Here is a 72089-nt window from a genome sequence, read left to right as displayed (position 1 = left end):
TGAAGACCCGAAGCATCTGCTGATACTTCTAATGAAGGGTCGAAGGGAAATTTGCAAGTCTGGAAAAAGTCTCATATTGAAAAATCCACTTATTTGCCTGGACAGAAGTGTCCTGGAATAGTCAAGTTAAGTTAATGAGTACAATGGAATAGTAAAATCTTGTTAGTACAGATTATAATGTAGACGTTAAACTGTGTGTTGGGATAAGTAGATAATTTTGGAGTTTGGGTTTAGATATCCTTATCCTGAAGAAGAGACCCAACTCTAGGAAAAAGCTCAAGAATGTCTTCTTTGTGTTAGTTGTTTTGATATTGCATTCTGGATTTAAAATATGTGTTCAAGCTTTACATTCTTTTGTGTATCCTTATGGAAAGGAATAGTCCCTGCCTATAAGATTTTACTAAGTTCTTTATGAAATCATATGTTTATGATTCAATTTGTACAGATTAAGACTTTGTAATAAGACGGTAATACAGCCTCAAGTCTCCTGGGCTCTTAAGGTTCTTTCAATATCTCCTCTCACTTGGGTCAAGGCCTGAGTGGAGATACCATCTGTCTTCAGTCCAAATCTCAGTCAAGATTTCTGCTTGTAAAGAACCTGATGGTGGTCACATTCAGCATTTATTTCTTGAGGCTGAACGTATTTATCCATATTGTTAAATTTTAAGAATCAGCATATCATGGGCAGAGTTCTATCTCAAGAACTTCTGAAAATCCAGATTGTGTGGAAATCTGTTCATCAAAATCTGCTTTGGAGATTTATTCTGGAATGTTAACGGATCTTATTTAAATCCTCTCTGCATAGGGACCACTATTCCCCTTGCATCTATTAGGTATCTGGTGTACGTGGGAATAGACATTCTTTTCTAGGGCCTTTGCAGACTTAATTTGACAATATATTGAGGTGACAAATGTCAGAAGGTGGGATGGTTTTCTTTTTATCATTAGGCTGGGTTTAGGAATTGAGACGTTGTTTTCCTTGAGATGGGAAACAAAAAGGGAGCTGAACAAAGATTTTTCACTCAATCAAATGTTTCTTCAAGGTGCAGGGAAATTAAATGTGGAGGAAGGACAAAGTTTTAGGGAGATACCTGTGTAAGAGGAAGGGTACACTACTTTTTAGAGGGACCTGAAAACTCATGTCACCCTTCATTTATTCAACTCTCGCTAGCAGTGGTTTGGGGGCTAAAGGAACTATTGAATCTTGCTGTGCTGGAGAAATAAAAAGAAGCCAACTTGAGCTTGTGTTTGAGGAATGCAAGACCATAAAATTGCCTGGAGATTTGCCTGTTGTCAATTTGGTGTAGAGAATGTAGGTTGTATTCCTGGACATAGGCCACTCAGTTTATAAGGAGGATGTTAGAAACCCTAGGAACCAAAAGTGATGGTTTGGGGTCATTAAGTCTGGCATAATAGAAAGAGAGATCATGTGATATTAGACTGAGTGGTATATGGATTGAGTATTGCTGAGAGTGAGGAAATTCAGAGGTTACCTGGCAATTGGGAAGTACCATCATCATAAAATTCTGTCTGAATATTTAATTTGTCATTCATGAAAAGGAGTCAGCTAGTTTGCATTAGTAATGAAAATTGTTTCCCCAAGGTATAGAAGTCATAGAACCACCACCTACTTGTCTGCAAAGATGGCTTCCATCAATTTCTTCCCTACGTATTTGCACATGCTGCCCCTCACATCAAGAGGTAAAATCTAATTTATCTTCCCTTAAATCTGAGATACCTTAATGATTTGCTTGACCGATTCTATTTGGTGAGAGTGATAGTATTATAGTTCCAAGGTAAAATCAGAAAAACTTTGCAGCCTCTTCCTGTTTCTATTACAAATCTTGATTTGGGGACAGTTCTTCTTGCATCCAGCCACCAGGCCATGAGAAATCCAAGCCAGACCAAGGGGTCACTCATCGGTTAAGAACCCAGGTTGAGCTCCCAGCCAGTAGCCAGCATTCAACGACCTGCCATGTGAATAAGCCATCTCTTCATCCACCCTGGTTAAGTGTCCAGATGAGTCTCTCCCCAGCTACCATCTGACTGCAGTCTCATTGGGTAACTCAAGTGAAAGCTGCCAGCTGAGCTCAGTCAACCCACAGAAAATCACAAATTGTTGTTTTAAGCCATACATTTTGATGTGGTTTATTACCCAGCAATAGATAACTGGAGGACTTCTCAATGTACTATTTATGCAAATTTCTGTCAGTTCACAGTAGGTGGATTCTAGACAATTAAAATGAATGAGCAGATCCTGGAGATACAGAACAACTGAAAACACAAAATCTTTCTATAGTTCTTTGTTTTGTTTCCCCTGCATACCCTGTTTCCCCAGATAACACCATGCTCCGGGGGATGCTGTAATGATTTCAGACCTGGCAATATCATGACTTGCTCTTTCACTATTCCTATTTCATGATGGAATTTGAACTGTAGGTTATCAGCTGCTTCAGCAATCTCATTTCATTTGGGGTCCCCAAATTGATAATTTAGATAATTTATTAATTTAGATAATTGTATTATCCAAATTTAAAAATTAAATTATTTAAATAAAAAAAAAATAAATTATCTAAATAATGTCAGTGACATCCTGGTAGTTTAAATTTTTCTTATAGCTCCATGGAACTTTGTAAAGAGACAAAAAGAAGGAAGTTTTGATATGTTTATTAAAAAAAATTAAAAATTAAAAAAAAAGAAGGAAGTTTTGGATGAGATTAATCCATTTTAACAGGTATTAAAGGAGGCACATCAGTCTCTGTGCCACACCAGGTGGTAGCTGATGGCGAAGAGGTTTAGCTAGAAATAAGCTTCCACATGGTTAGGAGAGAGTGGGAAGATAATACAAGCCAAATGATACTTTTTAAAACTTTCAGAATTAAGATGAAGGTGTAATCATTTTGTTAGAATTTACTTACCTGTGGCAGCAAATGATCAAATTGGTAATGAGATATTCGAAGTATGTTCTTCAGGGTTAAAGAAAATTTGAGTCATTTGACATCACTGGCATTACATGTTGTTATGTGTTGTTATTTGATGCACATTTTATACTCCAGACTGGTAATCTTAGCTGGACATAAGGTTAAGTATGATTAGAAATGGGGAAGTGACGGGTCAGTAATGGCTTGACCTAGTATGCGATGTACTAGGAACTATTAACGAGTCCTCAGGGGTCCTATTGCCTGTGCCATTTCCCCCAGGTGGCCATTCAGAAACTCTTTAAAGGATTAGAATTACACAGGGAAAGGGCTTTTTTTCTCCCCCTGATATTATATTATCTTCTCTAGAGGAAATAGCCTTCCTCTAACTGCCCAAGGTTTTAAGCATGAGAAGGAAAAAACATGTAGAGGAAATTACCTGCACACACCAACCTCTAGGGGGAACTCAAGGCTTTCTCTTATCCATCTCCTCTCCCTGCCCCCCTCCTCCACAAGCATTCTCATTCTCAGTCCAGTGCCTCTGTCACTGACATGATGTTACCTCGCTATCATTACTGTGTTCACAATTTTGCTCACCATACAATATATCCCATATGGAAAAAATGTTTATCACTTTCAATGGAGGAGGAGCTAATAATTCATTATTCCTTATCATGCATTCTTATTCTTATCAGAAATCCATATACATCAGTATATATTCCATATACATAGTATATATATGTAATATATATATGTCATGTACATCAGTATATATAGTATACATATTTGTGTATATGTGTATATAAGTATATGTCTATATGTCTGTGTTTGTGTATATATACGTGCATATTATCAATAAAGATGGGTTTCTCTTTTATATTTCAATCCTGATATTGTTACTACATATTAAACAAAAAACTCAGACAGAAACTTAGCTGAAAAGCCACTTATTTTTAACTGAGATGCTTTTGAAACAATTACAATCATGCATGGTAGATACTGAATAATTCAGAGAAAGTTGCAGATAATTCATGGTCCATCCCTGAGTCACTGCCTGATCTACAAGTAGTCTGAAAAATGATATGGTCTGATAGATTATTTGCCCCTTCTGGCAAATAAGAGGATATTATATTTCTATAATTATCCTGAAATATTTTAGTAGTACACCTGGAATCGGGTCAAAGTAACTGAAATCAGGTTTACAACAGAATTCCAAAACAGCAGCAGGTTTGTTTGTTTTTAAGAATTTGACTGGCTACTTCTGTAAAAAACAAATATTTAAAGGCTCAGATTTCTGTAGCTGGACCCAGAGAACACATATCAGAGAACTTTAAGAAAAATTAACATATATCCTATCTAGGATTGGATTCTTTTTTTTTTTTAATTTTATTTATTTATTTGACACAGAGAGAGAGAGAGATCATAAGTAGGCAGAGAGAGAGGGGAAGCAGGCTCCCCGCTGAGCAGGGAGCCCGATGTGGGGCTCAAACCCAGGACCCTGAGACCATGACCTGAGCCAAAGGCAGAGGCCCTAACCCACTAAGCCACCCAGGCGCCCCCAGGATTGGATTCTTGACTGGCTATTTCTCTGCAGGATTTGTGTCTAGGATTTCTGTCTCTAAATCCAATGGTCTTTTCATTACAGCAAATTATTTATTAAGTGCCCAATAATTTAAATTAGGACATTTTGGTACTTAAATACATCATAAGAATAAAATTAGCATTTTATCTCTTTTTGTATAGGATATATCTTTTAGGGTCAAAGTAATTGGACAAAGCATCTCAGACAATGTCTATCTGACATTACTAGCAGTAATTTTGTAGGAATGATAACACGAGTGAGTACGAACAGACACAACCTGTGCATTAGACTAGAGAGTTTTAAATTGTGAGAAGCCATTCCCTACGTGTGGTAGAATCTCAATAATTTATTGGTGTTCACAGTGAGATTCGATATTTTATATTTCTGATATTCCCTAGGCTTAAAATAGCCATTGGGATATTATTTCATGAAAACTAGGAATTTATATCAGTTTTGCAGGTTTTTGAAGAGTAGACTTTTTTTAAAGATTTTATTTATTATTTATTTGAGAGAGAGAGAGACAGAATGAGCAGGGGGAGGGGTGGAGTGAGGAACAGAGTGGGGGCAGAGAGAGGGGCAGAGGGAGAACCAGCCTCCCTGCTGAGGAGAGAGCCCAACGTGGGGCTCCATCCCAGACCCCCACGACCCCGGGATCATAACCTGAGCTGAAGACAGCCACTTAACCCACTGAGCCACCCAGGCGCCCCTTGAAGAGCTGGCTTTAGCACTAGCCTACCCCTTTGAAGAGTCAGAGAATATCTTGCTGCCGATGCAATTAGTCCTATATTAACCCCAAAAAACCTTTCACTGGAAATATAGAGAAACACAAGCTAAATTTAAATGTATGTGACTAAATGTATATCTGAGATTGCCAGATTGAAAGAGAATTTCTCAGGTTCTGGGAGAGAGAAAGAAGAGTGCCCTAAAAAACATTGGAATGCTTGCTTGAGGAACCGAAGCAGCTCTACTTGAGGAAGGGAGGGGCTGGAGGCAGGGGGAGCTGACATTTGAGAGAGACTGAGAAAAATAAAGTAAGACGAAAACAGAGAGGGAGGCAAACCATAAGAGACTCAACTTGGGATCCCTGGGTGGCTCCGTTGGTTACGCATCTGCCTTCCACTCTGGTCGCGATGCCGGGGTCCTTCGATGGAGCCCCAAGTTGGACTCCCTGCTCAGCGGGGAGTCTGCTTCTTCTTTTGCCTGCAGCTCCCCCTGCTTGTGCTCTCTCTTTCTCTCTCTGACAAATAAATAAAATCTTAAAACAAAAACAAAAACAAAACAAAACAAAACAAAAAAACCCCTCTTAACTCTAGGAAACAAACTGAAGGTTGCTGGAGGGGAAGGGGGATGAGGTAACCGGATGATGGGTATTATGGGGGGCACTTAATGCCGTGAGCACTGGGTGTTATAAGCAACTGATGAATCTCTAAATTCTATCCCTGAAATTAATAATACCATATATGTTAACTAAATTGAGTTTAAATAAAAAATAAAGAAAAAAAATTAGCTTAGAGCAGTGGTTCTCAATGGGAATGCTTTGCACCCCACCCACCAGCTCTGCCTCCACCTGGAGACACTGGACAGTATCTGGAAACATTTTTTTGTTGCATGGGCAGTGTTAATGACATCTACTGGGTAGAACTCAGAAACTCTGCTAACCATCCTATAATGCAAGAAAGCCATCCAGAACAAAAAATCACATGGCCCAAAATGTTAGCACTATTAACGTTGAGATACTCTGACCTGGAGATCATGGGTTTTATGGCTATAGGGACAGTGAAGAAAGACTATGGTCCAGAGATGTGAAAATTTAGAACTGACACCACCCCCAAATGAAAGCCTTAATTCTAAAAGTGTTCTATCCTAAGTTGAAGGGAGAACCATGAAAGAAAAACAAGTCACAGGATTTGTCAGGGAAATATTTTGTTCTTTTCCTTTCTGCTTGGAGTGTGGGTTAGAAAAATTACCCATGAGCTCTTAGATACCACATTATCTTAGATTCCAAATATTTAGAAAATAAAAAAAAAAACACCAATTCTGGGAATGTGGTATCAGTGGGCTTTCTGGCACAAGTCAACACAAAGTCTGTCTGGAAGGACAGTTTCAAAGAAACTTCACAGAAAGGAAAGGGGAAAAAAAGAAAAAGGATAAAGATCAGGTCACAATAAAAAATTAAGAAGTTAAACATGTACCAAAAGAAAGTTAGTATTGTGCCTTTGTCTCCACCTTTATGTATGTCTCCTTTTATTGCTCTTCTAACAAATTTTTCCTTTGAAACAGTAAGGTGTTCCAATTTTTTTTTCTAGTTCTTGTAGTGCACATTTCTATGTTTATTGCCACTCACGGCTGTTTTATAGAAAGGTTCCTTTCCTTCAGTCATTTGTGTATATTTGACAGTTTGTCTTTATGGAGCATGTTTTCTGTCTTTTTTTTTTAATTTAAATTCAATTTAATTAACACATAATGCATCATCAGTTTCGAGGCTGAATTTAGTGATTCATCATTTGCATAGAACACCCAGTGTGGAGCATGTTTTCTGTTGGTGTTCTGATACCTTTAGTTGTGATGGGGTCCCTCTGGGGGCCAGAGGATCACTTTTCATCTCTGTCAAGTTCTCATTCGGCTGGACACAGGTACTTGTTAACTTCTCAGCTAAGATTCACATTTGTAGTAGATACTGTAATTTTAGATAACACCATCACTGATACTCCTGAGAGGTAACTATCTTTTTAGGACTCCAGTTTCATGGCAGGTTTCTTTGGTCTTTCTTGGGTTGCTGAACAGAGTATTCAATGTCCCATCTCATAATGAGAATGACCTTCGATGGTGCCTAATTTTATGCAAAGAACTCAGTTCCAATTTCCTGCTTCTGTGGTCTGAGACATTATAACTTGTGCCTATAAGGGCAAAGTCAAGTTCCCAGCCCTCTGAATCCATTATCTGGTTTAATATTTTTTAAGTCACAAGGCTAACTATGCTGACTTTGAGTACTTTCCATGAAATGAAAACAAAACACTCAAGGATTTCTTTAGCCATCAAATAGACAAATCAAATTAAATTAATAATTGTATTATAACTGAGCTGAATATTAATGTGAACTTAGAGTGCATTAGAACCGTACAATAACACAGGTAAATACAGAATCAATTTTCAAAGGTGATGAAATATATGTTTAAAAAAGACCTTAGTTATGATGAAATTCTTTGCCAACATTATTTTGAGTAGTGTTTTTCTTTTTTTTAAGATTTTATTTATTTATTTGACAAAGAGAGCACAAGTAGGCAGAGAGGCAGGCAGAGAGAAAGGGGGAAGCAGACTCCCTGCTGAGCAGAGAGCCCAATGCGGGATTCGATCCCAGGACCCTGAGATCATGACCTGAGCTGAAGGCAGAGGCTTAACCCACTGAGCCACCCAGGCGCCCCTTGAATAGTTTTTAAGATGAAAGATTTTGAAATATTTTTCATCTCTACTTCAGAAGTGAGGAAATCAATTTTAAAATAAAGAGTCTTGTCAAATGCTGTATGACTGGGAAGTGTTTAGATTCTGAAGCCAGTGAGACTAATCACTACATGTGTTGGTCCCAAACATCGGTGTGCATAAATATTACCTACTTGTTCAAAATGTGTATTTTGGGAGCCCAACAAGACAGATTCTGATCCTGAGTTTCCATGACAGAGCCTGGATTATGCATTATAAAAACATGTCTAATGAAGTGACAAGTGTATGAAATTGAAAAGTCACATGCTATTCTGTGATTTGATGTTACTCAGACATCAAAACTAGACAAAGGTAAGGATCATAGCAAAAACTATATATTCATCTTACAAAAGAAAGTAGTTGGGGTGCCTGGATGGCTCAGTCATTGGGCGTCTGCCTTTGGCTCAGGTCATGATCCCAGGGTCCTGGGATCGAGCCCCACATTGGGTTCCCTGCTCAGTGGGGAGCCTGCTTCTCCCTCTCCCACTCCCCCTGCTTGTGTTCCCTCTCTCTCTCTGTGTCTCTCTTTGTCAAATAAATAAAATAAAATAAAATAGAATTAAAAAAAAAAGAAAGTAGTTGCCAGTACCTAGAGTAGAGTCAGCTACAGAAATACAGCACTTAAAGGAATCTGTTCTCCTATTTCTATTTCTAGCCTCTGTTTCAGTAACAATTATTTTGGAGAGGTGGGATAACACCACATTAGAGAGCTTGTTGGCCACATGATGTCATTCTTGCTATGGAAGTAAAGCAAAGAGACTAACCCTAAGTTTTCTCAAAAACAGATCCTTCTCAAAAGATTTTTAATTACAGAATTGGGGTTATTTTCTTTGGAGCTTACCTAAGTTTGTTTTTCTCACATATGTATGGAGTAGAAGGATATGTGTTTTTATCCTATTTTTTCCAGGGGCCTTGTCTTCTACTTTAGCTTTATGAAATTAAAAAAAATAATAATACATGGCTCCCTGTGCAATTTAAATTGTTCCTCAATTCTTTTCAACTATTTATTTTTGGATCCATTTATTTTAACAAATTGTTTTTCCTTTCATAACATTTAACACAATCTGTAGATAATATGCATATATTTGTTTGATGACTACCTCCCATTATGAAGATCTAGCCAAGTAAATGACACACATAGAAGAAGGTCCTAGATAATTTCTAAAAACTGAAGGAGAGGATGAATTCTGGCCTCCCAAAGGCAAGAGATAAGATTTCTGGCTTTTTGAAGTCACAATATTATAGAAGTTTAGGCAGAGATTAAGCGAAGGGCAGCACACTTGAGAATCTCAGTATGAGTTCATTTCTAGTTTTATTTTAATAATATGAGAATGCAATTGTACAATATCAATAAAATGAATGTTTAAGTGGCTTTGAAAATTAGAGTTTATTGGTAAATCACCAGAAGAATTTCCATTAAATCAAGAATAAGAAAAAGTATACCTGCTCTTACCTGTATTCTTTATTTTTCTAGAAGTTATACCCAAAAGATTACACAGGAAAGATAAATGCAAGATTCAACTCCTGAAAGGGAATTAAATTGCCAATATTTTAGTTGCTTCAATTATCCAGCTAGAAGGTCATGGAATAAAATAAAAATTTGCCTTGACTCCTAAGTATTGGGGGTTAATGTAGGCTGAGTTTGGTTCTAAAGATGACTGGGTCCTAATTCTCTGGAGCCTGTGAGTGTTGCCCGATATAACAAAAAGGATTTTGCAGATGGAATTAAATTAAGAACGTTGAGATGGGAAGATTTTCCTAGATTACCTGCATAGGCCCTAAATATAATCACAAATGTCCTAGTAAGAGACAGATTTTACTACAGAAGATGTAACAATGGGAGCAGAAGAGTGACAGAATTGAAGATGCTATGTTGCTGACTTTGAAGACAAAGGAGATGCCATGGGACAAGAGAGGCAAAGAAAACAGTTTTAGAATCTGGAAAAGGAAAAAAAAATTCTTCCCTAGAGGCTGGAGAGGGAGGGTGGCTGGCCATTTTGGACTTCTGATCTCGAGAACTGTAAGAGAATACATTTGTGCTAAGTCCCTATGTTTATAGAATTTGTTACAGCAACAATAGGAAACTAATATGGGAGAAAAGATGCTCTTTTCATATCTACAGAAAATATCCCATATTTTGGAATGAAACTTACTAGGTATATGCTTTATGTAGCTTTAAAGAGAGTATCTAGGAATACAAAAAGAATACACTAAAAAATGTAATGGTGTTAATTTTTTTCATTCCATTTAAAGGCTTTATTTCATTCCAATCAATATGTTTTTTTTGCTTTAAAATTTCAAAAAATGTCTATATTTTATATGGAAGAATTAAATCTGGGAACATAGGTAAGAAAAAATTAAGAGAGAAGAATAAGTAAGGAAGAGGAGTGAGAAGGGGACTGTAACTTAATTGTCAAATAATAAGGATGTGCTATTACGATAAAATAATCTTTTTTTTCCAAGCCCTGAATTCTTATAGTGTTTTGTTGAGGCAGAATTATCTTTCTCATTGAAGCCACAGTTTTATAGGCCAGCAACAACCTCATGTATATATATATAAACACTTTAGAATCTGATAAATGTGACATTTCAAATAAAGGAGAAATTATGAATTATTCAGTAAATCATGCTGGGACAATTAGTTATCTCTGTGGAGAAATAATATACTCTAGGTCAAAATAAATTCCAGAAAGATTAAAAAATGAAATCTAAAGATGAAACAGTAAGTAAATAAGAAAACCTCTCTATAAATAAATGAAAAACAAGCAGAAATCATACTAAAAATATTGATATATTTGACTACTAGCATTTAAAAATAATTTTATCCCCAAAATTGGGCAAAAATAAACAAGTCGAAGATAAAATAAACTTGAAAAAATATGTTTGAAAATTTGAAAGAAAAAGGTATTCATTCTTTAATAAGAAGAATTTTGTTACATTAGTAAGCAAGAGCTTGAATACTCCAATAAAGATGGGTAAAAGGTAAAGAAGTAGATTGCTCAGTAGAAAACACAGATGACTATTAAACTTCAGGAAAAATAGTTCAGTCTTACTTATAATGATCATGTAAATTTAAACAATGAGATTCTATTTTGCCCTCCAAATTGATAAAGATGGTAGAAGGGAGTTACAGACAGTGTAGTAATTACCATTTTTTATATAATGGACATATATTTGTGTTGTAATAAGAACATAAAGCAAAAACCAACCCTGAAGATAAAATTTCAAGACATCTTTGCTATCTTTTCTTGACTGGGCTATTCATTCATTTGTTGGATTTATTCACATTGGCAACTACTCCTTTCCAGACAACGTCTAGAAATCATAGTCAGGAACCTGAAATCATTTTTTGGAGAGGATGTGTACATACGGTAGGGGGTGGAAGGTGAAAGTAAAAAGGCAAGCAAGGTCATGTTGACAGCCCAGGATGATAAGTACTGGGGGGACGGCATGGGGAACATAGTTTATGCAGATGGAGATGCCCTATCACAAGAGGGCCAGAGAAGAGTCAACGTGAGAAAGTGCTTGAACTTCGTAAAATAGGCAAACAGAAGCTTACCACTTAAGAAAGAGAAGTGGGGAAGGATGGCCCAGTGAGGGAACTGTAATTGTGTAGTGCCTGTGACACACAGGTTACTAGGCAGGATGAGTGGGTACAGAGAACGAGGGGCTTGGCTGGAGCTGTCATGGAATTCCTGTCTCCGAGTTTAGGAGATGTGGCTTTATTCTGTAACTCTGGGAGTCTCTCTGAAAGTTTTCAACAGAAGGGTAGTAAGAGCTTGTAATGTAAACCGAGGAACAGAGACTTGTTGAAAGTGGGGTTTATTCCATATGCGAGGAAGAGTTAACACACAGAAGAACACGTCTTTGCCTTTGCTGCTATACAGCCTTCCATTGGTTTGCACATAGATTCCTTTCTAAAAGAGGATTTTAGAGCCCTCACAGCCTTCTCGCTCAGTTCAAGAGCCTGTAAGGAGGAATGTAAGGGGAGATTCAGCTCAGTCACTGCCTGGGGGAAACAGATTGAGAGAAGGAAGCAGTTAAGCAGACAGGTCTCTCGATAGAGGTTGACACGCCAGGTAACAAATGTTCTCAATGGAGAAGGAGGTGTCAGGCAATGTTTCTTTTAGGCGCTGGCATGGCTGTTGCACATCATTTGACCTGATGTCTCCATGTGTAGGACAACCAAAGGTAACGTCCACACAAGGAAAAGACCTCATCACAGCTGTGGATCTTGAACTTGTTTGAGCATGACACGATGGTGCTTTCACCCTGCTTCAGGTGCTCTGATGTCTTAGGGCTTCAACAACTCAAACCCAAATAGGGCTGCCCTGACATTTTGAATTTTATTGAGACATTCATCTGTGTTATTCTTTTACTTCCATTATCTTATTGGAAAGAATTCTAGCTGTGAATCTTATTCAAGGTACGATTTAAACAATGATTATAATTACGCTCCCCCCACAAATAATGAAAAGAAGGAAGAAGGGATGGGAAGAGAGCAGAGAAGGGAGGAGAAGAGAGAAAAATAGGTGAGGGAAAGAAGAAAAAAGAGAGGGAGGGGCAGACTTTCCGGTGAACAGTTATCGGAGACTTTTACTCCTTGTCTTCCCTTCTGGTGGATGTGGAATTGCCATGACTGCAGTGGTGAAGGGGGTGCTCAGCCCTGGAGCTTGCCCCAGCTGGGAAACCTAAATAAGATGCCGGAACAGTGGTCCCATAACTCTCTGGCATGGTGCATTTCTTCCTGACCACGGTGCAGAATCTTTTCAAAGATCTTATTAATACCTCTTAACAGAAGCAAAATAGTGTGGTCTTTAAAAAGAAGAAAAAGTCGGTGCCTGGGTGGCTCAGTGGGTTAAAACCTCTGCCTTTGGTTCAGGTCATGATCCCAGGGTCCTGGTATCCAGCCCCACATCAGCCTCTCTGCTCAGCGGGGAGCCTGCTTCCTCTTATCTCTCTGCCTGCCTCTCTGCCTACTTGTGATCTCTGTCAAATAAATAAATAAATCTGAAAAAGAAAAAGAAAAAAGTCCCTCAGCCTCCTCCCACGTGCCAAGTGTGTTGTGTATGAGGAGTGGCACAGGTGAACAGAAGAAATGAGAGTAAGGGGACAAGGAAAGGGGAAGAAGGGCACAGTAGCTTCTATTCTGGGTCTCACTGCAGCTTGCCTCTGCGCGTTGATGCTACTGCAGCCAGGAACACTTCCCAGCTGAGTTCCTGCCACCTCACTCTGTGAACAGGGCTGGCCCGGTGACATTTCCACGGGAGCATTCAGATCAGGCTCACAGAGAGACGCTGACATTTTGAAGTTCATCAGAAAGGCAAACTGTAACCCCCGGTTGTTCTTTCCAGGAGCAATATTCTGTTTTCTCTGAATAACACAGGGATGGTGTTGAACACTGAGAGAAAATGAACCAATATTTCTCATTAGAAAGATGAAGAATTAACCCATGTCTTTACTGACTGCCTCTTGTCCATGAAGCCTTCTCTAATCTGCTAGCTGGAAAGGATGTCTTACTCCAATGAACCTAAGGAGTCCTCTAGCCCATATGCCATTTATCACTTCCTTTCCAATTTTGTAATACAGGTGTAATCCCAGATGTACAAATCAGGTCCTAACAAAGAACAGAAAGCACATGTAGCCAGGATGTGGAAAACAGTTTGATGAAGGGACTACTACAAAGGTATGGACAGGGTTAAGGAATCCAGCAAGTGGTACTGAGGCACCTAGGGACTAAGTGCAGCAAGAAGCCATTACCACTCTATACCTGAAAGGCAAGAGTAAGAAATGGAGTTATTAGATTCAGGTGAGAGCTAGAGCTGTGGAAAGGGGGCTGCCCATATCTAATTGCCGTGATAGAGCAGCATAGTCACCGCCGGAAACATTGTGCTTAGACAGGAAGGAAAGGATGTGCGTGTTGGGGGGTGGGGTGGAGGGGTGGGCTTGGTGAGTACCCGGAAATCTTTCTCTTCATAACCTCTGATCTCTTGCTGGTGCCTCCTATTTTCTTCTATTACATGAACTCAATCAAAAGCCACAGGGATGGAAGCCTAGAAATGTAACTTCCTCAAACTCAGCCCCTGGTGGGTACAGAGTAGAGCAAAGATAGATAGAGAGTGGGCCAGGCATGGGGGCGGGCAGACATAATTACCAGACCATCAAGTGTATTTCCTTAATGCATGGACTTGGTTAAAAATCTATACAAATTCTCTTTTCTGCTAATGAGTCAAGCACACTTGTGCAGTCCATACGGGAAGTACCAGACGTGGAGAGAAAGGGGGAAACAGCTTCTCTGTAGCTATTGAGTACTATGATTACATTATTGTAATTATATAGTTATGATCATTAACCCACAATTAAAATATGAGTTAATTAAGGAACAGATTCTTTCTTGGTTTATTTCTTTTTTTAAAGATTTTATTTATTTATTTGAGAGAAAGAGAGGGAAAGACAGCGTACAAGCAGGAGTAGGTACAGAGGAAAAGGGAAAAGCAGACTCTCCGCAGAGCAGGGAGCCCAAGTGGGGCTCAATCCCAGGACTCCAGGATCATTACCTGAGGCAAAGCCGATGCTTAATCAACAGAGCCACTCAGGCTTCCCTCTTGGTTTATTTCTATATCTAGTCCTTATATTCCTATCTCTCACCAATGCTGTCATCAGAGTGAGCATTTTTAATATTTTTCAAAGAAAATACTTACAAAGAAGAAGCTCCTAATTTAGCATCATTAAGAATATCTATTAACGTACATGCTCTTGGAAATATTTGCCTAGTACATAGTATTTCTCTAGTACATATGTCAATAGCATTTTGTAAGAATACTTTGATGGTAGGGCCACGTTTGTTAAAGAAGATTCCAAAGGGCACTGGAATCCTTGCAAGTATGAAGATACTGTATAGCAGAGTAAAACATAATGCATATAAAGTTATAAAAAATTTTTAAAAATCTCAATATGGAAACTATTTAAATAGACACACAAAAAATATAGATTTGAATATTTCCTTATGAGAACAAATGTCGTATTTTTTTATCAGAGAAACAATCTTACAAATGCTGTATTATAAACAGTTGCAAATCACTTTCATAGAGAATAACTTTAATTAGAAAAGGAAGTTAATCTGTATGTCTGTCAACAAACTTTCCTGGCATCTCTTGAGAGTTGGAGAACACCCTTATTTTGATTGTTTTGAAGAGAAAAGAAATCATGAAATAATTTTGATCAGAGAAGGGGTAGTAGTGGATGGGGGGGGAAGCTAATCATAAATTTGAATATTAGCACACTCATAATCCTGGTAAAGAGAATTCATAAATATGAGATTGTCCACTGATCAGTGGGTCTTAGGTCATGGGCATGGGAGTGTTTTGACCTGACCTCCAACGAGTAGTTAGAAGAATGATGTTTCACTGACAAACAGGTTGACAGGAATTGCTATGATTGGAAGCAAAGCTCCACCTGGGTAAACACACCTATGCCAGGTTCATCTGGGTAAATGCATCTTTGGTCATGAGGATTATGGTGTTTCCCTGTGAAAATGATTAGGCAGAATATACTGTGTATTACTAGTGAGACTTTCTACTATCAGGATATGGTCTCAAAGCAGACCTCCAATATGAGTACAGTTGTCACAGGTGGTGAGGTTTTACTGGATGCCATTTTGACACACTACCTCACTGTAGCTAAATAGTAAGTATTCCAATTAGGTAGATTGATTCCCATTCCTTCCCATTCATTTTCAAGATTGTTCTAGAAATTCTAAGGTTTTTTGAAATATTTTCAAAGAACTGAAGATCTTTTGTGATAAGATGGCCTCTCTGGATATATTGTAGCCACAAGTATTATTTTGGGGATGTTAGCTTGAGCCTGGATAAGCCAAGATAGGTGTACAGACCACAAAACATTTGTGGTCACTGCTACTTGTTATGGTCTCTAAGATCCTGATTCAGTCTCATAAATAAAACTGTCCACAGATGTACTGGACCATATAATTTGGAAACTGATTGGGATAGCTAACCAAAGTAAGGAAAAAAGTATCTGAGATCTCAAGGGGAGAAAGAAAGGATTATTTTCTTTTCTCCCTCCATATTTCATCTCTGCCTATCTTTTTATGTTGAATTCATTTGCTACTGCAAAGAAGTTTTCTCTGTGGGGCTGGACTGGGTGTTCGACTGCAGACTTGTAAGCTTGGAAAACCATGAACTCCTGGTGAGAGAGAAAATGTATGACTCAGCAATTCTGGAAGAAAAGTCCTGGGAAGGTTTCTGATTGCCTGTACTGAGTCCTGAGACCATCCTTCAAAGTATGCCTGTGGTGAGGGGCTGAAATATTCATGTTGGGATGGAGAGGAATGGTGGGCATTGTGACTGGCATTGCATCACATATCATAGTGTACGTGCCAGCTCATTTCTGCAAACTTAGGGGCCCTTTTTCCTTTTCAGAGGATATCTTAGAAAAGAATTTCTCAGGGTGCTTGGGTGGCTGAATGGTTAAGTGTCTGCTTTTGGCACAGGTCATTATCCCAGGGTCCTGGGATCGAGCCCTACACTGGGCTCTCTGCTGGGTGGGAAGCCTGCTTCCCCCTCTCCCACTCCCGCTACTGGTGTTCTCTCTCTCACTGTCTCTTTCTCTGTCAAATAAAGGAAATCTTAAAAAAAAAAAATTCTCTTCTTTAGAATATGAAACTTAATTTAAACACATTCCAAGAATTTGTATTGTTTCTGGTGTGTCTTGAGACTTTCTTTTCTGGTAATATAGTCAGCTCTGAGAGGGGATCGGTCACATCCTTCATCTGTCTCCTCTAATGGAATGTAAACAGCCTTCTAATAACTTCTTGGTATTAAAGAAAAGTTACAGGTACACCGTTTAGATAATACTTGCTCACTGTGTTGACACGTGGGTCTTGGATCCCAGAGAAATCAGGAAGGACCTGTTTGGCAGATGTACTATCCGGAAGTGGCAGCACATGTCACAGTGACCTTTACAACTCTCCTGTAGCTCTGTCTTTGTGTAGATCAAACTCAACCCTCCCCCAAACCAGTCTTTGGCCTTCTCACATCTTTTGTATTTAAACTAAGGGATGCCTTATACCTGTCCTGATTGCTACCCTTCCATCAAAGCCCAGCTCACTCATTCCCTCTATAATCAGTCCTATCAAAACTCTGGACTTGTCCCTCTGAATTCTGGAGTCAACTTTATTCTTTTCTGCCTTTCACTGTAGTAATTTGTATTAGTGTCTCATACAACTCCCTGCCCCCCACCAAATGTATTGTTCCTGAGTCCTTTTCTTTTGTACTATCTTTCGTCCAGCTAACAGCATGACAAGTGTTCAAGGACAAATCTACGGACTGTTGCTTTTTTGTAATTTCTTCAGCGATTCCTTCTATTTCCCACTGGAAGTCCAATTTATAATTTGAACATGAGGATGAAACTTGCCCCGGAGTGCTCCTCCCCGTTTCGTGTGACCCGACTATCAGCAACATTTGACTGTCCAGTTATTCTACCCGGGTAGACTCTTTCACTTTTGAGGCTGCATTTCATGATCTTTAAGCTCAAGTTGCTAATGCTGAAATGAGCCACCCAGGAAACAGAACCCTTAGTGAAGCTTGGTCTGCTAAACTCATAGGATCGCATCTCCCAGGCTGGAAGAGGTTAATTGGGTCAGCTCCAGAGAACAAACTTTTAATCATTTACTGATACACCACTGGCTAAACCTAGGGTGCTTACCAGTCCAGATGTGATAGGAAGAGGCCAGGTTTGCCCAAGTTTCTCCTTTCATGCTCAAAGTTGTTGCACTTTGGATAACTAATTATATCATCACCCCACCTAACATTAGGGCAGTATGGAAGGGCCATCCACAAAGGCACCTCAATGCCAGTCAAACCTGAAGCATATGGTGTGGCCTGGCAGGGCTTTTGTTCTGCTCTCTGCCATAGCCAATGACATAGCCTTCTCAGGCTACAGCGGTTCTTCAAGAATGAAGAAAAGAACCTCTCATTCACAAGCCAGTACAAGGTTCAGCCAAGCATGTTCCAGGCAAGAATGTCTGGATTTGATAGCTACAGATCCTTACCAAGCACACTTCTTTCTCCAGGGGTTTATCCTGATTAGTTTTTAGGGTTTCCAGTCTTGGGTAAACTGAAAGCCCAAGATGTTTAGTTGAATTTCCGTCCTCATGCACTGTAAAATATCAACTTCAGGGAAAATCCTGAAGGAAAAAAATATAGTAACTGCTCATCTGGGTGTGGTCTTTTTAGAGGGAGAAGTTCAGCTTTAACAGTTCCCAACATATAACACCAATTTCAGGGAATATGAACTGATAAAAATGTAATATTTTTTCCCTCTCTCAAGGTAATGACTAAGTCATAGTCTGAACATTTGTAAATGACATCTTTCAGGCTGACTCAGTTATATTTTATTATCTAGAAGACATGTTTTTTGATTTTGAAATGAACATTTCTGACCTTGTTTTGTTCCATTTCATAGATAAAATACTTGAATCCTTTTTAAGGTATAACCTTAAAACCTAAAACCAATGTTTTCTGAAGGTTTCTGATTTTTTTTAAAGGAACTATATTTAATTGGGCTTATATCTCTGAACATGTACTAATAATCTTGTTTTCCCGAATCTTTTCATGAATCTGGTGATTTTCTGCAATTTCTATTTTATTTTCAAATTTCAAATCTATTTTCACAATTTATAAGCATAGTGTAATACAAAGACTCAAGATGAGTTATCTCATGTTATGTTTAGCTCCTGATGGAGAGAGAAGGACAATGTTTAGACCAACTCCAGTTCTACTTGGCTAAATTAGGATCCCAGTTTCTTTTGGGAAGTATAGAGAAGTGAGAACTGGGAAAAGTCTCCTCAAGGAGTTCGAAAACCATGTCATAGAAGTTTCAAATGGGTAATTTGTTGTGGTCCTTATAGTCAACTGTGTCCACTTGCTAATGACTTTAGAGGTCTCATTATGCAGCAGCCACCACAGGTGACTTCATAGTTAAGTATTTGTATCAGTTGCTCTGCAAAGCCCCAGTTGTTGGTACATGTGATTCAGGTTTTCATAGGATCATGATGTCTTATCACCAGGTTGGGGGTCTTCCCTCACCTCAGCTCCTGTTGTTTGAGTTAGGGACATCAGCTGCCTTCCTCTGGCTGATGAGTCTACTTATTCAGTGTTTGATAAATTTTTTCCTTGTATGTAATCAGTAGGTTAGCCTTTTCTTTGGTGGTCTTTGGCTATTACTATTTAATTTGGCATTAATAATAATAATAATAATAACACATTATTATTATTATTCAAAATGACAGCTTTTGTTATTGGTAAATGTTATTGGTAAATGATAAGCAGTGTGTTACCAAGATCTTGATGAAGTAGATTCAGGTATCTAGATTTTACAGATAAGGAAAGTAAGATACTAAATAATTTCTTGCATTTGCTTGCTACTAAATGACAGAGCACAGGTTTAAATTGAGGGCAATTTGCACCTAAAATCCAGACATATATCCACCGGCATAATGATGATTTTCTTGGTTTACAAAGGAAAAGTATTATTTTTAATTTTAATTTAATTAATAATAAATTATTATTTTTAATTGTCCGTGTCAATGGGAAATTGTTCGTGTCAGTTGCGTTAAACATGTAATGTAAGGGCAAAAATTTGATTCTAAACCCTATATTTCCCTTTTTATAATTCTTTCTCAATTATCATTCAGTGAGGCAGTTACAGGCAGATCCTCCATCGAAGACACTGAGTCCCTTGAATACTGAGTGACGTGTATCAGATAGGACTTTATATTTTTGTCTGTCCCTGCCAGACCCAGCCCAGCCCGACATGGTGCTCCATACCAGATGGTGAATGAGACCAGAACTCAGCTTCCATCAGCCCTACACCATAAACCAGTCAGTGGACTGAATGTTAGATGCTCCTTCACTAACTACATGAGGGCCTCCCCATGGGAGAGGGGCAGATTAACTAGAGGCAAAGAAGGACTCTTGGGCCAGTCCTTCAGGACTTCCTTAGTTCTTGGTATTTTCTCTCTCCACGATTGGATTCTGAATTTAAGATTCTTTTCTTATATCTGACCTCCAGCATTCTTTGGGCATTGTTACTAGGTCAGGAATCTTCATCACAAATAACTGATGTTGGCTCTTGGTCAAAAGTATTCTTAGACAACATAGTTGCTAATAGGCTGAATTTAAATAGTGGAAGGAAGATGCCTTGCCCAGTTTTTTTTTTTAAAAGATTTTATTTATTTATTTGACAGAGATCGCAAGTAGGCAGAGCAGCAGGCAGAGAGAGAGGGGGAAGCAGGCTCCCTGCTGAGCAGCGAGCCCGATGTGGGGCTCGATCCCCCAGGACTCTGGGATCTGAGCCAAAGGTAGAGGCTTAACCCACTGAGCCACCCAGGCACCCCGCCTTGCCCAGTTTTGAGCTGTACATAATTTTTAAATTTATTTTATCCCTCACTGAATTATCATTTCCATTGCACTTTTTGATGACTAACTTTGCATTGCTTGTGATTGATACAAAGAGTGTGCATGCTCACATGCTCAGATGGATGACATGCTCAAGAAAATATCCTGGGATTTGCCACATGTGACCACATGATTGCCACGTTCCATGTATAGTCAACCCATGAAATGGGCTTTAGTTTTGATGCCACCTTCATATGTCCCAACTTGCAATAAATGGGCATCATATTCCTCTGACTTATTAGAATCACTTTTTTATAAGGGGGAGAAATTTCTCATATAAACTCTGGATTAAATGATATAACTACCCTCCCTCTCCAGCATTTAGGAGCTTCCTACTTGCCCTCCACTCCCAATCAGATAGCATCATACTTCAGAAATAATTGCCTGCTCTACTTGTGCACATCCTTCTTTTATTCTCCATTATGGCATGACCCTACAGAATCACCTGGACAGTCATAGAAGGGAAACTGAGAGTCAAATCTGGAGAGGACCTGTTCAAGTGTAAGTGGTAGAGTGTGTAAAAGCAAAGTTTGGGCATTAGCTCTGGTGTTGCCTCCTATCTGTGTGTTCTTTGGTAAGAAACTTCACTCTGTGAGCACCATGACATGTAGAACTGGCATACTGAGAACAACAACTCAGGGTGTCATGGAAGAGTAATGCAGAAGTACCTGGAGCACGTAGCGGTGTGTAACTCACAATTGAGTTACTACTGCTCGGTTATCCTGTGTCTGTTACTTGGACATTCACATGTATCTGAAAGCCAAAGATGTTTTGTGACTCATTTGGTAGAAATCTTGATATAAACATATGTGAAGCTATTTATAATCTTTATTTATCACTCTTCATGTGAATATACATATGTTGCTTGGCAGAAATATTAATATGTCTGATTTTGGTTTGTTACTTAAGGTACCTATGAGGCAGATGTTATATACAGTATTTATACCATTAGATGTCTCTAAAACCTATGAGCCCCGAAATTCTGAGACAGACTTGGGTTTTGATAAGGAATGTTGACTAGCAATAGCTCTCTCCTTAATTCTTATGGGTGGGGGGCAGGAGGGTACTGAAAAAAAAAATGAAGTCAGGGGCTAGGTTGAGAGAGGCAATTAGGAGAAATAGACCAAGAATGAAGAAGAGAAGCCTTCTCAATGTTCAGAACTTGCTTTTATGCACCCTTTGCTGCACTGTCGTCAGAGTATTGGAATGGCTTGAAAGGATGTGGGAAGGAAGCTCCTGACATATGTGCTTGTGATCTCAGGCATTGCTTAAATATAACTGACGGAGATGTGAAGTCATTTGGACTTCATCTTTTGAGAGTGGTTGAGTCCGATTTTTCCATTGAACTGGGTCTAGTTAATGGTGAAATTCTATGGCAAATATGCAAATTTAAGCAACATAATGTCTTTACATCATTTGTTGTTTCTTCTGAATCAAAGTAAATCACCTCTTCTGAATATTAATAATTTTGTGTTGATGTTGTTTTCTTTATTCTAGTCTTCTGGAGGTTTCTATGTCTGTGTATATGTTTTAATATAGTCCTGAAAGTATTACTAAGGAGAACTATTCTAGATACTTTTTACAATTCCAGCATCTTTCATTTAACTCCTCGGAACTCATCAGAAAAAAAATGAGACACCAAATAGAGTCATGTAAATATTTGTAATCTGATATGGTGATGATTTACCGAGGACACTAGAAGAAGGATCTGGCTTATACTGTGCTGCTAGCCTGTAGACTAGCCATTTAGGAGGCTAGGAATGAACTCTCCACCCCAACATTCTCCCGGGAGTTCTTGGAGAAATTGCTTCTCAAACTCCTCTCCTGGGGGCTAAGATGAGCTCCGTGGTTGCTCTCTAAAACGTTCAAAAGACAATGAAAAATTCCAAATAATTATACAAATATGAAATAGCTAGCTGAGAAAAGTGTAGAACTGAAGAGCTTGGGGGGGGGTTGGATATAAGAGCCTCAGACATATGATGGTTAGTAAGTGAAATCTGGATATTGAGTGGATCTTTTCCAGGACCACAGGATGTTTTATTCTCCTTGGATGCACCCTACCAAATGCACATTTCCTGTCTTTTTGAACGCTATGAACTCCAGAGACCTAGCTTATCAACTCATAGGAAGCCTTATCCAAACTGGGGTAGTTCTGACAACTGAACAGTCATTCTCTACATAAAGATAGAATACACATCTCTGTAAACTTCAGGACTTCTTCTTCTTTGTGTTTTTTAAGGGCATGCCTTAGGCCTGGTTTATACTGCGATTTTCTGTGAGGTTTCCTTCCTCAGACAGGCTGTATCCTGTCGTTTTTAAGAAGGATGGCATGAACCGCGTATAAACTGCCTCTACCACTTCCTGGCATTACCACCTTCAGCAATCCACTTAAGTACTCTCAGCCCAAACAGTAATAATGCTAATCTTATGGAACCATGTGAATATTAAATGAAATAATGCACACAAAACGTATCAAGTACATAATGTAAAGTACCTGGAGCATAGTAATCAATATCTGAGAGCTCTTCATACTGCAATCACATAATCACACTATCCCCTTTCTTCATATAAGTCTCTTCTGCAATAAGAGAAATCCTCTTAAAATGGTAAGAAATGCTGCTTCTCTCAAACCTTTTTCTCATACCACCCCTGCAGGGAGACTTCTTGTATGGTATTAGGCTCCTAGAATATGGTTGCTGGTTGATAAATCCGTGGTCGCTGTTGGAAGGCTGGAAAGCAGCAGAAGTTTTGGAGAAAGACAAAGTTAGCATGTTTCAAGAGCTTGTGGCATACAGAACGAGACCTGTATTTTTTTTATTTCATGTAACAGAGTCTGATCTCCTTAGCTACAAGGAATCTAGAGCCGTGGAAGAACACATTAACTGTCTGCAAATGGTTTAACAATGGAAACTTGAGAGAGTCTGAAAACAAGACCAAACCTTCAAGGAAATAGCCTGCAGGAATTTGTGATACTGTTTAGGGCAGGCTGCTTAAAAGTCGTGATCACTGGAGAGGAACATCAGCTATGTATGGAATTTCACACTGGGTATGTCCCCATTGCCATCACCATGGTGGAAAGTTGATTTTTGTTATTTGTTACTCTTCAAGGATTTCCAGGACAAAATGTCCAAAGTCCCTGGCCAAATAGCAGAAAGAAAGCAAATTTAGTAAACCAATGTTGTAGGTTGAAGATTTTTATTTATTTACTATTTAACAGAGAGAGAGAGACCCCGAGAAAGGGAACACAAGCAGGGAGAGTGGGAGAGGAAGAAGCTGGCCTCCCGCTGAGCAGAGAGCCAGACCTGGGATTTGATCCCAGGACCCTGGGATAATAACCTGAGCGGAAGGCAGACACTTAACAACGGAGCCACCCAGGCACCCCTGTTAAAAATTGGTACTAATCCTATGTGCCACTCATCCAGTAATCATCAGTTTACAAAGTACATCAATAGGATCAAATTTTCTCTGTTTGCCTCTAACTTCATGTTAATAGCTCTGACTGTTAGACTGGATGATGTGAGGGTGGGGAGGAAGAAAAGTCATGTGAGTGTGATTAAAGACCTGAATCTTCACAGGCAAATTCCCCTCTAGTGAGTTTCATTAGATAAAGGCTTTTTATCCCTAACTTGAATTTCACTTTTATTCACTAATTATATTCTTTATGATAATCCTGAAAAATATTTTATTCCCATTTTAGAATAAGAAATAAGAAAATTGAGTTCATTCAGAGTGTTTTGGTAATTTGTTAAAAGGAAAAATTGGCTAGAATAGGGATGTATTTCAAATCTCAGTGCTCTAACTCTTATTGCTGAGCTTTAAAGTTTGGCTCTTCTTTCATTATTATATATTTCCACTTACATTATGTCACTAGATTATGTTGCTCAGATGTGAGAATTATTAATAGATATATTTATAGAGTGTTTCTGTGACTTCACAGAGAATATCACTGCCTCTTAATTCATACAGCTTCTTCTTCTTCTTTTTTCTTTTCTTGGTTTAGGGATGAAATAACAGAGGTACATTTTAGATATGCAATCTTATGTCCAGGTATTGTATAACAAAAGAATCTGGCTGGCCTTTAACCATAGCTGTTGAGAGGGATACCCTAAACCCTTGGAATTTCTGGTGCGAAAGTTGTATCTTCGTTATTCATGCCAGGCCCCTCAGACCACATCTGAGTTTGTCCTTAGGAGATGACCCAGGATGGAGCCTGGTTGTGCCAGAAAGTCCAAGTGATTAGAGGTTTGGAGCTTTGAGCTGCTAGATGTCAACTCAACCTGCAGGGAGGGGAGAGGCTGGAGACTGAGTTTATTCTCATGGCCAGTGCTTTAATCAATGGTGCCTACATGAATGTAGCCTCTCCCTCAAAAAAAAAAAAAAGAAAGAAAAGAAATGAAAAAAGAAAAGAAATACCAGATAGCTAGGCTTGGGTGAGATTACTGGTTGGTGATATAATTCAGTGTGCTGGGAAGAGGACATGACCCCACAGTGAGAAGACACAGAATCGTTTCATTTGGGACCTTCCCAGACCTTGCCCTTTGCATCTCTTCTTTTGGCTGGTCTTCATTTTGTATCCTTTTTTGGTGTAGTCAAGCTGTGATTATAGATATAGTTGACCCTTGAACATGTGTTTGAACTGTGTAGGTCCACTCACACATAGATTTTTTGGAAAAATATACATCACCATACATTTTTGTAACATTTTCTTTTCTCTAGCTTACTTTATTGTGAGACTACAGTATCTAGTGCATATGATAGACAAACTACGTGTTGATTGACTGCTTATGTTATTGGTAAGTCTTCAGTCATCCTTAGGTTATTAGCAGTTAAGTTTTGGGAGAGTCAAAAATTACAAGTGGATTTTGTACTGTGTAAGGGGTCAGTGCCCTTAATGCCCACAATGTCTGGAGGTCAACTGTATAGCATTTTGTGAGTCCTGTGAGTCATTTTAGCAAATCAGTAAACCAGAGGATATAATGGGAATCCCCAAATTTGTAGCTGACTAGTCAGAGATTTAAGTAGTCTGGGAACCCCCAAGATTCTGTGTTGTGTCCAAAATGAGGACAATCTTGTGGGTGACTGCATTTTTAGTTTGTGAAGTTTGGTTGTGTGATGAGCAGTTAGTTTCAGATTTGCATTGTACATGGGTATTATTTTGCCCTTTCCTTGTTTCTTTTCATTGAAGTATGGTTGACATACCATGTTACCTTAATTTCAGGTATACAATACAGTGATTCAACAATGCTGTATACATTGTACTATGCGCATCTTGATAGGTGGATGGAGTTACCACTTGTGCCCATAAAACATTATTACAATATTATAGACTATATATGCCTTTTCTCATTTTGAACATGATGCTATGATGGTTCTGAGAAGCTTCAGGATTCAGACACACCCAGTGAATAGAAAAGCTTAGCAAAACAAGATATGACAGCCAGTATGGCACTCAGCTCAAAATTACTGAATACTTTCCTTGGGTTGTAACAGCTGCAGCTGCTTTAAAAATGCATTTGACAGAAAGAGAAGAAAGAAACAATGAATTCCTTACACAATCCGTTAGCTTACAAGGAAACTAACAGTAAAAGATGCTTTTCCATTGGAATAAGAATGTGATGTGGCTTGAGTTATGATTTAGATTTTGTAGGAGAAAAAATAACCAAAAAAGCAAGACTTGAAGACCTCATCTTCATGAGGAAGTATCAGGTCCTTGATTATGCTTAACTGCTTTCTGTAGGTACTTAAGGGTGGTAGGTATAAAATCTCCATCCTATAAAACTTTTATTCATTTAAGAGGGCTTTAAAATGCCAGTCATGAGAAACATTTCTCCTTGTTGTTTATTGTTTGTATGTTTGTTTGTTTGAAGATTTTATATATTTGAAAGAGCAGAACAAGAGTGAGAGTGAAAGTGAGAGACAGAGAGAGAACATGAATGGGCGTGGTGGACCAGAAGGAGGAGAAGCAGGCTCCCTGAGGAACAGTGAGCCAGATGTGGGGCTCGATCCCAGGACCCTGGGATCATGACCTGAGCTGAAGGCAGATGCTTAACTGACTGAGTGACCCAGGAACCCCAGATATGTTTGTTTAATAAATTTTTTCCAAAAAAATTTCTCAGGATTGTCATGAATTTAATGACTATATGATTGAAATTTCTGGAAAAGGAACAATATACAAGGAAAATTATTCTCTGATATTAAGGACAGTATATGATACTGATGATTGATAGAGACTAAGTTACACTGGTAATTAAGATCAATCAACATTTCTTTCTGTACTAGGTCATTTTGTTGTCAGTTTTCTACCCATGTGGGGGCAGCATACCTAATAGAATAAGCATTCACACTGGCATTTCCATTTATTTATTTATTTATTTATTTATTTATCAGAGAGAAAGAGAAAGCACAAGCATGGGGAGCTGCAGGCAGAGGGAGAAGTGGGCTCCCCACTGAGCAAGAAGCCTGATGTGGGGACTTGATCCCAGGACTCTGGGATCAAGACCTGAACTGAAGGCAGATGCTAAACTGACTGAGCCACCGAGGCGCCCCCACATTGGCATTTCCTAAAGAAGGATGAGAGACATGTGGAGCAGGGTAATCCCAGCTGCCATAATCTGAAGCAGAGATACTCTAACACCTACAAATGAACAGTGAGAAGCAAAACTGTCTGTCAATCTGAGCCTCGATCAGCTAATTCCTAGACAAACCACAGATGCTTGAGATGATTGTTGTTCTTGGTCACTATTTTGGGGAAGTTTATGATACAGCAATTGCTCATTAATCTGTAGCCTGAACACTTGACACAGGTCGTTTATTCATTGAAATTCCAATTTGCAATAACTTAGAATTTTACATTGGATTCACTTAATATTTCTAAAATTTAAAATTATATGTCATCCACTAATTATTTATTTATTCTCAATTACTGAAGACATGTCATGGGTCAAAGAGATAATAGAAAAATCAATTATATACTATTTTGAAAATGAAAAAAAATGTAACTCTCCATATCTTATGAAAAGTAGTTAATGATATACAGGAAAAGGTGCAGTTGTAAATGCTCTTAATACCAACCAAGAAAAGTGTATATATACACTTACATGTATAAAATTGAATGAAAATATGACAGAAAAAATTATATAAATTTTAATAAGACTTACTGCCATGGAGGCAGAATAGTTGGGTATGGGGTTGGTAGAAATAGGGAAGAAGAAATAATTTGGTAATATTTGAATTGTTCTCAAAAACAGTATTTTAAAAAAGATTTTAATTATTTATTTGACACAGAGAGAGATATAGAGTACAAGCAGCAGGGAGCAGCAGGCAGAGGGAGAGGGAGAAGCAGACTCCCCGCTGAGCAAGGAGCCCAATGTGGAGCTTGATCCCAGGACATGAGATCATGACCTGAGCCGAAGCCAGCTGCTTAACCGACTGAGCTAACCAGGTGTCTTTAAACGTACTATTTTATTTATTACACAGTTTTAAAAAGTAGCCAAGGGGCGCCTTGGTGGCTCAGTCAGTTAGACAGCTTACTCTTGATTTGAGCTCAGGTTATGACCTTGGTGTTGTGAGATCTATCCCCAGGACGGGCTCTGAGCTGAGCATTGAGTTTGCTTTGGATTCTCTCTCTCCCTCAGAGGGGGAAACTCTGTGCCTTCCCCTGCTCTCTCTCTCTCTCTCAAGGAAAAAAAGAAGAAGAAGAAGGAAGAGGAGGAGGAGGAGGAGGAGGAGAAGAAGAAGCCAAAATATTAGGGTTTGTTATCTTTAGGTATTTTAACCATAGTTATATATATTTTTGTTTTTATATGACTTAGTTTGAGTTCTCCTGAAAGCCTAGCCTGAGAAAGTTTTGCAATCAGATAGTGTTTTTGGAAAGTGAAACTAGGATCCAGACTGAGGGCAAAGCAAGATAGAAAAGGCAAATAGGCTGATATAAAGATAATGCTGTGGGTAACAGGTGCTCTATTCCACTAGAACCAACTGAGAATTATTCAGAATGTCTTCCAGATGGATTGGAGGCTGGAACATATATCTAATACCTCCTTCTTTGGTTGAGAGTTGAATACAGGGGTATTAACTTCCCTATGTTCTAAGTCATGGTTACATAAGAGCTAAGTTGGTTCTTCCAATTTTGGAGAAGTTCTAGGGCCAAAAATCAAAGGACCACACCTTGGAAACTTGAGGGATGATGATAACACAATGTGAATCTGAGCTCGAATGGAATAACATTAATCAGTAACAGTTCAAGGAGATGTGATGCAGCATTCCATTCCATTACAATTTTCTATTGTTTGTTTATTCTTTGTAAAGAGAAATAAAATTTATTCTAAAAGCCTCTTGGCAAAATATGCTTTTCCTCCCAGTTATGGGAAGGAAGGATTATTGGAAGCATTTTTAGTATTTACATTCACAGCATCATACATTTAAATACCCTACTGCAAATGTTAGAACTGCCTCAAATACCTACATATTTTATAAATTGCTTGTAGAGTCATTAATTAAATACACTGACAAGGAAACATAGACTTGCCAAGATACAATGCCTAATGATGGATCATTTTGAAAACTGCCACAAAATACAAATACTAAATCTAAAATGTCAAGAAACATATGATTAAAATAGGTCTTTTGTTGTTTGTATTTTATTATTTTATTCAGTAATTCTTCACTGGTTAGAACTACTTTCATTTTTTGCTTTATAGCTCTCCAAATGGGAATGACCAACCCAGCAACCTATCTTGCCCTTGATCTGAAAAGAAAATTAGAGGATTGAACATTTTTTTATGACCTCAGTAATGAACCAGTTTTCTAGCACTGATTTTTTTCTGTTTCCCCATCCCCCAATAACAAATCTTGATGTACCTTTTTCATTTTCATTTTGATATAGTCATTTATTTATCTATTTACTTACTCAACCAACTGATGGCTTTTGAATTCTTGTGTTCCAAATGCTCTAAGAGGTCAGGTTAAATGAGATAGACATGGCTGTTCTCTTCACAGACATGGAAGCTTTTAATAAGTGGAAAATCTTTGAATCATCTTTCAGATTTGACACAGCACTGTTTATCTAACATACCACCTTGGCTCTTCTTGACTAGAAGTTCTTTTTGTCAAGCTTTGGTTAACTCAGTTTGTCTTGAGGAAATAACCTTCTCTATCTGGGACAGTTATGGAGTCAGGACTTTCCTACTGAAGCAAAATAACTTAATTTTCCATGAGGTTCTGTAACAGGGAGGGAATTTAACTTTTCTAATTTTACAGCTATACATTTATCTGGATAACTTATAAATATTTACTCTAATGGCGAATCATCTTATTTAATAGATGCCTCATAAAGTGGAGAATGATAAAACATTTTTTTTTTCATTATAGCAAAGAACTTATTTGAGGAATACACCACATTGATTTTCTCTGTGTTTGTAGGACTATTGCTTACTCTACTAACCAATGTTGTTTCAACTTACATCAGAGACTATTAACTGTGGAGAATCATGCCAGGGCCTCCTTTGCCATATCTCTTTCAGGAAATGCCTTTCCTCAACTGGGCCTATCTTCAAAGGGCCAGTGGGGACATTTTCTCCAGGTCCCAGCCTGAATTTTTAAATGCATGTTTGCATCCTTATCTAGAGTCTTTTCGATAGCAGAATATCCCCTATCTGCTTGCATTTGGCACCATGACTCCCTTCTTAAGTACTGAGGTCTTTGATCTATATTTATTTCATGACCTGAACAAGACTTCTAAATGAATCTCTTGGGTTATGCTATTTACCCTACCTTTTCTTAAACTGCTTGAAATAGAAACTAATTTTCTTTAATGCTTCAGAAGCATGTAAATCTCCTTGCTTGAAACTAAATCTTAACTGCAATAAAGGGTTTTGCCTTAAAATGTTGATAAATTTTAAACTTCTCACAAAATAAAACAGTGTGGTGTCAGATTTACCTTACATTCTAATTATTTGTTTAAGAAACATACACACAATCTTCCATACATTTTAATAGGCTACTGAATGCTATTTTCTTGGCTTACATGAGCTAAATAACTAACCCACAATAGACATAATGTCTGTATTCTTTAAGCTCACTAAGAAAAAGAAAATTATAAAGGAATTTATATAGAAAATAAAACAGCCCTAAGAATTACCTAAAATGTATAATTCACTGTTTGAAGTCTTGTTTTTAGCTGTTAACTCTCATTTGTCAGCTCTTCATTTAACGTTTAATTTTCCCAACATTCATTCATCCAGTCTTTAAATAAACATTTAAGTACTTATTGCTCTAAGACACTGATTTAGGTATTTTGGTAAAAGTTAAAATTCTAGTCCTTTAGGAATTTAGAAGATGGAAAGCAATACAGTATATACATCAGAAATTGAAATATGATATAATAATTGTGACATCTAGTCACTCATCCATTTCATTCATTTATTCCTTGAATTTTTAATTAATTATTTGATTCTTTATTTAATATTTTGGAATTTACCCCATATATCATATGTTGTAATAGAAAGACAGATAAGACACAGTTTATAACATCAAGTAACTAAACAGTCTATAGGGAAAGATAGACAAAAAATAAAAAATTAAATCATGTATCAAATATATTAATAATAGAGACATGCATGAGGTCTTATGAGAGAAAAGAGAAGGGGAACTTATCCTTGTATAGGAAAGAGTCAAAGAAAATTTTCTTAATGATACCAGAAGGAAGAGGAAGGAGAAGAACTTTCAAGACCTGATGTACCACCTAAGTAAAGGCAGAGGCATAGAAATACATGGAATGTGGGAGGAGTTACAAGCATTTTTGTTTTTGAGAAAGTTATTCACCAGCAAGGGAGCAGAAATGAGGCTAGAGATGTGAAGAGTCTGGCTCATGTAGGGGAAATAGGTTGTTTTGTAGATCTTAAAATCTAATCTATAAAAGTGAGAAACTATTTAAAGTTCTTAAGGGAGGAAGTAATGTTATCACATGTTTTGTTTTAGAAAATGTTATCACATGTTTTGTTTCAGAAAAGCCACGTTAATGGCTAGTGTAGAGGAGGGAATGTGGCTCCTAGAGAAACACAGTCATCGTACAAGGTCAAACCAAGTTCCAGGGATGATGAGAGAAGGGCTGGTTTGAAAAATACTGAGGAGGTTCTTTGGTTTACCAGTTGGATGGGAGAAGTTTTTGAAGGTGAAAAGTTAAAGCTGGGTGGATAATAATGTCACTAATAAAGATGTAATCTGATTGAAGAGCAGCCAGTTGAAGATGGACTATTTCAGTTTGGGTAGGTTCCAAATTTAAGGTTTGGTGAAGACTTTCAACAGGTAGTGGAGTACATCAGCAGGCATGAGGTTTACAATCATGAAATCTAAAGGTGGATGGAATCACCTAGGAGGGTATGACCAGAGAAAGAGCACTGGGAGTGGGGTTAGCCCTGGGACAATCACCCGTACATGAGGAATGGGAAGAAGGAGAACTCTTGCAGAAGGAATGAAAGGGTTGGTGAGTGGGAGGAGTGTGTGTGGGAGTAAGGAAGTGTATGGAGGACCAGGGGAGCCTAGGTCATAGAAAATTTACCCACTTCATCAGTTTCAGTTACACCAATATGTTCAATTAGATAAAAGCTGACAAATGGCTGATTAGTGTTTTATTGGTGATCATGGTTTTATCAATTTCAGTAGCATTCTGGAAACACGAGTTACATTTTGAGGGAATCAGAAGAGACTAGGAAATGTGGAATGTGAAGACAGATAACAGATTGTGTTATTCTGAGAAGTTTGAGTTAAGAAGGGCAGGGAGAACATAGACAGTATTTAGAAAAAGACATAGATTTAAGGAAGAGTCGTTTTTCTGGAAATGAGAAGCAGACAGTTGCTAATCCACGGATGAGCCAGCAGAGGAGTGTTTAATGAAGATACAGGCTAGCATGTCCCATAAGATAGCAGAAGACATGAAGACAAGAGCAGCTGAAAAGGACCTACTTCCCCCACCTAAAGGGAAAGCTGTATTGGGCATATAGATGCAGTGAGACAGTGAGAACCGGCGACAGGATCCTGCCTGAGGGATTACACCAGGTAGGCACCAGCACAGTGGCTATACTTAGAGAGCAATGGGTCCACCAGCAATACATTCACAGACAAAAAAACACTAGATATGGGTCTTAAGGAAGATGAGAAATAACTTTTTTGTTAATGTAACATATATCTACTGAGAATTTAGAGTGTTCTCAACATAGGTTTACCCTCAAGGTAGTTACATTTAGGTGAGATGAAGAGCATGGGGAAAGAAAATATTCAAGAAAGAAAATATTCAAAGAGACAGAGGCATATTAAATCTTGGCCTGTTATGGCATCCCTAAATTCTGTGATATCATTGAAGGGATGAGTTAGATCTTTCCTGTAGCTAGGACAGAGTAAAGCAATTGTAACTATAAGTATTTGTGGTTTAGTATGATGACTCTGGGAATGTATTGGAGGGGGGTAAAACTAGAGACAGACCCACTATCAAACAGTACATTGCAATATCCAGAAAGAAGGTGATGAAGGCCTGAGATAAGACAGACAGTATTAACTGGGATACATGATTTTATAGACTATTTTTAAGGCATTGTGCTAATCATTTTAGAAAAGAATCAGATATATACGTGTGTACACATATATTTTTATGGCTATATGTGTAAATAGGGAAAGTGTTACAGTTATATTTATATTGCTAGATGATCTCTAGCTTTGCTGCACAAGAAATCAGTTATGGTTTGCCTTCAGACTGCAGTTCTAGTCCATGCGTCTTCCATTCTAGGTCCCATAGCCATGACAACGCAGAGGGGATGTGATCTTCCTCAATTCCTATTCTTGTCCTCCACATATGTACTAAATACAGCCTTCCTTTAGTCTCAGAACCTTCCAGCTATACTTTTCTTCATATCTCATCCTTCGCCTCTCCTCTTCAGAAGCAAGAAAGGACAGAAGCACAAAAGCTGACAGAATCTCGCGATTCCCCTTGAAGTTTCCACTGGGATGCGAAGTGTACCACATCTTCTCACCTTCCACTGGCCGAGGCAGTCTTCCACATGTGTGTATGTATGACTTGTACAGCAGTGATAATCAAAACTCATAACACCCGGTATGGCGTAGGCACAGACCAATTAGAGTTGATGCACTGGAGTGTGGTGGTGGTGGCCCCTTGCTTGCACTTTATTACATTAGCTACTGATACGGAAAAGATACGAGTGGATCCAGAGGAGAGGCTGGGATAGCTCAGGTGATAGAGGATCTGGGAGACTGAAGAATGTGGGTATTCACCCGTCAGTAGAAAAGGATTCTTTATTTCAACAATCACTTAAGCTACATTGGTATGTACTGGATGGCCATCAGACATGGGTGTGTGTGTGTGTGTGTGTGTGTGTGTGTATGGATGGATGTGTAGGCAGGTTCAACAGGGTAAAAAGGGCAATTGGGTGTTTTAGGATTATTTCTATTATTTCTGACTTGGGTGATGAGGTCATGATGTGATGAGAAAGACAATGCAGGGGGAAACTGATTAGGGAGGAATAGTAAATTAGCTTTGGTAACATATATTAAGTATATATGAACCCATAAGTTCAAAATTGAACTTTTGAACCTAAAAGTTCAATTACAGGTCAGCTATGTCAGACCTCAGAGAAGAGATTTTGCTATAGATAAACCATACATTGTGTAACCATCAGCCTGTAGATCACTAAGACCCAAAATGTAGAAGGCATTAAAAAAACACCAATATGTTTGTACAAATCAAAATATACAACTTATGGATATCAAACATTTAACAAACCTGAAATTAAAAGCCACACAACACTTGCAGAATGTAACTTATATGGCAGGCAAACATTTAATTATTTTAATATATAGAGAATGTACAAACTAAAAAAAAAAAATGACACAAACCGAACATAAAAAATAGGTAAGAATAACTATAAATGGCTTACAAACCTATAGAATGAGTCGAACTCTCATAATTACGTAATTGTGACTTTTAAAATATTTAACTTAACAACTGACACGTATAAACACATTTCAACATAAATAGTTCTGAATGAGAGGGAAGAAGATGCATGCCCTGTGTGCTGTTTATAGAGGTGTTAATTACTGTATGTTTTTTGGCAACCAGTTTGCTAATATCTATAAAAAATAAGTTAAACCTATGAGCAGAGTATGTTTGATTTTTTGCAAGTAAAAAGTGCACATGCATGGACACAAGTACAAACACATGCACATTCAAGAAACTCTTTGTTGTGTTGCCTCTTGGAGAGAGAATAAAATACTCCTGGAAGTGGGAGGGTTCTTTTATACTGACATAAAGCATTGTGATTTTTGAAGTTTGATCATTTGCTTATGCTGTTTTTATCATTTTTTCTTGTTTTTTTATTTTATTTTTTATCAGCATATAATGTATTATTTGCTTCTGTTTTTATCATTTTTAAAAGAGAATCATTTTACAAAATATATAAATATTTAGTAAAACACTAGTTTCTGCATGTTTAGACCAGAGATAATCATGCAGATTGATGAACAAGCTTCAGAAATATCCCTAAAACATGAAATAATTTTCAAAAACAATGTTTTTAATGGTTGAGTGCAAACAGCTCAAGTGCAGATGAGTCTAACTTCTCTGGTTTTTTAGAATTTGAAGAAAGAAAACAACTTGAAGTAAAACTTTTGGATTTTAAAAGTGACATATACACTTTAAAATGGAAAAATGGAAATGATTTATATCTCTGTTTTCATTCAGTTTACAACATGCCTAAACCAACAGCAAATCTGGTCATTATATACATTGTCTGTATGCAGAGACTATAATGGAATTATGTTAAAAAAAAAAAGGTAAAAAATAAACCTCCCTGACTTAATATTTAAATACCTAAATATTTACTGAATATTTAAGTATTACTTACTTAAATATTTACTCTTTCCCTTTGGCATATGTTTGTATAATAAAGATTTTATTTCTTCTAGATGTATTTTTTTTTGTGGAATGGGAGAAAAACAATATTATATCAGCTGTGAGATTTGCATGTCAATACTGAATGAGGACAGGGCAAAAACGGGCATTTTAAGTCAGAAATCTGGGGAAAGACAATCTAAACATGAACTGGATTTGGTTTTCGGTCTCTCTTGACTGAGGCAATAAAGTAAAATTAAAATACCCCTCATGCTTCTTAAGTTACTCTTCAAAATTTGAGATAGCAGAAATCCGATCCTAAAATTTCCTTTCTCTAGAAAGCCTGTTACTGTATATTAAACATTCCTATTCACCAGATAGTTTGTGCTCCTCCTGTTCATGACCCTGAATGCTAATGCTTAATCCATTTGCAGCTTTTCACAAACTCTGCAGATGATATCATTATTTTATCATATATGATGTCAGGTTACTATATAGAATTGTCAGACTATTATTTCAGCAGGTATGATGCAAATCCATATGTGATTTTCTGGGAATATATGAATAAACAAATTATGCCAAACACAATTAAGAGATGGTACTGGCAAATTTTTAAAAAGCAAAGCGATCAACTTTTCAAGTTATACTTCTTCTAAGCAGGTATGGTTATTTTGCTGTTACACAGTTTCCTCAAGTTATTCAAAGCAAATTACCCAAATCTTCTTTTTAATGCCACATGTGACTCTCATTTTCTATAATCTTTATCTATGTGTTAGCCCACAAGATACGTAAAAATAATAAATAACAAAAAGTAATAATAAATAATCTAAAACTTCAGGTTATTTTAATTTTATTCCTTAGAAATTAAAATTCCACACATACAATTGCATAGGTTTTGAAATAAAGTCTAAACATAAAAAAATTATATATATTAAGCTTGCTAAACTTCTTTCCAAGATAATTGTTCTCAATTTTCAAATGATGAAATTAAGAGTAAAGTAACTCGCCTAAGGATGCAAAGTTATTAGGAGACAGAAGTAAATATGATCCCTAAGCTGCCTAAGTGGAAATTCCAGTCTATTTTCAGCACCATGCAATTCTCATAAGAGCTCTGGATTTTGTCTTTTTCTCCTTACTTTTAAAAGGAAGCAGTGGAACGTTCACTAAGTATCTTCATCATTTAGAAATAGACTATGTAAGGACTTCCCCAAACAGATCCATTGGGTTCACAGTAAGCTGTAATGAAATCCTAGAAATTAGTGTCCAGTTAAGCTTAACAAATATAAGCCCTCTGCCTGCCTTGAGGCCACATAATGCCCACAGACTTGTCTACTCAATGTCCTCTTTTTGAACACTATTGTAGCTACAAGGCTATGTGACCACGAAATTGAAAAAAAGTTAAATGACCTACAAGGAACTGTTTCAGACCCACTTCATAAAACCCCAGCACTGAATAAAATTAATCTATTTTCTGAGCCTGTTGCTATCAGGGTTGCCAAGGAAGTTCTTGCAATCTTCTGGCCTGGAAGAAAGGAGGAAACTGAAGCTATGGTCCTAATGCCAAATTCAACTTTGGTCTGGTGCTAGAACAGTTTCTTCTTATTTATTTTTTCAACATGGAGCTTTTATAATCATTCCACCTGGGATGCAATACCATTGAAATAACAATCTGGATTCAGTAGGTGGAGAAATGTTGACAATTTAAGTGCTATATGATTAGAAAGTCTTATTTTATATAGGTATATCATGAAAGATGGGTTTCACTGATCTATATAATGGTGTTCTGACTGCTTCCTACTCACACCACTGGTAGAGGAATCTTGTGCTGTAAGTGGTACAAGGTATTCAAATATACAGTGCCTAACACTGGACTTATGAGATTGGCAACAGTTTATTAGTCACATATATTCTTAGCCCATGGAAGGGCCACATTGCAACATGAACCAGAAAGAGCTGTGGGGATCAGGCTTTGTAGTAACACAAGGATGGGTTGACCCAGGTTCTTATGGGAGGATGTGATTGGCTTGTTTGTATAATGTGATAGGCAGTTAGGAGGTAAAACCTATCAGGTTGCAAAAGAACCATTGAAGATGGGGGTTGGGGATGTTTTGGGTTTGGGTGGGATGGTATAACTAGGCTGCTAATGGGAAAATAGCAGGGTAGAAAGCCTTTCCCACTAGTAGGAACACCACTTGAAATTTTAGGTCATATGTTACAATGTCTATAATAATAATTTCCTACCACACAGAGGTCTGAGGGAAATAAATGAAATAAATATGTGAAAATATTTAGTAAAATGAAATGAATTTTAAAAATCTATATAAGCCTTATTAGAAAAAATTGAAAGTTTAATTCTTAGTTTATATTTATGACCCCTTGTCTATATAATATTATTTATTTGTTAAATTTCTTCTCAGTGTAACAGAATTCACTATTTATAATAATATTAAACAAGAAGTATAGAATATACTTTAAATCTTATTCATAAGTTTAGCACTGCTATAATCCTTGCCACTAATGAAGAGGAGAGTGCATAGAGCATTGCTATTATAATGGCTATCCTCCATCAGACTAAATTGAAAATGGATTGTGTGGTTGTGCATAATAAAAAGAGAAATGGACCAAAGAAGTCAAGGTAGTAACAGCCTAAAATATTCAGGAGTTCCTGAGACCACTCTAAGGTTTAAAAATTTGCCAGAAGGAGTCACAGAACTTGGAAAAGCCACTACACTCATGGTTATGGTTTGTTACACCAAAAGGATATTGGCTAAAATTTCAGCCAAAGGAGAAGAACAAAGAAGCAGCATCCCAGAGTTACTAAGCATGGGCTTCCACTTGTCCTCTCCATACGGTGTAGTATAAACCGCACCTACTTCTCCAGCAATCACATGTGAAAATATACATGAAGTATTGCCAATACAAGAAGGTCACTCCAGCTTTGGTGTACAGAGTTTTTATCAGGGCATGGTCATGTGCATATGAGTGACCATTTGCATGGTTGTCCTTAGTCTGCTGCTTCTTCAGAGGATGAGCTGTCAAGGGTTCCAAGCCCCCTCACCCTAAATCACCTTATTAACATTGACAATCTATTATGTCCCAAAGCTGCCAGGCAAACAAAGCCACTCTTGTTGAGCAAGTGATGTTCAAAGGGCTGAGAGATTACCTCCCGGGAACCATGGGCAAAAATCACATCTCCCTTTGGGCAAAGTTAATCCTTTACTCCACATGGCATTTTCTACTATTCACCATCTTTGAAAGCATTGGGCATGTAAAATAAGAGGACTGGGCTGGATCAGTGTTTCTCACTCTTTGAGGACGTTTTGGAGATTTTTTTTTTAGAATTAACTGAGATATTACTGAGTGTGGAAAAAAGAGGGAGCTACTGGAAAGCTCTCTCAACCTAAGCAATTCAAAGCAGTTTATGTAGTGGATTTTTGCCCAAGGTTTAATCAAAAGAAAGTATTTTTCTAATCACTAAGTAGTAGGAAATCCCTGAAAATACATTACTTCTGAAGTTTCTTCCAAGTCTAGTGTTAGAGGATAATATAGTTTGAAGAAAAGATAACCTACGGTTATATAACAAGATACTTTGTATTTTAATGTAATAGTAAGAAGATTGGATTTTTTTAAATTCTGAATTTATTATGGCCACTTGCAGTTTCTTCCAGAGCTGTATATAATTGTTCATGATTATAATAATAACATTCTTTGATTGATGGTGGTTTTTGTAACATAAACTGGTTTCTCTATAGATATTATCTTAAACCCAATTATGTGTTATTTTTCCATTTTCCAGATGAATATTTGGCTAAATGGATAAAAATCCTCCACAGTTAAATTACTGTAAACAAATGTGAGTATTGAATACTTCTGTAAGAGAAATATTACATTCTAGCAAATTATAAGAAAATACCAAATGAGTTTTAACTGGATACTTTGGCATAGACGAAAGAAAAAGAAGACAGAAGTAAATTTTGTATTATCTGTTCTAGCCTCATCCATGTAACTACTTCAGTGGACAAGTTGGGTGTAAGTCCTTGCTCTATCAGCTCCTGAATTTTTGCACATAATTCAGATAAGTTAAAATCCCAAAATGTTTCATTTGTATATGAATATTTTGACATATTTCTTTTAGTCAAATTTGCAAGCTACAGTATCAAGATTAAACAAATGATGAATTCCTTGAATTGATGAATTACTTGATTGAAAATTTGAAAGATATCCTGGGGATGCCTAGTTAGTTGACTTGGGTATTAATTTGACTCACAAATTCCACAACTTTGGGTACATAAGCCCTTTCCTCAGTGATTCTTCATGGATCTAAAGAGCACATTCAACTCCATTTTCTGATTTGTGCAATGCTTGATGTTGATTTCCTAGTCTTTTATAGTCTAGCTGTTTTAGACTCTTCCAACCAAACAAAATGAAACAAAACAAACAAAGCAGAACAAAATACCTCAGGCTGTATTTTTTCCTTACTTTATGAAAAATCATTTCACCATGTCTTAATCACTTGTCAGTGATTACTTCACACAGGGAGGCCAGGTAGATTGAAGGTCTGCTAGATCTCCACTTGTATGATTCTGTATATTTCATGCAGTTCTTGAGTTTCTTTGCTCCTATCATAAAAATCTATTTTACTGTATAAAAGGCTCAGTATTTATTTTCCAACACATTTGACCTTTAAGAACAACAAGCACACCCCCAGTTTCACCACTTCTATTAAATTACCAGATATAAAGGACATGCATTTGCTACTGCTGTCAGTGATTACTAAGAAACTATGCTGTATGGTTCCAAGGACATGCGTTGTTACTGTGTATTTAACGTAATCTGTGCCATTATTCTGTGTCATGCTCAAGTGTCAGTTCTGTTTGGTTGTATGGCCCGTGGAAATGTGGAGGTAGGACCTGGCAATGCCTATGGTGTAACTCGACCTACTGGTGACTATTACCAAACCATACTGCTATTACTTTTTACAAAATGGATCATCTTACTCTAACAAGATAACATTCTGTGCAACAGTCACTCCCAGGCTCTTCATCCGTCTTGTTTGTAAGCAGATGGGATTGTACATATGGATCAAATCACTAATTAAGTTTTAATCTGCAAGGCACATCACCCATTCCAACCCCTCTGCAATAAGTAAATTTTAACTTAAAACAGGAATATAAAAAAGCAACACGCTCAAGTGAAAATGTTTCTTTGAAAGCAACATAGTTACAGCCATCTCTGAATATATTAGCTAATAACCAATAAAAACACAATTTTGCAAGAACAGCTGCAGTTGGTAGCCAATACTTTAACGTCCACCAAGTATTCTACATTAACAAGAAGTTCTATATGTTCTCCATGCTGTATTATAAAAAGCTATATTTAAGCTAAAATCACCACAGTGATTAAAATGCACAGTACATTTTGGGTTCATTTTGAATGAGTGAGATTTTTCAACCAACCTCAAGTAAAACAAACTAATTAGGAAGCCATCTGGATAAAATTAAATCTCAGGAAATGGCAAGTAGAAATGTGGACCCTTAACACTGCTGTGGCTTCCAGTGGTTTTCAGAAAGCTCTACTATCAGAGTTAGGTAACACTTAACCTTGTAAGATTGAGCTTTCACCTGGATAAGTCATATTGTCACCCGGGCAAATTAAAATCTATAGAAACCGTGTTTTAACTGATCTGTTGTGGGGTCCGGGCATTGGCATTTTTAAAATGTTCTTCAGGTAATAATGTATAGTTAGGACTGAGAACCCCTAACTAGATGTACTTACTATGATCAAACTTCCATTTCTCCCATTATGCAGTAAGTGACAAATTACATCTTCCATTTCCCTTGATTTTGGAAATTATGTTACTATAATCATGTCACCAGTTAATTTACATGTTGCATGTGGACTTTTTGAATCTATTGATAAAATACTGTAAAATATTTTATTAACGTCTCCCTAAAAATGTCACCAAAATGTTAACATTCTCAAATATTCTTGTATACTAAGAGCGGGTGCTTTCTTTTTTAGATTTTTCCCTTAAGGATCTTGGTCTTGGACTCTACAAAATCAGAGAGAGAGAGAGAGAGACATAAAAGATTCTCCACCAAGGAGATGTTTTTAGTGTTTCATTGTATAATTAAGTTCTTACAGGAAGTTTTGGAGTTTAGGAATGGGCCAGGAATAGAAGAAATAATGAATAGGAAGGGCAGATTCAATGGCATCAACTGTATCCATAGAACATGGGAGGAAGCCATTTTATTGAATAAATAAATAAGTGAGTGATGGATAACTGAGCAGTAAGCCTTAAGAGATCGTCAGAGAACAAATCTTGAGTTTGTGAAAGCTCAGATATAGGAAACTTCTGGTGAGAAAAGTGTTGAGATAGAACCTCCACACAGATAGGAACTAGTGGGATTGTTGAGAAGTTAGAAGGGACATCACCTCAATGACTGGTATCACTGTGGAGGACAGTGATAGGCTAGGGAGAAAAGGTGGGAGTCAGGAGCTGAAGTCCTTGAGGTAAAATGAGGGGTGTTTCATGTAATGGAACAGGAATGTGTAAAGTGTGATGAACATGACATTGGCTTCAGAAGGAGGCACCATTAAGCATTGGCCCAAAAAGACGCATTGCAGGGAGAGAGAAAGAGAAAGAGAGAGAGAGAGAGAGAGAGATAGATATTCTTAAGCATCACTGAGTAATACATATGAAAACAGTGTGAAAACTATAGAGGGCAAAGCTATGCAGACACTTGCTAAGGAACTCATATTTGCACTAATGAAAGTGAAATAAATTTATTTCTTGAGATGCCTCGGTGGCTCAGTTGGTTAAGTAAGTGCCTGCCTTTGGCTCAGGTCATGATTCCAGGGTCCTGGGATAGGGTCCCACATTGGGCTCCTGCCTGGCTCAGTGGGGAGCCTGCTTCTCCCTCTGCCTGCTCTGCCTGCTGCTCTCCCTGCTTGTGCTCTCTCTTTGACAAATAACTAAGTAAATAAAATCTTTAAAAAATGTATTTCTTTATACATTGATACAGATGATTTTTTAAGCATGGTCAAGATTATAACTAATTTAGTTAGGGATCTTAGAGCAACTTCAAGTTGAGAAAAATTTAGTATTTTTTCCCTGATGAATGGCATGGATAGCTAAAGCCCACCTTTTACAATAAGCCTGGAATACTTTCTCCACAAACTGAAAGTTTTGAAGAAAGGGTGTTTTGAACTCGGGTTGGGGGTGGGGAGAGAACAGTGGTGCAAGTGCAGATGTGAATACAAAAAACGTCTTGTATGAAAATTGGTCCGTAGTCGTCATGTAGAGAGAATTGAGAGAATTCTCAGAGCTGAACCTCAGATACAGTGATATAAGAAAAAAAATAACATTCATATTTGTAAGAAATGAAAGCCGTAAACCAACATTCTCAATTACCAGCATGGGTAAGAGGTGCTATTTCCATTATTTAAGTAGAGGTGGCCCTGGGACTGATGTAAGATCAGATCGAAGAAAAGGGCAGCTATTTGCATTTTATATTCTAGTACATTTTATACTTCTACTTTGATTTTTCTATTTCATTTTTTTTCAGAAAAAAAGAGGAAGACATTGACACTCATCGATCCAATATGCTCCCAGCTTCTTCAACATCCCTGTTGACTTGTATTTGTAAGCTTACTGTCGTCCCACTCCCTCCAAGGGAACTCCTGTCCTGTGGAAGCTGGGTTTCTTCCTAAGTTCCTTGAATCTGTAGGCAAAAATGGAAAAAAATGATTCTTTCCTTTTAAGTAAGAGTGAGAATTAAAGAAGGAAATCACTGGTAGTACTATCAATTCTACTAGGTTATATTTATTAAACATTTATTATTGCCAGGAAAACAAGTGGTAAGTTTAGGCAACAAGACCAGCCTCTCTAATTCCAGAGTCTTTCTTAGCTCTGATTAGGCCAACTAACTGCTAAACCTCCTTGTAATGATGCTTGCTAGCCTGCACTGGTGGTGTTCAGTATGCAGTGAACTAAATGAATGCATGAATCAATGTGTCAGTATGGCCTGAGTGTTGTTCTTTGTTGCTTTACTCTCTGCTGTGGCCCAGGATATTACCTTTTTATTGATGCTGTGACCATGCTGTAGAAACGGGATGGACCCCACACCCCCAAATAGGTTCAAATGTCAAGACTGATGATGTCACACACACACACACACACACACACACACACACACACACACCAAAAAAAGTAGAAAGAGATTTGTGTAAGTAATTACATAGTGAGGCTCTGTGCAGACAGCTGGGCAGCCCTTCAAAAACTGGCTGACAATGGTTTGAAACAGAAAGGAAGGAAGACTGCTTGGGATTTTTTGGTGGTTCAGGGGTGTGGCTGGGCTGAAAGTTTCCATACTGGGGAGGGTTTTTGTAGTTTGAAACTCACACAAATGCCAAAAGTGGGAGCAAAGGAGATTTCTTAATTTGTCCAGATGTGTGCACAAAAAGAAGGGGAAACTGTGAGGTTTTAAATATGTTAGTAACCAAATATTTTTAAAAAGGTGGAGTCAGATTTTATTTGAGCTAGACACTTATGTTCTGCCTAAATCAGTGCACTCCCTTTCACCATGATCTCTTGACTGTAGTCTAATGACTGGATTTCTGCAGACCTCTTTTATCTGGGATTATAATTTCATGCACACACTGCACTGGTTGTCTAGATTAGCCCTTGGGTCATAGGTTTCTTTGGTATGGTTATTTCCACTTGTAACTAAAGTGAAAATATTACCAAGTACCAAGGCTATAATCTCATGGACAGTATCAATGCCATTTGAGCAGGAAACAAATTTATGAAGCAATTAAAGAGCATTATGTTTGTGACAAGACTCAAGAATGAGAGACTAGTGCTCAGAAAACTAGGTGGGTGTCTACTGACAAATTCTGAGCATGAGGCTGGACCCTTGAATGAGTCACTTGATGGTGTGTTGGAAAGAAAAAGAGGAATGTGAGAGGTGTCACGTGTGAGTGACCAAGAGCAAGCCTAGGTAGATGTCATCCTTCTTCAGAAAAAAAATACATGGGGCACTTGGGTGACTCAGTGGGTTAAAGCCTCTGCCTTCAGCTCAGGTCACGATCCCCAGGGTCCTGGGGTCAAGCCCTGCATCAGGCTTTTTGCTGAGTGGGGAGCCTCTCTCTCTGCTTGCCTCTCTGCCTACTTGTGATCTCTGTCTGTCAAATAAATAAATAAACATTTTTATTTAAAAAAAAAACAACTTTCTTTTTCCAACAGTGATTTAGGGTGTGCACTCAAAGTTTTTCTCTGAAGACTAAAGAAATATTAAAATAGCAAACAAACTCTGTCAACTCCATAAAATACGGAAGGTTGACACCCATGAGCCAGGAACTTGGCAGATTTTCCTGCAACATATATTGTTAAGGAGACTGGATACTGAGAAACAGAAGTGGGTTGTCTACATTCAGCACATGCAAAAAAAATTTTACCCAGAGTCTGCAGGATTGAACATACAGAAAAAGTTTTGATTGCCTATCTTAACTCATCTTGGCCCTTTGATGAGAGGTGGCAGTCAGGAGTTGGAAGCAAGGGTCAATCATTGAGTGGTAGGTAAGGGGGCAGCTTCAACCTTATATAGGCTTTGAGAAGTATAATAACTCTTGGCATTGAACTTGCTTGCCTCCTTAATTTCCCTCTACACTTTTATTGACATGGATGCATGTCAAGTAGGGCAGGGATATTGACAATGTAGAACCTTAGAAAGTATAGTCCTATCAGTAAGAATTCATGAAATTTATTTAAAATTTATGTGAATTCTATGCTCTTGCTTGGCAATATGAATTGCATGAATTCCTAGAAATGCAAGCTCAGATGGTCACCTCTGATTCTGCTCTCCTGTGTCTGTGAATTTTAGACCACACATCTCTTTCACTGTTTTATAACCCAAAGGAAGAATATGGACTGACTTCTTTGATTTCCTGATAGTGCCACTCAAAATCAGCAGGTAGCTGACTTTAATGAAGCTGTGGTGAAACTGAAAGCAGTTGCATGACAGAAATATACAACAGGATAGTTTTCAAGGTGAAGCATTTAACGCCCCTGCTTTTAAAAATTCTAAGGCTATTCTATATATTTCAGGGGCTGATGTTTCTCATAAAACATTTTACATTCCTTGTTCCTTCTCTCCTCCCTTTTCAGCTGACTTCCCTCACTTCCCTTCTCTGCTCTCTTACATTTCAAGAGTCTCTGTTTATTGGGCTAAACATTTTAATTATTTCTGTGTTTTTATATTTCCATCGACACCACACTCTACGGACCTCACCTTTTACATTCACGACACAATTTGAAATTTTTTTTTTTTAATAAGGCAGGATGATGTATTGAGAGAAATTTATGACTCCATCAGGAGCAGAAAGAATTACAATCAGCTGTGGTTTAAAGGAGCAGATTTTAAGACATCTGTTACACAGAAAAAGTACCTCATAAACTTTTCTTCTACAAGCTGTATCCAAATTCAAGTCCTTTCCAACAACTGATGACTTACTAGAGTGTCTGTCATAATAAAAATGTTTGGATATTATCAAATCTTGCCATATCTCTATGATTTACACTAAAATGTTTGAAGTGTAACCTATAAAATCTTGGACAAAATCCATTTCAAGTCAGAAAATATATATATTTAATTCTGTGAAGAACAGTAACAAAAACTTTTTAATAGACTTATCCTAAGAAACTTAAGGGGGGAAAAAAGCATTCTCAATGATATTTTAGAAGACATATTACCTAAGGAATGGGGGGGGTAGGTCTAAGGCGAGAAAAAAATAGTTTCACTTAAAAACTTTATTAAAAAATTTCTACTTTTTCCTGTATAACTGATGGGTCAAAGAGGAAGTCAAAAGTGAAATTAGAGACTAGAAAATAAAAATAACTTTAAAATAATATGACACAACTTTGTCTGACTTTGTTATATTAGTTTAGAGGGAAATTAACTTTGTCATATTATGACCAGGCATACGGTTAAAGTTATACTCTGAGGCAAAAGCATAGCTTGACTTTCTTATTTATTAAATAAGAAATGTTACAGTAAATGAACTGAAAATTTTATTCAAGAAATCATAAAAAAGATTAAAAATAAACCTGAAGTAAGACAAAAGTAATTGATACAGATAAAAATATAAGTAATAAATTTAAAAGACAAGTGAAGTTCAACTAGATATATCCAAAATATGATTATTTGATATGTAAACTACATATAAAATTCACAATACTGAGAAGAGAAAAATATTGACATGTAATATTATATAAGAGAAGTGAAATATAATTGTAGGTTTTTGAAAACATAATAATATACTTAAAAACCTACATAAATGGATGATTCTCTCGGCTTTTAGATCATAATAGACTCAAGAAGTGGTTCAAAATCTTATCAAGTTATCAAGGAAGAAATCAAAATATTTCTTTAAAAATATTGCCATAAAAATCTGGACTCTGATACTTTCAGGTCAAATTCTACATATCAGCAACAAACAGATCATTCTTGTGTAAATTTTTTCTAGAATGTAGAGAAAAAAATCCATTTCCTTTTACACCAAAGTATATATCATATTTTTAAAAAAGGGGAGAGAACCACTGATAAATACTCAGGCACTAATTCAAAATAAATATAATCAAATCATTAAATCAAAATTATTATATTAGAAGCAACATATTTTGATAAGTAAAATTGTTTCAACATTAAGAGAATGATCCAATTTCAGAAAATCTATTTCCTGGTTCAGGAACTTCCTATTTTCCAGAACTGTCTGCTCTGAATGAACTCATCTCTACAAACTAAACCCAAGCTCACAGTTTGGGATTTTTCTGAGGTTTGTTGTCATTATGCCTGATTCCTCCCCTACTTCCTTGACAGGCAGCAATATCTCTCTAAAGCTTAATAATTCTGGTTTAGGGCTTTTTCAACCACATTTTAATAAATACATATCGGGAGCTCCCCTTAGTATTCTGTAGGACTTATTTTTCAATTATATGGTCGATAGAAGATACACCATTAAAAGGATTTGATAGATCTTGACAAACGTTATTGGGTTCTGTGGGATATCTGAAAGGGATCTTAGAGATTATCTAATTAAACACCATATTTCATTGAAGAGAAAATATGGTTTCAATTTTATTTACAGGCTAAAAAGGAAGGAGGTGTCAATTTTTGACTCTGACCACTAAAAGAAATGTTTAAAGAGAAGTAGTTTTGGAAGCGGTTAATGGAGTATGCTAGCTGTATTCCACTAGTAGTTCTTTTTTCAATAATAATCTAGCGCCTTAATTTTTGCGGAGCACATGGTTGTCAAGAATAGAGGACATATCTCCATCTTTGTGGCAGTTAAGTGACTGTATCAACAGAGGTAGTACAAGCAGCTGCCAACAATTGTCTTTAAAGCACAAGTTTTAGGGCGCGTGAATGGCTCAGTTGATTAAGTATCTGCCTTTGGCTGGGGTCATGATCTCAGGATCCTGGGATCAAGCTCTTCATTGGGCTCTTTACTCAGCAGGAGTCTGCTTCTGCCTCTATGCTCTCCACCCTTTCTCTCTCTCTCTCTCAAATAAATAAATAAATATTTTAAAAAATAAAGGGCATGGGGGCTCCTGGGTGGCTCAGTGGGTTGAAGCCTCTGCCTTTGGCTCAGGTCATGATCCCAGGGTCCTGGGATTGAGCCCCGCATTGGGCTCTCTGCTCAGCAGAGAGCCTGCTTCCTCCTCTATCTCTGCCTGTCTCCCTGCCTACGGGTGATCTCTGTCAAATAAATACATAAAAATTAAAAAAAAAACTTAAAAAAAATAAAGAGCATGGTTTTTTCTTCCTTTCTCTCTTCTTTCTAATTGGTTTGGATGTACCCATATTGTAGCAGACATCTTGTACTATGAGGGGTTTGAGGATTGGAAGCCATGCATAGTCGGGGGACAAAATAGAAGGAACTAGATCTCTGACCCAGTGCCTTGACAATTTGTTCTGGAGCAACTACTTCTGTGAAAGAGAAACAGAGTCATACTTTTGCTAATGATGACAAGACAGATTTTTTACAGGCTACTGAAGGAAGGGAGAGAAACTTCAGTATAAATTGAGCTCAGCTTAACTCTAGGCAGAGATGCCTGGGAATTTTAAAGGAAGAGAGAAATTAGAGAGGAGGGTTGAGTGGGTTCTTGGGCAGTCAGGGGAGTGGAAAATTACAAAAGCTGGGAAGTGGCTGATTTTTGAGAACTGTGAGGTAAGTCAGGTTTTGCTTGGTTATATATCTGCAGTTTGGGTTGGAACAAACAGTAAATTCTTTTGGCAGCCTTGAGCTCTCCCAGCCAGGATCTGGGCCATCCCTGGGACACAGCCTTGAGCTGGTAGAAATCATGCTAGTGTTTGTTCAAGTCTTTAGTTTCAGGGGTCAATGAAATCATTTGTGCTGAGTGTTTGCAGTTGTCACAAGCCAAAGTTTATGCCCAGTTGAGAAGAGGGCTCCGAGGAGCCTCACTAAAGTTTGGTCAAAGAGAGAATCTCTCATTTCCACACATTTTGAATATGAAAATTAAATTACTTTCAAAGTTACTTAATATTAGCTCAGATTTGTTGAGTATGATTATTACTGTTTTCTTTAAAATAGATTATATTGAACATTGGTGATAGGATATAGAAACAGCAGATGTCAGGCAGAGAATTAGTATTTGATGCTGAAGCTCAGAAAAGTGTTCGGTCTGAGGAAGATTAATGTGGATAGTATTGACAAATCTACAAAGCTGAGTTTCTAAACAGAGGATAAGAATGATTAGAAAAGAAAAAGCAGCAAAAGATAAAATCTAGAGGCATGCCTACTTTTGGTCACATGTCTTGAATTGATTTTCCAAGATTGGCAGTGGGTTTACTTGGCTTCATTTACCTTTCTTTTTTTTTTTTCCCTCCCCAGATCTATTAAGATGTAATTGACAATTAAAAATTGTATGTATTTAAGATCTACAACTTGATTTGATATGCATATACATTGTGAAATAATCATCACAACAAACAACAAACTAATCAACATAACCATCACTTCACATAGTTAACTTTTTCTTTTTCTTTCTTTCCTTTTTTGTTTAGTGAGAACACTTAAGACTTAAGATCTACCCTCTTAGCAAATTTCAAGGATGCAATAGAATATCATTAACTCTAGTCACTTGTATATTAGATCTCCAGAATTTATTCATCTTGCATAAGTGAAATGTTGTATCCCTTGACAAAAATCTCCCCATTTCTCCCACCACCTACCTCCTGACTCTGGCCACCACCATCAATAAACATAAACATAAACCTATTCTCTACTTTTATGATCTTTTAATCTTTCAGAAGAGAATAGGTTTATGCATAAGAGATGTAAAGAAAATTTGATAAACGCATTAAAGTGGAAGAACATTGTTTCTTATTTTCTTATCAAACCAAATCTTCCCATTTATAGGTGGAAAGCTAATTTCTTCTTGTGTGTGTGTTTTATACCTTGTTGTCTAATTTGAAGATTCTTTAAAGATTCTGGTTGCTGTGAAACATCCTTATTTGTTCTAGTTCTTTTTATTTCTAAGCACTTCTAATCATTACTTTCCATCTATATGATCCCCTTGTGCTTATGTAAAAAGTGATGTATATAAAGAGGAACTAGTTTTCATTGCAATATAAAGAACTCATCATTTGAAAAAACATTTGTAGTAGTGTACTGCCATATGCAAAGATGAAGCTTTATTCTAACATTATATTATGTATTCCTCTCAAAGAATATGACTCTATTTTTTATGTGAATTATTGTAGCCAATGAATTTAACAACATTCAGGCAGTTTACCTGAGGTTAGTAGTATAGGGAAAACACCTCCGAATATTTTCCTAATTGAAACATGGATCTCCATATGAGCCTTCTTCCAAGAACCTGAAGGAATGATGAGAGTAGATATTAAGGCTTCTTGGGAAAAAATAAACAGACACACAAATGAACAACATCTCCATTGCAGTAAGTTTTACATCTTTTCTAACATTGTTGACTCTGGATGATGTCATTGGTCTGGATGATTGTCATCTGGGTGATGTCATCTGGATGATGAAATTACTGATGTCTGAAGTGTACAGAGACCCACCTCTACTTCAGAGTTAAAATATGACCAACCTGTTGAATGAGAAGAATGGAGTCATCAGCCTAGTGAGAAAATTTGGGACTCTCATTTATGACTGTTTTCTCTTCTGCTTCAATGGGTCTCAGAAGAGGTATGCTAAAGACTAAAATCATTTTTTGAACATCAAGTTTAGAAAAGAGAAATTGCCCATATGGGAATTGGGCTATTGTTAATAACTCTAAACTCTTCTATTCAGTTTAGTTCAATTCAGTTCAAGTCATAGATTTTGGGTAATAACAATATGCTGAAACTATGCTAGACTCTGAGATGCAAATTATTAAAGACCCCTGTGTCTGAGTTCAGTAAAAAAGAAGAAAAGTAAATAGGTACAAGTCAGTGCAATTAATATTGGATATAGGGCAGCATGGTAACAAAGACAACTATTGGCAGGTTTATAGAGAGAAAGTGACTTAGGGAAGAGTATGCCTCAGAAATGATACTTGCCTTCAGTAAATATGGGTGCATAAAAGATCAATATTGTACCCATCAATATGGGTGCAATAAAATATCAAAAGACAACTATCATATGATCTCCCTGATATGAGGAAGTGGTGATGCAACATGGGGGCTTAAGTGGGTACGAGAAGAATAAATGAAAGAAGATGGGATTGGGAGGGAGACAAACCATAAGTGACTCTTAATCTCACAAAACAAACTGAGGGTTGCTGGGGGGAGGGAGATTGGGAGAAGAGGGTGGGGTTATGGACATTGGGGGGGGTATGTGCTATGGTGAGTGCTGTGAAGTGTGTAAACCTGGTGATTCACAGACCTGTACCCCTGGGGATAAAAATATATGTTTATAAAAAATAAAAAATTATATTAAAATAAATAAATAAATAAAATAAAAAATTGTTAATGTAAGTTATAAAAAATTAAAAACAACTTTTCAAATATAAAAAAAATGGGTGCCTCAAATATGGGTGCTTAAAATATCAAATATAGGAGGTGAACTATGTGGGAAAAAGAAATATGAGAGAGTATAAAGGAGCATGCAACACTTAGAAAAGTTAAGTATTAAAGATAAATTAAACAGAAATAGTACACAGAAGACAGGTAGGAGAAGAGGTTACAAGGTAGAGAGAGGCCAAATCATTTATTCCATGATAAAGAATTTACCCTAACATAAAGACAATGAAGACTTTTAAGTAGGAAAGTTAACCTTTGACATTTGTGATTTAGAAATACAATGCTGATACCATTGCCAAATCAGGAGAGTAGAATAATGGGTGCGTAGGGAAGGTAGAGGGACAATGTTCACGGAGGCTGTCTTTGGCTGTTTGTAAAACTGACAATGGGAACTGATGTCAGTGTAAAAATGCTCAAAGAATAAAGATCTGAATTCATGTACGGCAATAGGAATGGAGAGAGATAAAAAGATTTGAGACATTAAAGAGGAAGATTGAGAGAACTGATGGTCCGATATGGAAAATGAGAGAGAGGCAAATGTCTGGGATATTTATATTTCCTGTTGGATAAAATACAATAGTCATTCCATCAAGGAATGCAGAGGATGAGCATTGGCCTTTAGAGAATAAAGAATGTAAAATTGCAAGATATTCATGACTATCACAATTTGCTCCTGTGAGTTCCTGGGAACATCTTAGATAAAAAGACTAAAACTATCAACTAAAAAAGGTAGAGGCTTCCTGTACAAGGGAATTTATGATGGACTATATTGTGCCCAGTTACCACTAAATTTTTAGAAAGGTACATGAAAAATTGTGGGGTTGTTTAATACAGTTGATTAGTATTTGATATATAGTCTCCAATACACACCTTGTGGTTGACATGAGCAAATAAATTTTATTGCAGGAAGTTTAAATTTGGCATTTATTAACTTTTATACACAAATACGAATCCAAAACATTATATTCATGGTGTATGGATTAACTCTTTTAATGATATATTATTAAGTGCTTGGTGTATATAAATGACTGATGATGTTCTAAATATTAGCATAATAATAAGAACTTACAGAAAGATTTACAGATTTTATATTCAGGCACCGGTGTCAGAGAGTTTCTCAAACGAATCTGGCAACATATGCTTCTTTGGTTAGTTTCTCTGAACAGATTTTGAGGTGGAGATTGCTTGCAGTAAGTTTTATTGAGTCATACTCTTAGGAACCATACCTGTGAGGGACTGAAGGAAGGATGAGTGGGCAGAGGGAAAAGATGCGCTGTGATGCAGTCTGAAGAAAATCTTCATTGATTCCATAGAGAGCTTTGAGTTCATCCAAATTTTATAGTTGCCTTGAATTGAAGCAATGGATATGAGCTGCCTGTAGGAAGAGATTAACCTTGAGTGAGGCAGCTCTCTGGCCATAGATAATTTCTGGAAGGGATTGAGCCAATGCTACAGGCAGCTGGAGGAATGAGTGTCTTGGTCCTGGAGGAGACACCATGACATCTGCAACAGTCCACTGTCTGTGCCACTTGCTTCTATTTGTATTACATAATATGTTCATGATATCTGAGAACAGGTCGTCTGGGGAAACCTAAAAGAAGTTCAGTTCAGTGAACTATAGTCCCCATCACTGCAGTTGATCTTGGGGATACAATGAATATTCATGTTGTATTTCTTCGGCTGCCTGTCCAGATTCACCTCACCCTTGGCAAAGAATCCCTGGTGGCTAGGTGGCTAGCCTGATCCAGTAACCCAGACCTTCCTTCCTGAGAGGACTGATCTCCTGGGTGCTGTAATTTTATCAGACTGCTGCATTTGTCTATTTACTATCAAAGTCAGGCAAGGAAGTACCAAGAGCTGTCTCCAGTGGACCAACTAATTGCCTAATGTATTTTTCCCTTCCCCAGTGTGTGCTAGAAGGCCTGTCTCCTCCTGATGATCAGGGTAAATTACATCTGCCAGGATGATGACTTCTCTCCTGCCCTGCTGGTCTCTTGGCAAAAGAAGCCTGAAGCTGTGGCAGCTATAACTTAGTTTATGAGATTTTGCTGTGTCCCTGGTGGAAGCATTTCTCTTCTAGGACCCAGGACTTTTAGAATGCAGAGTTCAGAGTTGGAGGATGGAAAGCATGAATTCCTTGAGCAAGTGTATGTGAGTGATGGTAAGCAGTGCCAATAGTGCCTTAGTTCTGGAACCCATATATTCTGCCAATAAGGAACACAGAAGCACATAATGGTTGCTGATTTGGGGTGTATTTTGTATCCTGTTAAATGTTGTTTTGTACCCACAGATAACCAGCTCCAAGCTGTCCCCTTGGCTGGCTGGGTCTTCTAAAGATTGTTTCTTTGCTCCACATCACTCCTCCTTTTGGATGGTGTGGTACCTGAGAGTAAATGACTCATCTATCCTATGATGACCCAAATTAAATTCTCGTTGATGGTACTAAAATTTCTTTTTTCTTTCTTTCTTTCTTTCCTTATCCCTCCCTTCCTCCCTCTATCCCTCCTTCTCCCCCCCCCTTTCTCTATCTTTCTTTCTTCCTACTGCATGGTATTTTTTTTAAAGGTTTTATTTATTTATTTGACAGAGATCACAAGTAGGCAGAGAGAGAGAGAGAGAGAGGGAAGCAGGCTCCCTGCTGAGCAGAGAGCCCAATGTGGGACTCGATCCCAGGACCCTGGGATCATGACCTGAACCGAAGGCAGCGGCTTAACCCACTGAGCCACCCAGGCATCCCTACTGCATGGTACTTTGTAGAATATATTTCATTCAATTATTTAGGTATTTGTGCATCTATTTCTTAGTATATTGTAAAATAATTGGCTCTGACAACCCCTTTTTATATAACCCTTCATCGTGATTAGCTCAGTGCTTGGTGTTTATTCCCCTACAGTGTATTTATTTGGCACCTATTATATGTCAGGCAATGTGTCAGGTACTATGATATATGGTGAAAACACATATGTTTTCAATCTGAATGGTAGTTACTGAAAGTGGGAAAGGAAGCTAACATTTTCCTGCCACCTACTACATTCCAACAATGGCTCTTAGGGATTTACTTCCACTGGACATACTTCTTACAACCATATATGTGTCTGATATTACTTTCTATTATAAAGAGAAACTGAAAGGATTTGTTTTGTTTCTTTTTAGCTAAACGAAGATTAGAAGTCATAGAACTTTTTATTTTTGAACTCTCAGGTAGAGGAAACTCATAGGCCTATTCAACTCTACCCAGCTTCCCTTCACTTCACCCTTCTGAGAAGGGGTGCAACTAAAAATTTGCTGAATCCAAGGACTTTGCATTGGCCCTACTGAATGGAGCTACTGAAAGGGTTTGTACCTCTGCAAAAGATCGCTCAGTCTTGGATGAAGTATGAATGGGTTTGCAGCTCTGCAAATGTTCACTGTCGCCTGGTGCCTTGGCTGACGTGGGCGTAGAGGTAGTTCCCATAGGAGCTTATTAGTCCTACCAGTGGCTCTTTAAAAAAAAAAAAAGATTTTTATTTATTTATTTGACAGAGAGAGAGGTCACAAGTAGGAAGAGAGGCAGGCATGTAGAGATGGAGAGTCAGGCTTCCTGCTGAGCAGAGAGCCTGATGTGGGCCTCCATCCCAGGACCCTGAGATCATGACCTGAGCCGAAGGCAGCCACTTAACCCACTGAGCCACCCAGCTGCCCCTACCTGTGGCTCCTTAAGAAGGATAGAAGGCAGCTTGCTTTAACCTGTTTCCTCATAGTATCAGGGCAAAGTGTCTTGTTTTTGCTTTACCCATCCTATATCATCTCCCTCTTGAGTTTATATGATTTACTTTTCCTTGCATTTCAGGGAAATGTCTACAGTTGGATTGGGCGTAGAGGTGAAGTTAATTTGACCATGTTACTTTAAGGCATTGAGATATAATATTTAGATGAGAAGAGGCTCTGTATTATAGACTAGTTCAGTAGAGTTCTAAATTGCAGTTTGGGGTCAAAGCCAATACCAGTTCTTTGGCTTTTATTTGTTGATATGCATATTTATTCCTTGGAGAAATAGAGAAAAAGAATCTGGAATGAAGGCAGGATTTGAGTATTTCAGGGACTGTTGTCCAGGAATGTTATAGCTGCACTAGAATTTTTACATTATTTTTACATTTGAAAATTGTCCCAATATCACTTGTGTGACTGAAATAAAGTACCTATTTTTAAAAAGTGTTTTATTACTTACAGTACAAATAAATGTGTACTGTCAAGTGTACACATTCTAAGTGAACAGCTTTGTACTTTTTCACACATGTATTCACCCAATGTGATCATCATCTAGATCAAAATATAAGTAATTTCTATCATTCAAGAAAATTTTCTTGAGACCCATTCTGGTCATTTATCTTCATCTCCAGTGACAAGCCATTGTTCTGAATTCTAGTCCCATATATTAGTTTTGCCTGTTTTAATTTTTTTGTAAGTGGCATTTGTTTATTATGTTATTTAGTCTTTTATATCTAGCCTCTTATATTCAACATTATGTTTTGAGATGAGTCATGCTGTTGCATGTGTCAGTAGTTATCAATTGTATCCATAGAGTGTCAACAGCATACAATACAACTGTTAATAGCACTCAAATAACATCTAGAAATAAATGTATAAAAAACCTGTATACTGAAATGCAGAAAACTCTCCAGTAACATATGCAAAATTTCTGCACTGGAAAATCTAAAAAATATTACTGAGTGAAATTAATTATAGATTGCAAAACTCAGTATTGGTAAGATGTCAATCCTCTCTAAGTTTATCTATACATTTAGTGCAATCCAGCCAAAATTGCAGCATCCTTTTAAAAAAAGATATTGACAAGCTGTACCTAAAATTTTTATGGAAATATAAATAGCATAGATAAGCTAAACAAACCTAAGTAAGAAATTCTGTAGAATACTTATATTACCTACTACTCAGATTTACAATATTATCAATATGTTAAGATAGTGTGGTATTATTATAAGCATAGATATACTCAGAAATATTGGATTATTGTTATGTAATAATGATATGTATTATTATATTATAATATCTATTATGTTATGCTACATTTTCCCTCTTAACATGAAGAATACACTGATTGATTTTTTTTAAAGATTCTATTTATCTATTTGACAGTCAGAGGTCACACGTAGGCAGAGAGGCAGGCAGAGAGAGAGGAAAGGAAACAGGCTCTGAGCAGAGGGCCCGATGCGGGGCTTAATGCGGGGCTCAATCCCAAGACCCTGGGAACATGATCCAAGCTGAAGGCAGAGGCTTTAAACCACTGAGCCACCCAAGTGCCCCAAATACACTGATTGATTTTAAAATATTAAGCCAACCTTGCATTTCTTGAATCATTTCTATTTGGTGGGGAAATATAGTTGCTTCTTGAACAACATGAGTTTGAACTTCACAGATCCACTTACGCATGTATTTTTTTCTTATAAATACAATACTGTAGATGTATTTTCTTTTCTACTAATTACTTTTTTAATAAGAATACAGGTATGTAATACATACAGCTTACAAAATATGTGTTAATCGACTGTTTATGTTGTTGGTAAAGCTTCCAGTAGTTAAGTTTTAGGGGAGTCAAAGTTATATGTGGTTTTTCAACTGCATTGGAAGGAGTTGGTGTCCCTAATACATGCAGTTGTTCAAGGGTCAAATGTATTACCATTTTACACATCAATGCCTTTGATTTTTTTAGGTGTTTAGTGAGGATTTTCATGTGTATGATTTTGAGAGAAATTGACCCTGATTTTATATCCTTGAAATGCCCTTAGTTGTCATTTGTTCTTTATTTTATTTTTAAATTTTTATTATGTTCAGCTAGCCATTGTACATCATTAGTTTTTGCTGTGTGTTCAGTGATTCATTAGGTACATATAACTCCCAGTGCTCATCACAACACATGCCCTCCACAATACCCATCACCCTGCTACCCCTTCCCCCACTCCCTCCCCTCTGAAACCCTCAGTTCATTTCCTGGGGTCCATAGTCTCTCAAGGTTCATCTTTCTCTCTGATTTGTCCCCCTTTGGATTACCCTCCCTTCCCCTATGGTTCTCCGTGCTATTGCTTATGTTCCACATATGAGTGAAATCATATCATAATTGTCTTTCTCTGCTTAGCTTACTTCATTTAACATAATCTCCAGTTCCATCCATGTTGATGCAAATGATGTCATTTTTTCTTTAAAATCAAGGTTAGAACAATGAAATTGACAAAGGTTTCCTCTTTTTTAAAAAAATATATGGAAGAAATTGTGTTAGATTGGTTAATTTTTTTCAATAAAAGTTTAGAATTCTAATTCACATGAAAGTCAGTTGGTGCTTGATGTGGTTTATTTGTGTGCTGGGGTGTGTGTATGTGTGCACGTGAGCACATTTAAAATTACAGATTACATTTACTTAATAAATTAATGACTGTTAAGATACTCTGTTTCTTCTTGTATTGATTGTAGTATATTGTGTTTCTGTCTGGAAATTAGTTCACTTAATCTACATTTTCACATTTATTGGCATAAATTGTTTCATAGAATCCTATCATTATTCTAATGTGTTTGGAATCTAGAGTGCAATTCCCTTTTTCATTTCTGATATTTATAATTCAGACTTTATTTTGGGTTGGTTTTCTTGATTCAGTTTCCCTGAGATTTATTAATTCTGTCACTCATGTCAAATAACCCATTTTGGGCTTCATTGATTCTCTCTAATATGCTTTAGTTTCCTCTTTGTTTTCATTTTTATTATTATTTTGGCAGCTTTCTTTCTGGTGTGTAAATTTTTTCCTTATTTTTCTGTATATTTTCATAATTTTGTTATGCTTGATGGTAGCTGATAGAATTTTGTGTAAATTTTTTGATTTTCCTTTTTTGACACTCATGAATGTGTTTTATTTCTTTCGCATTTAATTTAAAAATTACCCACATATGTGCAGTGAAGTTTTTTCCTGTTCAGTAATTTTAACTACTAAGTCTGTCCTTTGACCTTAGGTCAGGGAATTAAAAAAAAATTTTTTTTCTATATGGGGGGCCTGGGTGACTCAGTGGGTTAAGCCTCTGCCTTCGACTCAGGTCATGATCTCAGGGTCCTGGGATCAAGCCCCGCATCAGGCCCTCTGCTCAGCGGGGAGCCTGCTTCCTCCTCTCTCTCTGCCTGCCTCTCTGCCTACTAGTGATCTCTTTCTGTCTGTCAAATAAATAAAATCTTAAAAAAATTTTTTTCTCTATTTTTTTTCCTTAATATTTTCTTACTTATTATTTATTCTGGTTGGTCAATTTCTCTTATTTTTTTCTTGTTTCTTATATTCTCTTGTACTTCTTATATGAATTTGTCCCATATATGTAAAATTTTTAATTGGAAGAATTTCTAGAACTTTTATTCTAATTTACTAATTCACTCTCCTCCTATTTTCAACCTGGGATCTATTGAATCCATTGTAATCAATATAGTAGTTGTGATTTTAATCCATCTCATATATGTTTGAGTTTCTTTTTCTTTTCTTTCTTTTTTTAATCTCTGAGATTGTTTTATCTTTCATAAAAATCTACTGTGGAATTTTGCAATTTTGTTAATAATTAAAATGAGAGATATACTATTTTCCCCATCCTTGAATTTAAATAGCATCTTTACAGTTTTTTGCAAAGGTTTAAGATTACGTTTAAATTTATCCATCTTTCTGTTAGACAATGCCAATAGCATAATCTATAAACAATGTGTTTATAATATCATATTCATAGCTTTATTTGGACATTAAAAACAATGCCAAAAACCCATGAAATTTTATCATGGCATGTTGTTTAATTAACCTGTAGGATGACATATCAGTTTCTTTCACTGAGGTAGAAATAGTGTGGGACATTGAGGTATACCTGAACTCAAATCACAAATGGATCATGCTGATGGAAAGACACAGTAAAACATCTTAAGAAGAAAGTTTGAAGGAACCAGTAAAATGTAAAAATGTCTTCAAAAATCTCAAGGCTGCCAGGAAGATGATTAAATCTACTATTCTTGTGTAGTCCTAAGAAATAGAAATTTGGATGGTGCAATCCAGAAAGTAATATTTTTGAAATTCAGAGCCTGCCAAACTAGAAAATTTGGTCAGCAGAAGCTGTATGAATAAAAGAGATATGTAGGAGAATTCAAGCAAGGACAGAGGAACTCACCCAGGGGACCATCAATGCTCCTTCTGATTATGAGCTTCTGTGGTTCTTTTTTCTCCCCCTTTTCAATCCTAGTTCCTCATGCAAGACCAAATTTCATAGATCTGGTATGGAAAGAAAAACTAAGTTGCTTTGGGGTATAAGGAAAACATTGTTTTCTTTAAAATGTATTATGATTAAAATATAATTTACATGTTTTCAGAGCTGGTACAGAGTCCATATAAAACCTGCATGTGAATGTTGACAGAAGCTTTATTCTTAGTTGCTAAAAATCGGAAACAGCCAAGTTGTCCTGGAATATGTAAGTGGATAAACAAACATAGGTATATTCCTATAAACGAACACAGGTACATTCCTATAAACAAACACAGATACATTCCTATAATGGTATATTATTCAGAGATAAAAAGAAATGAGCTATCAAGCTAGAAAAGGATGTGGATGAATCTTAAAAGCATATCACTAAGTGGAAGAGGCCAATTTGAAAAGGCTACATATACATATGATTCCATATATATAATGTTCTAGAAAAGGCAAAACTAAGGAGATAAGAGGAGGATCAGTGGTCGTCTATGGATCAGGGACGAAGGGGATAAGAGATGAATAGATGAAGCACAGAGGACTTTTAGGACCATGAAACTACCATGTATGAAACAGAAGTGACAGGCACATGTCATTAAACGTGGGTCAAAACTCAGGGAATATAAAACACAAAGAGCGAACCATATGAAAACTATGGACTTTACTAAATAGTGTATCTGTATGGGTTCATCAATTGTAACACATGTGCCACATCATTGCAAGATGGTAATAACGGGGAAAACTGTGAGTGGGGGAAGAGGGAATACGTATATCAAAAGTTTCCACATTATTTTTCTGTAAACCTAACGATTTTCTAAAAAAGCAAATGAAGTCTACTTGTTTAGAAATATGTGAACTACTTGTATACTTTCATAACTAGTGGAGGAAACTTTAAAAACAACACAATAAAAGTGATCAATGCAATATTACATGGAACTCTTTCTTTAAAAAAGGAAAAAATAAAATACTCTAAATCCTGAATGTTTCTTCTTCCTCTTTCTTAAAAACAATAGGATAAATTTTACTGGTGATCAGTGCTGATACCTTAGGGTTCAATCTCCTTTTGTTTTATGCTCTGCCGTGTTCGGCATAGCTAGCTAGGATTATTGCTTTTTTATTGAGATGTGTTATTTGGCTGACTTTATCACTTTTTTAAAATACAAGGCTCCAGGGCATTTCTTGTGTTCTCTTCAGTTTAAATTTTATTCTTATGTGGGAAACTCTTAATTGATGTAATCTACAGCGAATCTATAATTTGTAGACATGCTATACATTGGTAAGTGTAATTGTGTACTTACACACACACGTACCAGCTTTAAAATCAACCATGAGTTACTTAGAAATTTCAGTGCCCCCTAAGAGATGTCGTGTGGGCTTTCAAAAATATTTTCAACTGTGCATTTGAATCTCCCCGAGGCATGTCTTTTTAAATGCTGGAAATCCACTTCTCTGCCTCCAGTTAATTCATATGTGGCAGGAGTGACTGGAAATAATTCATGCTTTAAAATGATACAGTGTAATTAGGAGAATTTGTGCAGTTGGTAAATTGTTGCTCTTGACTATTATTGTGCCTTCTCCTTTGGTGGCCAAAGCGGATACACTATTTTTAATCTGAGTCATTTCTGTTCCGGTCTCTGGGTATAGATCCTGATGAGTTTTTGAATTCGATTCAGCCCAAGTCAAGATTCAAATCTAAAATTTCTGTTTCCTTAGAAACCTAAAAGACACTTCTTTCTAACATGGAGGCTCGAAGCTTTTGGCATCAGTTGTGCTTAATTCCCAGGCCCAGGTTTAAAATACTTGGATAAGTCTCTCACTTTTGAGGATGGGGGAAGGCAGTCTACTTCTATGAATCTCGACTGCCTAGAACAGTCTCAGTTCTTGATATAAATGAAGAGATCCACTGAATTATCTCTATATTTAACACCATTAATTAAATGTGTTCATAAACATCGTGGTGCCTGGGTGGTTCAGTCAGTTAATCATCTAACTCTTGGTTTCGGTCAGGTCCTGATCTCTCATGAGATTAAGCCTGGCATTGGGCTCAGTGCTCAGCGGAGTCTGCTTGGATATTCTCTCCCTCTGCCCCTTCCCCCCTACTCTTTCTCTCAAATAAATAAATAAATCTTTAAAAAAGTGTTCACAAAGATCAGTAGATATTAAAGGGTCTATCCACCAAGAAGAACTAACAATTGTAAATATTTATGCCCCCAATATGGGAGCAACCAACTACATAAGACAACTGTTAAGATATTGTTAATATCTTGTTAATATTGTTAATCAAGAGTCATATTTATATGAATACATTAATAGTAGGGGATCTTAACATACCACTCTCAGTAATAGACCGATCATCTAAGCAGAAAATCAATAAAGAAAGAAGAGCACTGCATGACACATCGAACCAGATAGACCTCATAGATATACACAGAACATTCCACCCTAAAACAAGAGAATACTCATTCTTCTCGAGTGCACATGGGAGTTTCTCCAGACTAGAACACATACTGGGTCACAAATCAGGGCTCAACAGATACCAAAAGACTAAGATTATTCCCTGCATAGTCTCAGACCACAATGCTTTGAAACTGGAACTCAACCACAAGAAAAAGTTTGGAAGGAATTCAAACACTTGGAAGCTAAAGACCACCTTGCTTAAGAATGTTTGGATTAACCAGGAAATCAAAGAAGAACTTAAACAATTCATGGAAACCAATGAGAATAAAGATACTTTGGTCCACAAACCATGGGATACAGCAAAAGCGGTCCATAGCTATCCAAGCCTCCCACAAAAAAATTGAAAAATCCAGAATATACCAGCTCTCTTTACACCTTAAAGAATACACCTGGAGAATCAACAACAAATTAAGCCAACCCCCCACACAAGAAGGAAATAATCAGGATTAGAGCAGAGATCAATGAGATAGAAACTAGAGATACAGTAGAACACAGCAACGAAGCTAGAAGCTGGTTTTTTGAAAAAATCAGTAAGATTCCTTCTCAAGATGGTTCTGGAAGTCCATTTTCCCCCCACCTATTTGGCAGAGTAAGGCAGTAGTTGTCTTTTCTTGGTGCCATGATGGGCCTTACTCCAATGCTCCCCATTTCACACCTGTCTTCTCCACCTCCCAGAACAATGCTGTTGATTACTTCAGGTTTTTAACCATGTCCTCTGGCATATTTTAATTATTTTCCACATTTTGGTTGTTAACTCCCACCAGCCCTTTTAGGAGGGTCCAAACTTCCTGCTTGTAGTGAGGGTAAGAATAAGTTATTAACTAGTAGACCGATGTCACTGCTCAGATCGCAGGGCAGGAGGACGGTGTGTTTCTCTACTTTCCAAACCCTGTTCCTCCCAGGCTGCACTTACTCCCTAATGCAACGGTGAGCGATTGAACCAACTCATGAGATATCACTGGCCTGAATTAGCTGGAGAGGTTTTTACCTCATCCAGACTTATTTTAAGCATATAGGCTCAAGATGTTTCTTTATCTATTTATAAAAGAAATTCTTTTTTTCTGTATCTCATCCTCTGTGGCATAAATTACTCTGAACTCCTCACCAGCTACCTCTCAGGGTAAGGCTAGGCAACACCCTGTGACATGCCTCTAATTATTGTTTACTTCATTGTCAACATTAAAGCCAATAATACTGTCATTAATTTAAGATGGAGATTCTAGTGCCAGGATAACTGTCAGTGGAAGAGCTAAATGTCAGTCCTTTACTGAGGCATTGACCATTTTATTTAAACTGTACTGTCTTTGCTGTCATTACTTGAGGAGTAAAAAAAAAAAAAGGAAAAAAAGACACTCATCAAAACATTCCACAGTTCTGTGCAATATCTCCCTTGCATAAGAAGTTTCTTTTGAATTTATATATATTTTTAATATACTTTTATCTTTCAATAAACTTGATTCTTAATTTCTCTTCTGAATATACCAGTTTAAATAGTATTTCACTTTTGTTTCAGAAAATACATAATTTTGCTACTTATCAATGAAGTAGAAAATTTTCATATTTTTAGGTGGCAAGCACTTATGTATAAGGATTGATAGTTTTGTTTATTTGGTTATCTTGAATAGATGCATTGATATACATCATATATTTATATATATTATATATTAATATATAACATATAATATATATTTAATTTATATATATTTATTATAATATATTCTAATTAATATATAATTTATATATGATTTAATTTATAATATATTTATATATTTAATACATAATATATATTTACATAAATATATATTGTATACTTATATAAATATATGATAAATTTATATATGTATATATATTTATATAATTTATATGTTTGTGTATATGTGTTTTATGTACATCAATCGATTTTCTTTATATATACACACATTCATTTATGTATTATATGTATGTACACATAAATATCTCAATTGATTTTCAAACTTATTGACAGAGAATATTTGTCTTTTAAAGACTTCTGTCTAGGGATGCCTGGGTGGCTCAGTGAGTTAAGCCTCTGCCTTCAACTCAGGTCATGATCTCAGGGTCCTGGAATTAAGCCCTGCATCAGGCTCTCTGCTCAGCGGGGAGCCTGCTTCTCCCTCTCTCTCTGCCGGCTGCTCTGCCTACTTCTGATCTCTCTCTGTCAAATAAATAAGATCTTAAAAATAAATAAATAAATAAATAAATAAATAAATAAATAAAGACTTCTGTCTCTAGTTACACTAGCTTCATGTTATTCTTGTATATTGTTTTTTTGTCAGGTAGACCAGAATTTATTTTCATCTGCTTTTGTTCTTAAGGACTAGCTCTTGATTTTATTATTATTTTTATTTCCTATTTTCTTTTTGCTTTTTAAATTTTATTTTGAGTGTTTAGCTAATTTATTTTTAGTACACAAATACTCTGTATACTACTAATCTGTACTAAAAATACTCTGCTAATTTGCTTTCTAGTAAATGAAATAAAGAATATATTTTCCATCTAAATGTTATAGATTACATATAGAAAATACTCTTGATTATATTATTTAAAAAAATCTCTAATTTTAGTTTTAGTTTCCTTCATAATCCAAGTTATATAAAAGACATACTATGTATATTTAATTTCTAAATTAAAAATAAATTAATAATAGTTAACAATAATTGTTAATATAGATATTAATAAATAGTAACAGCATGGTTATTTGGGCCATTTTTCAACTTTTAATTCCATGTTATTTTATATTGCTTTTATATAATTTTCCTATTTGCTTCTTTGTGTGAGTTTTGAGTATCACTTACGGTACTGTATTTATTTGTATTTAAATTTTTTTGAGTATCTCAACATATTTTACTTTTATTGGATAAAAGATCCCCCAAATAAAAATATGGGTCTCTTAAAAAACTTTTATTCAATTTGTTTATTTATTGTATTATATCCACCTCATACGTTAATAACTGAATAACTATATAATTCCTACCTTATAATTACAGTTGCGCCATAAAGTTTCTACTAAATATTAATTTCTATTTTAACTGTTTTTCCTATATTTATTTAGCAAGATGTCTTTTTTAATAGGATACCTTGTAAACAGGTAGTATGTGAAATTAATGCTTATTTTTCTAGTATCCAATGGTGGAGATAGAAATCACTTTCAAACATATTTTTATTCTAGAAAACAGTCATTCGTGTGTTCTATTTATTTCAAAGATAGAATAACAAAGTATCAAAATAACAAAATATCAAAGTATAAATCAAAAATTTTAAGTATGTTTTATTTTCCTCTAGAACAGCTTGACCCAGACTACCTCAGTCTGTTATTCAGCAAGTTTTGCTCTGGAAAACCCGACAAACTTACAAAAGCTGGATTCACTTGTCCACGTGTGAAGCCAAAATCTGAGGTGGGGAAGACTATGGCAATGGCAAAGTAGCCGTAACCAGCCGGGTTCCAGTGGGGGTGATGGCCAGGGAAGATTCTGAACTAGAATTTCCTTGAGAAAAGAAAGATGGGCAGAGGATGGCGACCCTGCTTTGAGTCAGGAGTTATTTACAAGAGGTGGCAACAATGTAATAAGAGCATGTCCGAGGCATCTAGCCCAGGCTGGGGAATTGGGGGACGAGAACTTTTCTTGAGAAAGTTGAAGTTTGAGGAACAAGTCCCATTTAACTGATGGTTCTTTTTCTAGCACTACAATACTGAACACACATAGACTCTCTTGTAAGTACATAAAAAATGTTGAGCTGAATATAACAACAACAATAAAATAAATATGACTGATGTCGAAAGAAAGTTGTGGAATCCCCTTATGGCAGAAATAAAGCAGAGTCTTAAAACCTGCTTGTGAGGGGATGTAGCAAGGACCTGTGGAAATGCCAGAAGTGAACTGAGCCCGGGGATTTCATACCTACAGGGTTGGAAGGGATGTGCCCACTGGGCCTTTGAAAGGGGCAGAGAAGCTTGAAGGAAGGTGGAATCAACAAAAGGCAAAGGGATGAAGAAGGTTGATTCTGTGCTGGGATTCTAGGTGATCCCTGTGAGAGACGCTGGCATGGAGTCCTCATCTAAACACTGTCCTGCTGCTGGACTCCTCAGCGTGATGGAGTTACTGTGAGATTAGTCAAACCAGTAACACAAACAACTGCAAAGAAATACACACATGCAGGTATACAAGGCACCTTGCAGGAAGAAATTAAAAACCATTCTGTAGGAAGGTTGTCAAAATAAAGGACATATTAGAGTCCCGTGAGAGGATCAGCATTAGGAAAGAGATGGAAATTAAGAATACCCATGATGTGAGTGACTAGAGTAATGTGAAAGACACAATCAAGTAAATATGTTGAAAGGATTAAATGGATAAAGTAAGGATTAGAAAAAATGGAAACTGTCAGAAGAGCAGCCATATTTTAAAAGGAATCAAATGAAACTTTTAGAAATAAAATTACAGCGTCTGATACGAAAAAACTCAGTGAATGTTAAATAGCAGATTAGGCACATTTAAGGAGAGATTTAATGAACTGAACGATGGATCTGAGAAAATTATCCATCGTGCAGCACAGAAATGGAAAAAGAAAATATGAGAGATAGGGGATAGAAAGAAGAGAATATGAATGTATCTAAGAATCAATCGACCGCTATTGTGTGAAGCTATCATAGAGAAAACCTTCATATTTTACAAAGTACATAGCAGAAGGCTTGTATTCATAGAGATAGATCTCATTTCATGGCTAAAAGACTCAATATCTTAAAGATGTCAGACCTTCTCAAATGCAAATAAATATCTAAATGTATTTTTCACAGAGCTTAGCAGAGTGGATCTTAAATTCAGACAGATGCATAAATGTCTGATAACAGTCATGAAAATAGTAAAGCAGAGGAAAGTGGGAGATAAGTGGAGAGAAATTGCTATGCTAAGTAACCAAATATGTTATAAAGCTATAGTGATTTGAATAGTGTGATATTAGTAGTGGGGTTTTGGGCAAACAGAACAGAAGTGGGGGTCTAGAAACAGACCCTTTATATTGGAACTTGGTATACAATAAGGTCCAGTTTTGTAAAACAATAAACTATTGCGTATTCTGGGGATGGGCAAATTTCTCCTTAAAGGTCCAGGTAGTAACTTGTTTAGGGATCATCTCTGTCACAACTACTGAGTTCTGCTTGCTGTAGCGCTAAAGTCACCAAGTACAATGACAGAAGAACAGAAGCTGCGTTCCAGTAAGACTTTATTTACAAAAATAGGCAGCTGGCCACGGTCTGCCCATCTTGGGTCTGTTTAATAAATTGCTTTCAGATAGATATTTGACAATTTGATTTGGAAACCTGTGAGATTAGGTCCCCACCTTGCCCTGCACACTGAGTAAATTCCACATGGCCCGGTGCTGTAAACACAAAAAGGAAACAGAACACTTAGAGAAAAAAACATGGGAGAATATCATAGTTAGTATAAGGTTTCTTGAACAAGACTCGAGCACAAAAATGAAAATGTAAAATGTTAGTAAATTTTGCATTACAATTTTAAAGATTGTACATGTCTCAAGATTTTGCTAAATGACCGAAGTTTTAAAATAGGCTAAAGTTTGGGAGATGTATTTACAACATGTAATCCAGAACTAGCTCGGATTAGTTAAAAAAAGATAATAGAATACATGTATTGTGATCAATAAGACAGACTAATCAAAAGAAAAATCAAATGGGCAAATGACATCTAAAGTCAATTTAAGAAGAAGAAATTCAAATGGCTAATACTCGTATGGAAAGACACTTATCTCTAGTAATCAGATAAGTACCACTGAAAATGTTAGCTATCATCTCACAGGCATCAATATTGTGGGTTTGAGGAGGTGGAAAGTTAAATATTGCTGCTTTAAGCATAAGTGCCTACAGCTACGCTGGAAAGCAATTTGGTAATATTTAGCAGTGTTGAAGTTGTGCATACAGTACTATCCATTAATTTCCAATATATACTTGGGAGAAACTACTACATATATGCACATACCAGGAGACATACCAGGATATTACCTTGACATTATTTATAGCAGCAAAAATATAAAAGCAAACAAAAATAAATATTTTATCTACATAAGAAAGGTGAATATTTACAGTGTTAATGAATACACTATTCTACACATTGATATTTACAAATATCAAAATTCTAACACAGTAAATACTTCTTGCAGAATTATAAGTATATTAAGATTACTTTTATGTAATGGAAGGTGCAAAAAACATTGCAATATATTGCTGTTTTAGTCGAAAATGGGGGTGGGGAGAGAGCAAATAAATGGATAATAAATATATACATGAATCTGTGGACTTGGCTGGATAGGATAACCACAAGTTTCAGGTGAGTGGATGCCTCTTGGGAAAGAAAGAGAGGAATGGAATTGGAAAGAAATTTGAAGGGAATCTTATATCTAAAATATTTCATTTTTTTAAAGTGACATGTAACAATTTTGACCATGGTCCCTTTAATATATATGTGTGGTGGGAACCCCTGGCATCATATCTTTTTGTAATCTTCTTTATGCTTAAACAATTCAGTATTTTTCTAAACATGTAAAAAAGAAAAATATATACATGCATCTACACACGTAAATACATGTATATACATGCACATGCACACAAATATATACAGATGAAAGGAGTGGGATGACTGATAGAGGTTGGCTTATTCAAGGCTAAAATGTGCAAAGGACATAAAGAAATTGAGAAACTTGAAGGCTGCATACAAGATATGGTTGAAAATATTAGTATGTAATAGACCATGCAGAACATTTTTAAGCAACAGAGAATCCCATTGAAGGTTTTTAAATTGAAGTAGGAAAAGAAAGGAGATGGTTATAATAAATTCTGTTCTAAAAGATCCTGTAGAATGCAGCCAGGAAAATGCATGGGACGTATACCCATATAATGTGAGTCCACCACTTTGAGATCTATTTTAGCGGTCCTGAGAAGGGACAGTGGCAGCTCACAGTAGTCTAAGCTGGTATCAGTAGGATTTGGTAATAAATTAGGGGAAGGAAATGTAAGTTTCAAAATGATTCAGGATATTTGTCCCACATTGTGCCATCCAATAAGTCAAGGGATACAGGAGAAAGTAAAGATCTTGAGTTCAGTTTGCATATCTTGAGTTTGATGGGCACTTAAAGACATGTGAGTGGAAACTTCAGATCATTCTAGGGCTCAGTAAGTCATTTGGGCTGGAAATTAAGAATTTTGCATATTTTGGTAAATGAAGTCAGGGACTACTATGGTTATCACCCAGGAGAGCAGTCAGAAGCTAAGTGGCTGTCATCTTTAACTTTGAAGAATCTCCATTTCAAATGGTCTGTAGAAACATGGTAGTGAGGTATGCTAAGGGAGGGAAAGTGTTACACAGTGTTGTGATTAGTCTTAGTTTTAGACTCTGGGTTGTGAACTCAACAAGTATTTCTCAGTTTTTTGTTTTGTTTTGTTTTTCCCCTTACCCCTTAGTTAGGACAGGATGACTAGAGTGGCCTGGCTTTCAGATTTCCCTTCCCTGTGTTGGTTAAGCTCTGATAAGACACCAGCTGGTTAGGTGTATTATCTAGACAACTCGTTATCTAGTTCCCCCTGATGTTGAGCCTTGTTAAGAATAGAATCCTCTGGCATATTACAAAATGATTTCTTCCCTCCTTCCCTGCTAGAAGCCCAAGGAGATAGTTCTCTAAAATTTACTGTGGGCATCTGGTTGACCTCCTGGAGGGAGGTCAATCTCACAGGATCGTTGAGATCCTCTGCCATTACCAGGTCCTCCTGGAGTTTTGAACTCTCAGACTTGCCCACACAGAGCCCCCAGCAATGCCTCAATTCCAGAACAGTTTTGGTACTCTGGCACTGGTAACTGGAATTTTCAGCTTGTGAGTCTGACCTAATAAGCCATGACTCCAGCGCTTGGCCTGTCTCTCCAGTCTTGGGGCCAGTGGTTCTCCCTGTGTCCTTCCTTTTATGGATCTAAGCAGAGTTGATTTCTCATGTGCTCAGATTTTTACTTGCTAGGGCGTGGTGGTGGGCAACTTCAAATGTTCCTTACATGGAGAACCAGAATCTCAACAGATATACCTTTCATGTCTCACGAATCTCTGCTATTTTGTGATTTCTCCTTGTATATACTCACCTTATTTAGAAATCGCTAGATACTAATCAATATTTTTATTTGACCATCATCCTTGTGTGTTGCATTCTTTCTTTCTACTAGGTTGAAATGTTTTGCTCATTCATTTTACCGCTTCTCTAATATGTAGTTTTTTTTTTTTCAAGTTCCTGGAAAGTTTTGATGGTTTGTTCATATTTTTCAATGAATGACTAAATTAGTCACTTTTAGTATTTGACATACATTTACTCAGTGGCTGAGATTAGCTATTTCTGCTATGTGCATTTTCACAGGATGTAGCTTCTGACCACAGATGCACAGGTAAGTGGCTGCCTGGGCCAAAATGCAGGCTGTCATTAAGTTACAAGAGCAAGGAGCTTCCAGGAAAGTTAAGAAAATCTTTCATCCTTCAGTTGAGAGGTTTGTTCACTGCAGTCATGGGTTAGCTGTCTCCTTGCTCCCAAACCTTTTGTTTTTTCTTTATGTTTGTTGTGGAGTTCTCATGTTACATCCTTCTGGGACCAGCTACTTTTGTATTCTGGGCTCAACACCGGTATAAAGGGCCATCAGAAGCACATGTAAACTTTAGAGCTTGGGGCTCTGGTTCTCAAAGTCTAGTTGGAGGAGAGCCAGTACAAAAGCATTTCCTGGGAGTCTGTTGAAATGCAGATTCTTGGACCTTGCTTCAAACTTATCAAGAAAATCTGAGGGTCAGGCTTAAAACTCTGCATTTGAACAAAAACTTCCAGGCAATTCTAATGCACAGTAAAGTGTGAGAACTACTCTTCAAAAGGAAAAGATAGAGAGCTAACTGTTCTGTCTACCCAGGTGGGAGCTGGGATCCTGAAGGACAGCCCCAGATGGCACTGTTCCTCTCCATGCCTTGGGTATATTATATTGAGAGTAATCTATTCCCTCAGTCTTTTGCAGAATTGGACTGAACTGGTCATTGTGTTGGGAAAACTGGCTTTTATTTCTAAATCAGCCCTTCTGATGCTTATTTCTGTTTGAAATTTTTCCATGAATCTCCATCCAAGTTCTTCAGCGTCAAACTTCCTCAAATTTCAGTATCCCAGATGTGGTCTGCTCTTTTGCACTGTTTTGAAGTTGTCTATATATATGATCTGTGTGCATACATCTTCATATATATGTACACATATGCACACACAATAATAAAGAAAATGTGTATAGTAAATGGATGTGTGTATGTATATATGGATACATGTATAGACATATTCCTTCCAGTCCCTTACTAGACACCTACTACACTGGCCTGTGTGGAACTGCACCTTGGCTCCTGTAAGGCACATTTCCATTCTGCTACTGAATTTTGTGGATTCTTCCCATTCTTTTCCGTCCTGGGCAGTTTGCCTGCTGCCATATATTTTAGGTTCCTTTTGTTTTTCACTTAAATTATTTCAACAATTTTGTCAATTTATCTTTTGACTTCGATATCCTTATTTATAGAAGAAAAGAGAGGGCAGTGAGTACCTGGCAGAAAAGAAGGACAGGGGTGTCTGGGTGGCTCAGTCACGTAAACAACCAACTCTTGATCTCAGCTCAGGTCTTAATCTCAGGGTTGTGAGTTCAAGCCTTGCGTTAGGCTCCACTCTGGTTATGGAACCACTTAAAAAAAAATAACAAAGTAAAAAAAGAAAGGAAAAGGACAGACTTAATGAATCTTTCTAAATATGTTGGCTCATTTGTAAAATCATGATAAATACAATGTTAGGGGAAGCGACACTTGTTATTTAATAAAAAAAATTCAGGTAGGTTAAATAATTTTTCACTGTACTAGACAATGATATTCTGGGTACTGAGAAATAAAACTTTCGCATGAACTGACTTTTCCCATCAAGAC

Source organism: Mustela putorius, unplaced genomic scaffold (assembly GCF_011764305.1).
Source record: "Mustela putorius furo isolate JIRA1106 unplaced genomic scaffold, ASM1176430v1.1 tig00000698_pilon_pilon_pilon, whole genome shotgun sequence".
In the NCBI taxonomy this organism is placed as follows: Eukaryota; Metazoa; Chordata; class Mammalia; order Carnivora; family Mustelidae; genus Mustela; species Mustela putorius.
The sequence above is the reverse complement of the archived record's forward strand: the minus strand, read 5'-3'. Positions refer to the sequence as shown.